Source organism: Pleurodeles waltl, chromosome 2_1 (genome assembly GCF_031143425.1).
Source record: "Pleurodeles waltl isolate 20211129_DDA chromosome 2_1, aPleWal1.hap1.20221129, whole genome shotgun sequence".
Taxonomy (NCBI): domain Eukaryota; kingdom Metazoa; phylum Chordata; class Amphibia; order Caudata; family Salamandridae; genus Pleurodeles; species Pleurodeles waltl.
Genome location: NC_090438.1, coordinates 515,339,916 through 515,412,004, shown reverse-complemented (window position 1 = coordinate 515,412,004; position 72,089 = coordinate 515,339,916).

Sequence of the window (72,089 nt, the reverse complement as noted above, 5' to 3'; positions counted from 1 at the left end):
CCCTTCCTCTTGGACCCCGCACCTAGCACCTGCGGAGTTCCCCAGTGATCCTCCCTCAGCCCCATGCTGTTTAACATTTACATGGCCGTGCTAGCCATCATAGTCAGAAACTACGGACTCAACATCGTCTCCTGCGCTGGTGACACCCAACTCATCCTCTCCCTATCCAACGAACCCAACACAGCCAGACACAACTTCCGTGAAGGCATGGGAGCAGTCGCCAACTGGATGAAAAGCAGCTGCCTACAACTCAACGCAGACAAAACTGAAGTACTCATCATGGGCCCTCAACCCAAAGCGTGATACGACTCCTGATGGACGTCCACCCTCTGAAGACCGCCCACTCCCACGATCGAAGCCAGCAACCTCGGAATCATCCTGGACTCCAAACTCAACATGGACCATCAAATCAACTCAGTAGCATCAACCTGCTTCTGCACCCTCTGTAGGAGGCTGGACTGGCTTGTAGTGAGTACCTAGGGGTACTTGCACCTTGCACCAGGCCCAGTTATCCCTTATTAGTGTATAGTGTGTCTAGCAGCATAGGCTGATAGATAATGGTAGCTTAGCAGAGCAGCTTAGGCTGAACTAGGAGACGAGTGAAGCTCCTACAGTACCACTTAGTGTCATATGCACAATATCATAAGAAAACACAATACACAGATATACTAAAAATAAAGGTACTTTATTTTTATGACAATATGCCAAAAGTATCTCAGTGAGTACCCTCAGTATGAGGATAGCAAATATACACAAGATATATGTACACAATACCAAAACATGCAGTAATAGTATTAGAAAACAGTGCAAACAATGTACAGTTACAATAGGATGCAATGGAGACACATAGGGATAGGGGCAACACAAACCATATACTCCAAAAGTGGAATGCGAACCACGAATGGACCCCAAACCTATGTGACCTTGTAGAGGGTCGCTGGGACTATTAGAAAATAGTAAGGGTTAGAAAAATAGCCCACCCCAAGACCCTGAAAAGTGAGTGCAAAGTGCACTAAAGTTCCCCAAAGGACATAGAAGTCGTGATAGGGGAATTCTGCAGGAAAGACACAAACCAACAATGCAACAACAAGGGATTTCCAGTTGAGGGTACCTGTGGAACAAGGGGACCAAGTCCAAAAGTCACAAGCAAGTCGGAGACGGGCAGATGCCCAGGAAATGCCAGCTGTGGGTGCAAAGGAGCTGCTACTGGACAGTAGAAGCGTAGGTTTCTGCAAGAACGACAAGGGCTAGAGACTTCCCCTTTGGAGGACGGATCCCTCACGCCGTGGAGAGTCGTGCAGAAGTGTTTTCCCGCCGAAATACCGCCAACAAGCCTTGCTAGCTGCAAATCATGTGGTAAGGATTTTTGGATGCTGCTGTGGCCCAGGAGGGACCAGGATGTCGCAAATTGCGTCAGGGGACAGAGGGGACGTCGAGCAAGACAAGAAGCCCTCTCAGCAGCAGGCAGCACCTGGAGAAGTGTCAGAAACAGGCACTACGAGGATGCGTGAAACGGTGCTCACCCGAAGTTGCACAAAGGAGTCCCACGTCGCCAGAGAACAACTTAGGAGGTCGTGCAATGCAGGTTAGAGTGCCGTGGACCCAGGCTGGACTGTGCACAAAGGATTTCCGCCGGAAGTGCACGGAGGCCGGAGTAGCTGCAAAAGTCGCGGTTTCCAACAATGCAGTCTGGCGTGGGGAGGCAAGGACTTACCTCCACCAAACTTGGACTGAAGAGTCACTGGACTGTGGGAGTCACTTGGACAGAGTTGCTGGATTCAAGGGACCTCGCTCGTCGTGCTGAGAGGAGACCCAATGTACCGGTGATGCAGTTCTTTGGTGCCTGCGGTTGCAGGGGGACGATTCCGTCGACCCACGGGAGATTTCTTCGGAGCTTCTAGTGCAGAGAGGAGGCAGACTACCCCCACAGCATGCACCACCAGGAAAACAGTCGAGAAGGCGGCAGGATCAGCGTTACAGAGTTGCAGTAGTCGTATTTGCTACTATGTTGCAGTTTTGCAGGCTTCCAGCGCGGTCAGCAGTCGATTCCTTGGCAGAAGGTGAAGAGAGAGATGCAGAGGAACTCGGATGAGTTCTTGCATTCGTTATCTAAGGAATCCCAAGAGACAGAGACCCTAAATAGCCAGAAAAGAGGGTTTGGCTACCTCGGAGAGAGGATAGGCTAGCAACACCTGAAGGAGCCTATCAGAAGGAGTCTCTGACGTCACCTGATGGCACTGGCCACTCAGAGCAGTCCAGTGTGCCAGCAGCACCTCTGTTTCCAAGATGGCAGAGGTCTGGAGCACACTGGAGGAGCTCTGGGAACCTCCCAGGGGAGGTACAGGTCAGGGGAGTGGTCACTCCCCTTCCTTTTGTCCAGTTTCGCGCCAGAGCAGGGCTAAGGGGTCCCTGAACCGGTGTAGACTGGCTTATGCAGAAATGGGCACCAAATGTGCCCATGAAAGCATTTCCAGAGGCTGGGGGAGGCTACTCCTTCCCTGCCTTCACACCATTTTCCAAAGGGAGAGGGTGTAACACCCTCTCTCAGAGGAAGTCCTTTGTTCTGCCATCCTGGGCCAGGCCTGGCTGGACCCCAGGAGGGCAGATGCCTGTCTGAGGGGTTGGCAGCAGCAGCAGCTGCAGTGAAACCCCGGGAAAGGCAGTTTGGCAGTACCAGGGTCTGTGCTACAGACCACTGGGATCATGGGATTGTGCCAACTATGCCAGGATGGTATAGAGGGGGCAATTCCATGATCATAGACATATTACATGGCCATATTCGGAGTTACCATTGTGAAGCTACATATAGGTAGTGACCTATATGTAGTGCACGCATGTAATGGTGTCCCCACACTCACAAAGTTCGGGGAATTGGCCCTGGACAATGTGGGGGCACCTTGGCTAGTGCCAGGGTGCCCTCACACTAAGTAACTTAGCACCCAACCTTTACCAGGTAAAGGTTAGACATATAGGTGACTTATAAGTTACTTAAGTGCAGTGTAAAATGGCTGTGAAATAACGTGGACGTTATTTCACTCAGGCTGCAGTGGCAGGCCTGTGTAAGAATTGTCAGAGCTCCCTATGGGTGGCAAAAGAAATGGTGCAGCCCATAGGAATCTCCTGGAACCCCAATACCCTGGGTACCTCAGTACCATATACTAGGGAATTATAAGGGTGTTCCAGTAAGCCAATGTAAATTGGTAAAATTGGTCACTAGCCTGTTAGTGACAATTTGTAAAGAGAGAGCATAACCACTCAGGTTCTGGTTAGCAGAGCCTCAGTGAGACAGTTAGGCATCACACAGGGAACACATACATATAGGCCACAAACTTATGAGCACTGGGGTCCTGGCTAGCAGGGTCCCAGTGACACATAAGAAACATACTGAAAACATAGGGGGTCATTCTGACCTTGGCGGACGGCGGAGGCCGTCCGCCAAGGTACCGCCGTCAGAACACCGCACCGCGGTCAAAAGACCGCGGCGGTGATTCTGAGATTTGCCCTGGGCTGGCGGGCGGCCGCCAAAAGACCGCCCGCCAGCCCAGGGCAAATCAACCTTCCCACTAGGATGCCGGCTCAGAATTGAGCCGGCGGAGTGGGAAGGTGCGACGGGTGCAGTTGCACCCGTCGCGTATTTCAGTGTCTGCTAGGCAGACACTGAAATACTTTGTGGGGCCCTCTTACGGGGGCCCCTACAGTGCCCATGCCATTGGCATGGGCACGGCAGGGGCCCCCAGGGGCCCCGCGGCACCCCCTACCGCCATCCTGTTCCTGGCGGGAGAACCGCCATGAACAGGATGGCGGTAGGGGGTGTCAGAATCCCCATGGCGGCGGAGTGCGCTCCGCCGCCATGGAGGATTCTGACGGGCAGCGGAAAGTCGGCGGTACACCGCCGGCTTTCCGCTTCTGCCCGCGGCTGTACCGCCGCGGTCAGAATGCCCGGCGGAGCACCGCCGGCCTGTTGGCGGTGCTACCGCCAACCTCCGCCATGGCGGTAATTACCGCCGGGGTCAGAATGACCCCCATAGTGTCTTCACTATGAGCACTGGGCCCTGGCTAGCAGGATCCCAGTGAGACAGTGAAAACACCCTGACATACACTCACAAACAGGCCAAAAGTGGGGGTAACAAGGCTAGAAAGAGGCTACTTTCTCACACCCTCCGCAAGACATTCAAATGGCTCCCCCACAAACATTGAAAGACCGTCACACATGCCCTCGTTACAAGCAGACTGATCTACAACAACACGCTCTACACCAGGATGAACAAGAAACTCACCTGCAACCTACAGAACATCCATAACGCTGCCACCAGACTGGTCCTCAACCTACCTCAACACTGTCACATCTCCCAGCACCTGCGCACACTACACTGGCTCCACATAGAGAAAAGAATCACCTTCAAGATCCTCACCCACGCACACAAAGTCCTCCACGACACTGGACCAGCCTACCTGAAAAGGCGATTCAATTTCCACATACCCCACAGGACCCTATGCTCAGCCCAGCTCTCTCTCGCAGAAGTATCCCGCATCAGAAAAACAAGAACAGGGGGACGCTCAATCTCCTACCTCACCACCACAGCCTGGAATGCCCTACCGCCCCACCTCAGACAGACTACACCCCTCCTCAACTTCACGAAAGAGCTGAAGACATGGCTATTTGAAGACATGGCTATTTAAAGAACCACCACACTGATGGACGCTTCATGTCCCTTCCCCCAGCGCCTTGAGACCCTCATGGGTGAGTAGTTGCGCTTAACAAACACTGATTGATTGATTGATTGAAAGGCCATTCCCAGGGCCAGGTGTCGAAACAAGTCTCCCACTTTTTTCTCAAGCTGCCTTTATGCATGCTAAGCAGGCATAGCTCCGCTGCACTCTAGGTCCGCCACTATATGCACCCAGAAGCGCTCTATGACTGGGCAGTCCAATACCATATGTAAAAAGCCCGCATCCACCATAGCACACTGAGGGCAGCCTCTGTCAGCACCCTGGACCATAACATTCAAGGTAATTGAATTGGGTAAATTTAAACCTCATGTTGCAGGTGAATGTACCCAAGTGCTCCATAATCTGGTCCCATTCCTTCCCCACAAAGGCCCTGCCAAGCATGTTCTCCCATGTATCCCTCAGAACCGGTAAATCATTTACCCCCATAGTATCACCATTGTATACCCAGGAGACTAGATGACATCCTCTCCCATGGGCTAGCAGAGCTTGCAGCAACTCGTGTGTAGGGAGTTCAGGATCCAAAGCACCATATAGTTGCTGCACAGCAGTACCCAATGCGCCCTATGTGAGAAATTGAGTGCCTGCGAGGCTGCCTCAGTCGGTAGCTCTTACAGAGTTCAAAAGAAGCTATGGGAGTAACAGTCCCCAAGAGTCTCCACTACTCTAAGCACCAGGTGGATAAAGTGTCCTCTGCCGGCATCCGGGCAGCCCACCAGTGTTATTGCTGGCTCATACAGTGGGGCCCAGCCCACACACCGGCAAGCTCCCTTCCAGTACCTGAGTGCTATAAGCAGAAATCAGGGTCCAGTGCTTGGGGCAAATATGGTCCCCAGCAGCAGTCCCAGCAGCACCCCTTCATTGTAGGCTGCTCCAAAGTCTCCTAGTTCAGCCGTATTAAGCCCTGCCATCCAGAATGCAGCCCGCTGTAGTTGTGTTGTGAAGGAATAAAGTTTGTAGTTCAGGAAGCCCAGTTCCCATCTGAAATTCAGCCTCTGAAGCATGCAGAGAGACATCCTGTTACGCTGCTCATCCCAGATCAGTTCCCGAAGTAAGCCATCAATGGCCTTGAACCATTCTTTTGGCACTCAAATGGGCAGATTTGTGAAATAATAGAGGACTTTGGGCAATGGGACCATTTTTGTCAGGGCTACATGAGCCATGATGGGAAGTTTCATCATCGTCCAGAATACTATTGCACTCCAAAGGGCACAGAGGGCTCTCCCAAGGTTGCCCTCTGCAAAGTAATAACGTTCGAAGTTCGGGCGCCTAGTCCCCCTCTGGAATTCAGGCTCTGAAGCATGCAGAGGGACACCAAGTTACGCTGCTCGTCCCTGATCAGTTCCCAGACCAAGCCGTCAATGGCCTGGAGCCATACTTTCGGCACTCAAATGGACAGATTTGTAAAATATTATAGGACTGTGGGCAACATGACCATTTTTGTCAGGGCTACACAAGCCATGATGGGAAGTTTCATCATCCTCCAACATGCAACTGCGCTCCAAAGAGCACGGAGGGTTCACCTAAGGTTGCCCTCTTGTACCCCATTGCCCTTGTGATAGATCTGCACCCCCAGGTATTTAAGTTAAGGGTTTCTCGACTCCCGCTTGAGGTCAACTGGTTACACTACTCTAGGAGAGCCATCAATCTGGGGCCACAGGGAAAGCGCACAATTTTTCCCAGTTCAGTCAAAGACCAGAAACTCTGCCATCTCCTTCATCAGAGTCACACCCTTTGGAATACCCATGTTTGCATCCCTCAAGAAGTGGATCATATTGAGCATATTGTCGCATAAAGTGAGACCACATGCTCCCTATCATGTAGTGGGATCCTCCTCCTCCATGTCAAGCACTGAAACGGCTCAACTGCAAGTGCAAACAGCATGGGGGAGAGGAGGCAACCCTGCTGTGTTCCACAGTGGACCCCAAAGGAATCTGATATTCACTTACCCTTGTGCACCCATGTCCTGGTGTCTGTATATAGTAGCCCGACCCATTGAGTCCAACCCTCTCCCACAGCCATCCAGAACATAACCACCTGAAGTTAGTCCCACCACAATGTGTCAAATTAGTTTCTTATGACCACCAAAGACACCATTGCCTCTGGAAAACTTCCCATACCAGCCTTGTCTAAGACCTGGTAGAGTCTTGTAATGCTGAGCAACTTATTGCGATTAGGGATAATGCTATTTTGGTCCTCATTCACCAGAAACTTTAAATAGGGCTGGAGTCTGTTAACCAGAACCTTATTCTGGATTTTAGAGTTCAGGTTACACATCGACAAGGGGTGGTATTCCACCATATTCAGTGCATTCCCCACCGTCTTTGGGATAAAGACTATGAGAGCCACCCTGGTTGTCTCCTGAAGACACCCAGTATCCAACACCCCAGCATACATCGCAACCAACTGCGGGACCAAATGGGCAGCATACCCCTGATAAAACGCAGCCAGCAGGCCATCTCTGTCCGGCGTCCTGCCCATGGTAAGCCCTTTATGGCTGCTCTAATTTCCGCTTCCTCAATAGGGGTCCCCAGTGCCTCCCGCTCCTCAGATGTCAGCTGCGGGAGAGTCACTTGATTCAAAGGTTCCTCAAGCACCTTTCTCGCCACCCGGGCATCTGCTCTGTACAGTTCTGTATAATGAGTTGTGAACACTGCATGTATAGTTGTTGGAGAATATACCAGTTCCCCTGATGGGGTGGTCAGCTGGGCAACAGGGTTTCCCCAGCCCCTCCAACTGTATAACCCATGCCAGTAGTTTCCTAGCCCATCCCCCCTCCACATGTGCCTTGTTGAAATACTCTCTCTGTTTTAAGGAGCTAAGTCGCTCTGCACCTTTGAGTACCTCTGGCAGTATAGAACAAGCATGTGGAAGACATTGTGACGCAAAAGGGTAAACTAGCGTAGACGGTGTTGATGAGTGGGAATGCATGCAGAAAAAAACAGTGCACCATGTTGATCTTGCGAAGCCTGTGTTCGACATTCCACAGTGTTTCAAAATCTCACAGGTGTGACCATTAGTTAAAATATTATGTGTATTGTATCAAGCTCTACTGAGCATATGACACTTGTTTTCAACATTCCTAAGATACTGATACTCCACAGGTGTTCAAGATGGTCTGCAATTGTAGTAGGAAGCACCAAGTGTATGACTCTTGTTTTCAACGTTCTTAGAACACTGCTATCATATTTACTGCATACCATTGAAGCCATGCTGACACTAAGAGAACTTGGGAATAAGATTGATGAGTACTAGAAAGAACAGACTGGTAAACACTGACAATAACAACAGTACCTGATAGAAGCAAATGGAATATTATAGAACGTTGAGGAACTCGGCTTTTAGTGTATAAAAGGCACAGATGTCAAAGCTCGGGGAAGCTCACAGATGGGGTCACCCAGAATTGCTGTCAGCCTGCAAGCCATCACACAGGCTGTGCCACAGTAAACAGCAGTCGAAGAAGAACAGAGAGAGAGAGAGAGAGAGAGAGAGCGGGAAAGAGAGAGAGTAAGAGAGAGAAAGACAGAGAGAGAGAGAGAGACGGAGTGGGCTTCCCGGCGTTGTGGAAAGTTAAGTCCCAATGGGGTTGAAGGGTCTGACTCGACTGCTTTCTTTCAATTCATGCATTGTGATTGATTTTATTATGAACACACTTTTCGATTTGAATCTTGTCATCAGTATTTGTGCCTATATTGATGCTCAATTAAAGTTGCATTGCACTGGCTACGTGTGTGTTGCTCCTTGCTGAGTGTCTTTACTGGTTTGTCATTGATTTCCTACATTTGGATTGGTTGCCAATAGCCAGTCCAAGAAAATTGGTGGCAGAGGTAGGATTCAAATCAATAATGCCTCGGTGGGGATGCAAAAGAAATAGAACAAAAAGAGAAGAGCAGAAGGGGGCAGAGACCAGGGGCCAGATGTAGCAAAGGTTTTTACCCATTCTGTGTCTATGGGAAAAAGTGTTCGTACATATGGCCTAGGTCCCTTCCCGGGTGGTTGTGAACAGACACATTTTTTGGTGTTGCAGAGACCCTGAACCGGTGTGCGCGCCAGTTCTACGGGAAGTCTTAGATAAGAAGGTGACTCCTCTTTTAGTAGGAAATACATTGGAGACTATAAAGCTTAGGAGGGAAATTGGAACTGAATGTGGCAGGACAAGAAGGATGGCTTTTCCTGTCTGCTCTCCATACAGTGTATAAGCAGACATTAGCTCAAGATGCTGAGATTAAAAAAAAAGTGAGATGAGACTGCAGTCTTGCACAAGAGACAGTTAATTATGAGAAAGACTGTGGAAAGTGCAGTAGCTCAAGGCGATCAGATGGTGGCAAGGTGCATCGCATTAGCAATTCGAGTAGTGCAGCAAAAGAGTAAATGCAAACACAGGCGGTGCGAGTGAGTGCTTTGGTGCACAAAGAAGATTGGAACCCTAATACTAGGGATGGGTCAGTCTCTGGCAGTGATGAGTGGGACTGGGATGAGGAAGTTGAAGTACGTGTAGCAGAGTTGAGTGAGGATGTTGGAGGGAAGGGAGAGGATGTAGATGAGAAAAGGGAGGCTTTAGAAGCTCATCCCCTTGTACAGAACAAGCTAAAATGAATGGGTGGGAGACATGTGTAAAATACTAATTTGGGGAGAGATTCTATACAATGTGAATTATTGAAAATAGCGTACGTTTAGGCAGAAGCTTGGGGCCCTGTTTAAATGATTAGTGCGGTTGTGAGATACTGGGGCAGATGGAACCTTTTTATCACAGAGTAAACTTTTGCAGCAGACACTTTCTCTGATGGGATGGCTGATGGAGGGATCCAACTGCCATGGATGTGGAGGAATGTTAGGGAACTTGGCACACTATTGCAGCAGTGAATGAACAACTAAGGGAAATGGGGATACAGACCACCCTGTATTCTTAACAGTTTGCAGAGCGCAATGTAGAACCATTGACTGCAGGGATTAGAACATGTTTGATTAGGAATGCTCCCCAACACATGAAGGGAGCTTTACTGGACCTCCTGGGACATGCTCAGGTGCAACCTATGGGAGAAGTAGTATTGTTGATGGCGAAACTAAAGGGGCTGTATAGACAGAGATCATCCATTATTGGTATGGACCTGTTAGTGGGCAAGACTGTTGAAATGGACTGGGGGATGTTCACTTTTGGTGTGAGGAACATTTACTTACAAAAATCTGAGAAGATTCTGGTTGGGCATGCTAAGTGGAGCTCCTTGCATGTGCCCCCCCTGCTGAGCCAGTGTATTAAACAATACCACATACCAGGAGGGCACAAAGAGACTTCAGAGACTAGTCAGGGACTGTTGGAAGTTGGTGTCCTTAGAAAAGCTGTGAGCCCTTTTAATTCCCCTATAGGGCCTTTAAAGATGGTACATATAGAATGACTTGATTACTGACAATGGTACAAGGCAGCCCCACCATTGGCAACGGCAGCTCCTGATATCATTACCCTTGTTGAGAATTTGAGCAAAGAGGTGAGGGAAAGGCATGCAGTGATAGCTCTAGCAAATGCATTTTTCTCTATTGATATTGATAAAGTCAATCAGGAAGATAGACAATATACATAGACAATATACATTTAGACATCTTCCAACAGGGCATGTGCACAGCCCACCGTTATGTCATGGATTGATAGCCAGGGATCTGGCCAACTTCTCGGAAGGAGACACTGGACTTGTGCATTACATTGATGATGTCAAGATTCCTGGGGACATAAAAGAGAAGGTCTCTGAGACACTGGAGAGATTAATTGAGTACTTGCAACAGAGAGGATGGGCTATCAACCCCAAGAAAGTGCAGGGTCCCACATGGGAGGTCAGATTTTCGGGTACTATCTGGTTGGGCCAGTGAAAAGGATGCCCCAGAAAGTAATTGATACAGGACAGCAGTTAAACATCCCCACAACAAAGACAGAAGCACAACAGTTCATTGGGTTGATGGGATTTTGGGGGCAACACATTACATACTTAGAATTGATACTGAGCCCATTATACCAAGTAACTAAGAAGAAACACTCTTTCCAGTGGGGGCCTGAGCAGCAAGAAGCCTTTGAGGGAGCAAAAGATGCACTAAAGAATTACTTTGCCCTAGGCCCTATTAGAGAGGAAGACCCATTCAAGTTGAAAGTGACAATACAATATGACGTGGCAGTATGGCGTCTGTGGCAGAGGCAAGGTAAGAGAGAGGTTCCACAGGGGTTCTGGTCCAGAAGACTGACACCCTCGATGAGCAAGTATACCCCCCTAGAGAAAGAGTTAGCAGGAGCATATTAGGCACTATTAGCGAATGAGCGTATCACCGGAGACCGACCAGTCACTCTAAGAACACAAGTTCTTCTGATGGGCTGGGTGAGAGAAGGAAGGGCAAGTACCAGAGTAGCTAGGGCCCAGGAGTCTACCATTGTGAAGTGGAAATGGTATCTGCAGCAAAGAGCAAAGCCCAGACCTATAGGGGTTTCCAAGCTACAAGAGGATATGTTGGGGACAGTGAGCTTGCAGACAATAGCTGTTAGACCTGACAGCCTTAGGGTGGTCACACCTAACTTTTTGCCAGCCTCGCTCCACTTTTTAGATTCTGTTTTTGCAGGTTTTAAGACTCTGCACACTTTACCACCGCTAACCAGTGCTAAAGTGCATATACTCTCTCCCTTTAAACATGGTAACATTGTATCATACCCAATTGGATTATTTAATTTACTTATAAGTCCGTAGTAAAGTGCACTATATGTGCCCAGGGCCTGTAGATTCAATGCTACTAGTGGGCCTACAGCACTGATTGTGCCACCCACTTAAGTAGCTCCTTAACCTTGTCTCAGGCCTGCCATTGCAAGGCCTGTGTGTGCAGTTTCACTGCCAAGTACTTGCCAAGCCTAAAATCCCTGTTTTCTACATATAAGTCACCCCTAAGGTATGCCCTAGGTAACCCATAGGGCAGGGTGCTGTGTAGGCAAAAGGCAGGACATGTACCCATGTAGTTTACATGTCCTGGTAGTGTAAAACTCCTAAATTCGTTTTTACACTGCTGTGAAGCCTGCTCCCTTCATAAGCTAACATTGGGGCTGCCCTCATATATTGTTTGAGTGGTAGCTATTGATCTGAAAGGTGTAGGAAGGTCATATTTAGAATGGCCAGAATGGTGATACAAAATCCTGCTGCTGAAGTTGGATTTAATACTACTATTTTTGAAATGCCACTTTTAGAAAGTGAGCATTTCTCTGCACTTAAATCCTTCTGTGCCTTACAATCCACGTCTGGCTGAGTTTAGTTGACAGCTCCCTTGTGCATTCACCCAGAAACACAGGATACTCAGCCTCACTTGCATACATCTGCATTTTGAGTGGGTCTTCCTGGGCTGGGAGGGTGGAGGGCCTGACACTTGCATGTCAATGGACAGTAGTCTACCCTCACACAAAGGACTGCCACACCTCCTACTGGGACCCTGGCAGACAGGATTGAACTGAAGGGGGACCTTGTGCACTTCTAAGCCACTCTTTGAAGTCTCCCTCACTTCAAAGGCACATTTGGGTATTTAAACAGGGCCTCTGCCCCTACCAGCTCAGACTCTTCCTGGAGAAGAGAACCTGAACCATAACTTGCATCCTGCCAAGAAGAACTGCCTGGCTGCCCAAAGGACTCACCTGTCTGCTTTCTGTGAAGGACTGCTGCCTTGCTGTTGCCCTGTTGCCTTGCTGCCCTCTGGCTGTGGTGAGAAGTGCTCTCCAAGGGCTTGGATAGAGCTTGCCTCCTGTTCCCCGAAGTCTCAGGACCAAAACGACTTCATCTCTACAAGAAGGACTTCTTGTGCAGCGAAATTCGATGCACAGCCTGCCAGAAACGCCGCACAGCCTGCACTGTGGTGAAAAATTCACTGCATGCTAAACCGGAATGACGCAGCCCAACTTCGCAACAAGAAGATCGACGCAGCGCCAGTGTAGCGACCGGAAATTCGACACACGGCCCACTGGATCGACGCACAGCCGAACCGGAACGACGCAGCCCGACTTCCAGAGAGTAATCTAGGCAGCACCTGCCGTGCGGTAGAAATTTCAATGCAACGTCCATTGAATCGATGCAGCTCCTGTGACTTCGTCCTGCCAGAGCAGGAAATCCACGCATTGTCCCCGGGGCATCTGAAAACCCCGCAACCCGAAGAGGATCCAAGACCGAGCGCTGAAAATCGACGCATAGCTTTTCCTACGTGAAAACTAAATGACGCATCGCCGTGTGCGGCCCAAGAAATCGACATACACCCCTTTGTTTCCACGCATCTCCTCCTCTGCGGGTCTTTGCAGAGATTGAACACACAAACCAGGTACTTTGTGCTTGAAAGAGACATTTATTGCTTTTAAAAGACTTAAGACCCTTTATATCACTTTTACAGTGATATCTCAACATATACTTATTGCATTTTAATCGTTTTGACCTTCATCTTATCAGATAAATATCATATATTTTTCTGTACAAATACTTTACACATTGCCTTCTAAGTTAAGCCTGACTGCTCAGTGCCAAGCTACCAGAGGGTGGGCACAGGATAACTTGGATTGTGTGTGACTTACCCTGATGAGGGTGATGGTCCATGCTTGGACAGGGGGTAACCTGGCTGCCAACCAAAGATCCCATTTCTAACAATAGCTTCTCCACAAGAAACATCTGAGACATAGCTTTCTCCCTTCAAAACTGCCCCACCCTTTGAGCAACTCAGCGAGGAGGAGTGGCAGAAAGCATGGTTTACAGATGGGACAGCTCGATACCAACAGGGCAAAAGACAATGGCAGGCTGTTGCATTCCAACCAATACAGAAACACTGCTGCTAAGAGGAGAAGACAATTGTTCAAGGCAGTTTTCTGCATTGCAAGGGGTGGCTGCAGTGATCGAACAAGCCCCTGCCGGAGGAAGAACATTTGTATACACTGACAGTTGGGCCACTTATCAAGGACTGGTGAGCTGGGCACTGACGTGGCACAGAGACGGATAGAAGGCAGCCCCATCTGGGGTGGTGAGCAGTTGTGGGAAGAGATGTGGAAGAAAGGTAGGAAAGTCAGATTGCGTGGGTCATGTGCCTGTCCACTGTTAATTGGATACTTCCCTCGCAACCCTGTTCAACAGTGAAGTAGACCAAATGACCAAACCACTACCAGTGGTCATTAACGACCAAGCTGAAGTGGCCTTAGCGAACTGGGCTCATGCAACCTCAGGGTATCTGGGAGAGAATGGCACTGATGTGTGGGCACAACAGCAACAAAGCCTGTTCACCAAACAACAAGTTCAACAAGCCATGAAGGAGTGTCCCACATGTAACCAGATCAGTGCCCTTATACAAGAAAACAAGTGGACACATCAGAAGAGGAACTACTGCTGCCACAGTACGGCAAATGGACCATATCGGACCACTGTCAAAGGAGAGGGGCAAGAACTACGTGCTGACTTTGGTGGATATATATTCCAGCCTCATGCTGGGCATGCCTTGTAAGTCTGCAGATCAAAAGTCCACTTTGGGAGGGCTGGACTGCCTGATTAGACACTATGGAGTACCTGAAGAAAGCCAGACAGATAGGGCCACATATTTTTCAGGGAAGGCTGTAAAAGACTGAGCTAAGGAGCAGGGGGTTCGATGTATATCTCATCTTAGCCATTATCCGGAGGAGGTGGCAGGAATGATTGAGAGATATAATGGGTTACTAAAAGGACAGCCGAAAAAGTTGTCAACACATCAGAACTAAAAAGGATGGAGTAGCAATATGAATAGTGCACTGTTCAAATTAAACAATAGACCAGTAGGACAGCAAATTCCTTTCATCCGATTGTCAGGACAGGGTCCTGAATCAACACCCACTACAATTGTTTGGAAGACAGATCCCCAAGCTAGACTTCCCTTACAGGCCACTCCTGGCAGTATATGACTGGGCCTGTTCGCCCTAGAGGGAGGAGAAATTCATGTAGGACAGACAGCAGTGATACCCTTGAGAATAGGAGTGAAAGTACCAGCAGGAACATATGGTAGAATTGCCCCATGATCCAGTCTAGCCATTGAAGGAATATCAGTGCTAGGGGTAGTTATTGATCCAGATTATAGAGGAGAAACTAAAGTAGTGCTGCATAAGCAGGGAGATACTATTGTATTGTAACAAACATACAACAGGATTTCACAGTTGATCTGTGAGAAAGCACAAATCTCACAGGTAGAGGAGAGAACTGAACCCCAAGATACTACTCAAAGAGGGGAGGGAGGATTTGCAGCAGCTCTTGAGAAATTCTAATGTGCTTATATTTGTACCTGCAGTGAGACTTACTCCACGATCGTGAGTGATGAACCTCATACTAGAGATGTGGGTCCTGTTCTGGGTCCTGTTCACTCTGACGATCACAACTGTGGGGACTATAGGGGTTCAACCGGATGTACATGAAAAGGCCACCTATGACCTCCAAGTTGTGTGTGCCACATGCAACCACTATCGCCGACAATAAAGGAACAGCCTCAACCTGTAACATGACAGTGCCAGGAGGCAAGTGGACAGCGGCCAAAGATACATTATGGAAAGTGATGGGACACATAATCCGACATGCTAATTGACTAAGTGAATTACAAGGGATGCGTTCGAAAGTGCAAGCACTTGATTACGACTTGCATATGATATGCAAATATTGTAATGTAATTGTGCCTTTTGTTCCATCATTTGTGTATCCATGTGAGCAATATGAGTGTTCTAATGAGCAAAATATGTCAGCAGGGCACATGGTGGTGATTACTATGCATAATGGGTATTAAGCATGTTAAAACATCGCTGTATCATCCTAGGAGTAATGTTCTGGTTGAACGTTTAAACAGGGTGCTCAAGGAGAATTTACAACTGGCTAAGGCTGGAGGTTTGAATTGCAAAGAAGAATTGAGGAAGTTGTTGTGGGCGGTGCGGACTACTCCTAATGCAGATACTGGTGTATCCCCTTTTGTTTTATTGAGAGGAAGAGTTCCTGCAACCAAGTTGACAAGGAAATGGATGGGTGAAGTTGGAGTTGATGAGGGATTAATTGAGAAAGTGAGTGAGAAGAGAGTATCGGCTCAGAATAAGTATATAGGTGGTCCAAGGAGGACAGTGTGTGTTAAAGTGGGTGATTATGTCCAAATTAAGAGTGCCCACATTGTTCAGAAAGGTGAATCACATTTTTCATTTCCGAAGAAAGTCATCAAAATGTGTAGAAATGCTGTTAAATTGGAAGATGGCAATTGGTGGAACAAGGAGAGGTTGTCCTTGGCTCGTGATGTGGAACTGTTGAACAAAACATGGGACGAGACCACCGGGGAGGAACAGGAGACAAGACACTTTTTGCAAAATTATTTTCCTTGTGAGATGAAGGTGTTGGACAAGGAGTTGAAGAGACCAGCCAAGGAGGAGTATGTGACAAGGGACATGAAGAGGAAAACCTCGTCTAGAAGCAGAATGCTTCCCAGCAAATATCGTGATTTTTTACTTTTTGTTTAAGCATCTTTTATTTCCATGTTTTATGTGTGGTATAAGTTCACTGAAATTTTTATGTGTTGAGGGGAAGGATGTGTTGGGTTCTTATGTCGAGGGTTCTTATGTCGAGTCTTGCGTGCGTTCTGGAATTCCTGCACAAGACTCGACATAAGAGAACGGTGGGAGAACGGTTGAGTCGGCATCTGTGGTGGTCGTATTTTCTAGCTGTCCTGTTTATTCAATAAACCTACCGATTATAACCCCGACTCTTCACAGTACTGAAGTTATAATGGGAAAACCAAGCTACAAGTGTCAGTATGCAAAGAAAAACCTACACTGGATGATCTACTCATGCACAGTCCAATGAAACTTGAGACCTCTACACTCACACATGAACACCTCACCAACACTCATACAAGCACATCCCTTGCCATACCACTGCACTCATACTCACCCCCTCACGCTGCACTTATCTTTCACTCTGCACTCACACATGCACACTTCACTCTACACTCATATAGACACATCTTTTACTCTAAATTCACCCAGACCCACCCCTTCTGCTGAATGTACATGGGTTCACCCCTCATCCTAAGGAAAGAGTGGCATTCTCATTCAAACCTTCCGCCTTGCATTTGCACAGGAATACCTTATTCTACACGCACAGAACACACACCCTCACACCTTCACAGGCACACCTCTCACCCTTCACTCACACAGCCATACTCATCTCCTTGCACTCATACAGGCACACTCCTTGCACTCATACAGGCACACTCCTTGTTTTGCACACCCATGAGAGCACACCTTATCCTGCATTGCCTGGCACAGACACACATTTCAACCACCCCATTCAGCCTGCAATAACACAGATGTATTGCTCACCTGGCACTCACATCTCTCTGCACTCACACAGGTATATCACACAATACACTCATACAGGCCCACCCCTTATCATACACTGACATGGGTACACCCCACACAGCACGCACACAGGTACATCCTGCCATCGCACTATACTCATGCAGGAACACCTTACCCAACACTTATCCAGGCACTTCTCATCTTCCACTCACAAGGGTGCATTTCTCAGTCTGTACTCTTACAAGCAAATCCTTTACCTTAAATTCACCTCTCATTGTACTCACAGCAGGACCTCACCCTGCACTCACATGGGCAAATTGCACTCACACAGAGACACCTCACCCTACATTCAAAAAGGAACACCCCTCAAAAGGAGCCACCCTCCTCTTCTGGAAATATCTATCCCGATCTATACCATTATGTGCATCCTGATGCTAAATTTAATAAGTAAATTTATTAATAGCCTTATGTATGAATCATCATAAATTATGCTACTGTGCTGCATGACACCTGTATTGTAGACTATGACCCTCAGGCTGGCGGATGGGGACTTGTGATCCCCAGAGCAGCGCTGCTTGCAGGGCTGCTCTGGTGGATTACAACTGCCGGGACCGCCAGGATGCAGGCTGGCGGTAGCCTGGCTGTGTCAGCAGTTTGACCGTGGCAGCTCCGCCATGGTCATAATGTCGCGGTTGGACCCCCACTTTGGCGGCTGTCCGACCGTGACCCTGACCCCCTATATTTTCTAGTTGCATTTTTTATCATGCTATCTACAAAAAGGATCGTGTTTGCTGCATTATACAGATAGTTTTTGAGCCCAGTCAGAGCATTGTTGACACCGGTGGTGTGTATGTTGCTACATGTGAAGTTGTCACTGTTAGCTTTTATGGAATTAACGTGGTATGGAGCTTTCCTCAGATGATAAAATATATGGTGACACATGCCACTTGTGGGTGCACTGCCATTTGGAGGCTACCCTGGTCCTGGTCGGACTAGATGGGTAGAAGGGCACAGCACATTATTCTTGTTCTGTGGTGGATGGAGATGTGGACGTGAGAGAGAGCTAACCCCTTCGTGTCAGACATGGTGATGAGTGGCAAGTATAGTGAGCCCAACTGCTACTTTGCACTCTTTAGCCTATCATCACATGCACCTGAAGACCAGGCTCAGCCGAAAAGATAAATCAAAACCACATACACCTGGAGGCCTTTTCGACCATGCCTGGAGGCCAAACTTGGTTGAAAAGATAAATAAAAGTGCTGGGGACCGCTCTGGTTTTTCACCCATAGTGAGAAACTAAGGGGGTCATTCCGACTCCCGCCGGCGGCGGTAACCGCACGCCCGGCGGGAGCTGCCGAATGACCGCACCGCGGTCAAATGACCGCGGCGGCCATTCTGGCTTTCCCGCTGGGCTGGCGGGCGACCGCCAGAAGGCCGCCCGCCGGCCCAGCGGGAAAGCGCCTTCAACGAGGAAGCCGGCTCCGAATGGAGCCGGCGGAGTTGAAGGCGTGCGACGGGTGCAGTGGCACCCGTCGCGATTTTCAGTGTCTGCTTGGCAGACACTGAAAATCAATGTGGGGCCCTGTTAGGGGGCCCCTGCAGTGCCCATGCCATCGGCATGGGCACTGCAGGGGCCCAAGGGGCCCCACGACACCCGTTACCGCCATCCTGTTCCCGGCGGTGAAAACCGCCAGGAACAGGATGGCGGTAAGGGGGTTGGAATCCCCATGGCGGCGCTGCAAGCAGCGCCGCCGTGGAGGATTCCCTGGGGCAGCGGGAAACCGGCAGGACACCATGCCCATGGAAACACCGCCAGCCTGTTGGCGGTGCTTCCGCGGTCGTTGGCCCTGGCGGTCGGTGACCGCCAGGGTCAGAATGACCCCCTAAGTGTGTGTGTCCTGCTTTGTCCTGAACGCTTAGGGCCTAGCCTTAACACTTGCAACAAGACTCACACTATGTGTGCTAGCACACTGATGAACACCCAGTTGCAGCCTTGTCTAGCACCCTTACCTTGTGCTCCACAAGTACCCTTTGGAGGCACAACCGGTGTCCAGCGAAACACACCTAGTTCTCCACTGTGGAAGATTGGCAGTTCACCAGTCTGCCTACTAAGCAGGAGAGGCACATGCAGCACTAGCAACTGTCCAGGAGGTGAATCACCTGAGGTGGTGTTATCCCAAGTCAAAAAGGAAGATCTTCCTGGAGTCATTCTAAAGTCATCCGATGACTTCATCTGGGCTATTCCTGTTATTATCTAGTGAAGTCATTCCAAACCATCCTGAAATATGCCCATTGGGTGAAATATTTAAATGAGATGACTCCAGAGTCGTCACAGTAACTACTTGAGGATGGTCTTCTGATTACTTCTTTGGTAAATGTGTGAACTACTACAGGATGACTCCATGACAGCAAAGGGATAAGAGTAAATTACTTCATGATGACTCCATGAAACCTCAAGGATGAGAGCAGATTACTTTATGATGACTCAATGACAACTAGGACATGAGAGCAGATTACTTCATGATGGCTCTATGACAAGAGAATGGGAGTAGATTACTACATAAGGACTTCATGACCGCTTCAGGATGTGTTTGTATTACTTCACATTGACTTTATGACCACTTCTGGATGTAATTTTATTAATTCACTATATCACCAAGAGTGCTTCTGAATAGGTTACTACAGTATGATTCCATGATGATTGCTTCACCGTCACTCTCTGTGATTGATAAGTCTCCCTCCCATAGTAGTCCTTGTAGACTTTATTAGCACTGGTATGTGCTACTAAGTAAAAAGAGGCCCTCAATTAGTGTACATCATACATCTGTCTGACATAATGTTGTGGTAATACTTGCAATTCTAGTAACTATTGCTGTAACTACTGTCAGTGATAACAGAACATTTAAAATCCAATTGGAAATAATATAAATATATATGAAAATAAATCACGTTTACGGACACCATTCCCAATTTCAAGGGATTCACATCAGCTTCCAGTGATGTATAGTATCATCTTTATTTCTCTAAATTAAAACTTTCATGTTAATTTCACAGTTGCTAAGTATTGTGAGTGGACTTGATGTGAGATCCGAGTTGGGTGAGAGGGCAATATACTCAATGCTGTAGGTCGACAGCTGAGAGTTCTATTGTGAATGGCTTTCGTGTGTATGGGCTTGCACATTTATGGTGTTGTCTGGGTGAATGGTACAGTGCGGAGGCAATGTAGTGAGTGAATGTAAGCAGCTGGGAAAATGATGGTCCTGCCAATGGCTGTTTGATGTGAATGGTGTTGCATTGTTATGGTGAATAAAAGGTTAGAATACATCTTATCAGTGGTTGTCAGTGAGTAGAGGGTGCTCCAAGTGGTATTATAATTATCTCTTGGAAAGTGTTCATGAGAGTGCTTTATTAAGTTGTGTTGTGCATGGAGCTGTATTGGAACTGCAAAACTGGCAAGTATATGGCTTAATTGGCTTTAGGCGAATGAGTACTGTAAATGGCGAGGTGATGGATTATGGGGCTATACGTAGTGAGAGTGTTACATGAGTGGCAGGTAGTAAGGCATGCAGCGAGAAATGTTTTAAGTCTCAGTTGGCAAGTGGTATAATTCTTGTTTTTTTAAGAGCAGGTGAATGTTGAACAAGGCAGCTTTATGGTGTAAAAGGATATTTGTATGGAAAGTCTATGGGCCAGATGTACCAAACAGTTTTGCCCATTCTGTGTCTATGGGAAAATGTGTTCGTACATATGGCCCTATGTGTATAGCAGATATTGAGTGTAGAAAGGAGGTATTAACATATGTAGTGTGGAACAAAAAAGCATGGGACAGTAGGTGTGTAAGTGTCATGTTAAGGTTGAATACGGAGAGATGAGTCCTGTTTGTGAATGGTGGAACCGTGCAGCACTGGAGAGAAGAGTAAGGATGTGGACTGTGAAATGTGTTGCACCAAACAGGTTTGGATAAGAGAAGTGAAGGGCACTTGTAAAGAATGCAGGGCACAGTGGATGTTGGGGTTGAATAAGGAGAGCTTCTGTGAAGAGCAGATCTAATGATTAGATCTGACGTATGGGCTGGCAGCTGGACAGCAGCTCCAACAGTAAAATAGAGGGTGCTTTTGGAAGCTATAATTATAATTCTGCTAAATGATTAGCAGAAATGGAAAGGTCATATAATGGGAGAAGAGTGGATGTAGAGGATTCATTTTAAGCGAGGAGCATGTAAAGCAGATACGCAGGTTGGTTTGCAGATGTGGAGGGCAGAGAGCATGTACTGGACAATGAGCACATTTGGAGAGCAAATGCAAAGGGGAAAAGGGTGGTGAGTGAAGGTGAAACTTGGAGAGTGGATGTAGATAAGTTTGAATGGATGTGAAGGGTGGGAAACAGCTGTAGAGAGTGGATATAAAGTGTGTACAATGGATGTGTTGCTGAAAGTGCCTGTGAAGAGTGGAGAGCACATCTGGATGTTGAAGATCACACATGGAGGGGGAAAAGAAAGTTGAGAGAGTGGATGTTCAGAATGGAGAGCATGGGTAAAGGGCGGACACCTAGAGCAGAGGTGAATCGGTAAAAGCAGCTAAAGAGCATCATGAGAGGGTTATGAAAGTGGGAGTGTATTGTAGAGAGAGGATTCAGACCACTGAGTGCAGATGTACAGGGCAGAGCCTGACTGCATTTGTTGTATGGGGTGTGGAGAACACAGAGAGTAGGTGTGGACAATACACAGTGAAAATACAGGGTGGAGAGTGGATATGCAGTGTGTGCATTAATAGGATAGAGAGTGCATCTTGTAGATGAAAAGCAGACAAATTATTGAAAATGTAAGTGGGACTCAAGGAGTGTATGTATATTTTGTAAGTGGATATGGAGGACGTTATATAGGCTAGAGAGCGGATGCATACAGTGGGCAGCAAAGGTGAATGGTGTAGTGCATATGTAGTGCAGGTGTGAAGGATAGAGAGCAGAGTACGGTATGAACTGTGCACTTAAGGGCAAATGTGATGGGAGGTGCCCACATGGAGAGTAAGTGTAGACCTGGTAGGTGGGGAGTGTATATGGAGGATGGAGAGCCATTTCAGTAGGGCAGGGATAAAGAGTGGAAAAAGAATGAGGAGGGCAAAGTGGATATAGTACACACGAGGATGCGGTGTGCAGAGGTGGGGGCGGAGAATGGATGTAGAGTGGCTATGGAGCATGGATATTTGAAGCACACAGTTTAGAGTGCATGCTCAAAGTAAAGAGAGAATGTGAAGCCTAAGTCTACTGGGTGGAGAGCCTCTGGAGGGGGTGGAATGCATAAGGAAAGTAGAGCACATCTGAAGGTTGACAAACATATCTAAAAGGTGTTGAGAGTAGAGAGCTTTTGAACTATGTTCAGGGGAAGAAAGCAAGTGAAGGACAGAAAAAATATTTGGGGTAAAGAGTGGCTGAAGAGGGTGGTGAAGGCTTGAAGAGGGTTGATAGCATGTGCAGTATAACGAAAATGTCTGATGTGGATAATAATGTACATGGTAGAGATTGGATTTGGAGAGTGGATGTGGTGGATTAAGATTGGAAAGTCGATGTACACAAAGTATAGGCAGGGCCACTGGAATTATGCAATTGTGTGCCTGTGACAATTTTCGGATTTTTATAGATTTGGCACGTTTGCCACATAATCCATCATCTGTCCCATAATCTGTAGGTTTTAACAAAAAAATGATGTTTCTACCACAAACGGTTCAAAAGTTACTTAAAAAGTAGCAACACATGTTTGCTGTGCAGTGGAAGGTGCTTCGCAAAGCTGGATTGTCACTTTTATGTTGCTTATTGCAATATTTGGGTGTTAAACTGGTACTAATCAGGTGCACCCAATGCCCAGAGAATGTTGCCAAGTTTACAAATGACGAAATAATGAAATTATAGTATTACAAAATGTGCCACATTATTTGTTTTAGGTTGCCACATAATCTACTCAACCCTGTCGCATAATTTCACCCTCTCCTGCCGCATAACTCTAGTGGTCCTGATTACAGGGCACTTAGTGTGGATGGAGAGTCAATGTGAGTAGAAAGCCCATGCAGAAAGTGGAGACCAGGTGTCCAGAGGATGTACAGGTTGTAGAGCAGGGACGTGGTTAGACTGGAACCGAAAATAGACTTGCACACTAAAATGAAAGTGACCCAGGTAGTGAAAAAGCTGGCAAAAAACACAGCCCAGGGTTGTAAATCAGGACAGTTTAAGAACATACATAGATATTGTTAGAACAACAGTTTTAGGATTGTCATCCCCCAATTTGTTCCCTTCCTCCCTCCATTTTTCATACACTGTATTTGCTGGATTTAGGACTCTGCACACATTACCACTGCTGACCAGCTCTAACAGTGCTCTCTCCCCTAAACATGGTAAGATTGGTTCCTACCCAAATGGCATATTTAATTTACCTGTAAGTCCATAGTAAAGTGCACTACATGTGCCCAGGGCATGTAAATTAAATGCTACTAGTGGGCCTGCAGCCCCGATTGAGCCACCCACATAAGTAGCCCCTTAACCTTGCATAAGGCCTGCCATTGCAAGGCCTGTGTGAGCAGTTTCACTGGCACTTTGACCTGGTATTTGAAACTACTTGCCAAGCATTAAACTTCCCTTTTTTATACAAATAAGTCACCCCTAATGTAGGCTTTAGGTAACCCATAGGGCAGGGTGCTATGAAGGTAAACGGCAGGACATGTACTTATTTGTTTTACACGTCCTGGTAGTGAAAAACTCACAAATGTGTTTTCCACTACTGCAAGGCCTGCTCCTCTCATAGGCTAGCATTAGAACTGCCTTCATATACATTTAAGTGGTAGATTCTGATCTGGAATGAGTAGCTTTGTCATATTTAGTATTGCCAGAATGGTAATAGAAAACACTGCTTACTGTTGAAGTTGGATTTAATATTACTATTTCAGAAATGCCACTTTTAGAAAGTTGGCATTTCTCTGCACTTACTGCCATCTGTGCCTTACAATCCTGTCTCCAATCCACGTCTGGTCTGTGCTGGTTGACAGCTCCCCTTGTGCATTCCACCCAGACAACCATAAACACAGGACGCTCAGTCACATCTGAGTCCATCTGCATACTGAATGGGTCTTCCTGGGCAGGAAGGGTGGAGGGGCTCACGCTTATATTTCAAAGGCCAGTGGCCTGCCTTCGCACAAAGGACTGATAACCCCCCACATGGATCCTGGCAGACGGGACTGGGCTGGAAGGGGAACTTGTGCACTTCAAAACTACCCTTTGAAGTTTCCCCCACTTTAAAGTCATTTTGGGTATATAAACTGGGTCTCTGACCCCACCAGGTCAGACACTTTTGTGTCTACACCTTCACTCTGTCAGAGGAACTGCCTGGCTGACCAAAGGACTCATCTGGACTGCTTTGCTGAGAAGGACAACTTTAGCAACACAAAATGATGATGGATGGAGTGCTGAACAATGCAAACACTTACCCCCAGTCACAGATCTGGGTTTAATCCATCGTTCTTTTGCTCACCATACCACCCCAGTTTGGACCCAGACATATGCAAATCAGTCTTGACCCTGTTCCTCATGGGAACAGTCCAGCCTGAACTGCCAGACCAGGTCCTACCTGGACCGGAAACAAGCATCCTGGGACCGGTTTCAGGGTATCACCCTTCATCAGCCAGGCTAGCTTGAATCCAGAGGCACAGGGAGCACGGGACCCATGTCTGGGTATACCCCTGCCACTTAGGGCGCACAAAGCAACATCACAAAACAAAATAAAATGATGGACGGAGTGTTGAAACTTTTCAAACATTCACCCCCACTCACAGATCTGGGTTTAATCCATCGTGATAGGATCTGAAGAAACTTGTGAGAGGAGCATTTCCTCATTGGTGAGGGGCAAAGGAGGGAGAATCCAACCCTGGTGCTCAACAAACCCCATAAGATGCAGTTTAATAGGCCTGATGGCTTGAGCTAAGGCTTTGTTAACCATATGGCACACCCCAGAGTCCAGTGCATAGACAACGTCATGCTCAAATGATCCTGCAGTGTCGTCATAATAGAAAGCCTCAGAAGGTTCCTCCCCATAATGGGCCATGATGACAATTATAATAGCACTAGGTATAATATAAATGCTTCAGGCAGAGGGAGTTGACAACTCTGATAAATAGTTAATGAATTGTTAAAGTGTGGAGGGAGCCCTGTCTGGGGAGGCAATTATATAGGCAACAACGAAATAGAAATTATGTAGCTAATGTTCACAAGGCATCGAATGAGGAGGAAAACAGACTCGAGAGGCTTGAGACAAAGAACACACATCTCTTCATGTTCTTCCGTACTTCAGATCAGTCAGGAGATAAACTGGCAGTAAAATGCACCTGTGCACGTGGATGCGGTCATTGGAAACAGAAAGAGAACTGCGCATGCTAGACATGTGTCCCCTCTCCCCAGCTCCCGCTCCACAGAAAGTTAAAACATGGCAGCTAGCCCCGCTTGGTGAGGTTGTACACACTCCCGTACAAAGGGGGAGAACCACAATAGAAATACCGAAAACCAAAACCATGCTGATCGCTCAACCGTGAAATGAGCAGAGAGCAGTCTGCAGGAGGAGCCGAAACGCTGAGCCCCCGGACAAAACGGGCACGCTAGGGAGCGGGATAATCCGCTTTTGCTGCAAAAATATTTAACAAACTTTAGCAAGCACATTTACATGGTAGAAGAATGCAAGACTACTTAACTGGCTGTGGAGCAGCAAAGAAAGAGGAGTTGTTAATGTTGTTAGCATATTATATAGGATAGAGGTCTCTGTGGTCGGTCACATGATACCTATGATTCATGGGATTTGTAGTGTTGTGTTTACTTGTTTAGAATTGGCTGCTGAAAAAATAAAGGTAAAGAAAGAGAAGCATAATCCAAATACCCCTGTAGGTATGGAAAGGTTTAGAAGTCCCAGGGTCGGGCACTTGTTGCGCCACAAGTGCGCCGTCCCTGTCTATTTTAACAATATTACATTTCTCCTTTACTTAAACAAAACAGACAAACTAGGCGAGGCTCTCAGCAAAGGGGTTCTCTAGGTGGGGCTAGTTCAAGGGGGGAACGTAATTAGGGTAATACAAAGTCTTTCAATCTCACAGATGGTACAGGATAACCTCGGAGGTGACATCTGGTGCGACTGCCCTGCCCTTATGGCTGGATGGGATTTTCTCCAGGCACTCGCTCCACATGCTTGCCTGGATTATTCAAACCCTTCTTCTGCTCTCAGTCTTGCAGTAGAGTCAGGGGGAAAACTTGTTGGAGGATCACTGTCCTCGGCTTCACGTTGGCTCTCATCTAGGGCTGTCAGACCCCCAGGCTCATTGGTGAGCGGAACTTTTTGAAGTGAGACATGTTTCTGGATACAAACTCTGCCCTTCATTGAACAGTCACTTTGGTGCCTTTCATTTCGACAATGTTCCAGGGAGTTTTCTCGAATGGCAGTTGAAATTTGCTTCCTGGGTGACGATCTTTGAGGAGCACCTGATCTCCTACCCAGAGGTTCGATGGCCATGCTCGATGGCGTGGGCTGGCTCGTGTGTTTGTTAGGTGGCGTTTTACAAAGATCCTTGAATCATCGAGGGGAGCTAGGGTCCACTCTGGATGGTGGGGGATGGAGTCTTGAATCACCCCACCCATGACGATGTGGCCTGGGGCTTCCCCTGTGGAGGAGTGAGGGGTTTGGCGATACTCGCACCAGAATGAGTAAATAACCCAGTCATATGGCTGATAATTAGCATGGGCAATTCAGACTATCTTGTTTAAAGTTCTGCTTCCCTGTTTGGTTGGGGCCACCTCTGGGTGACGCGTTTGTGAGTGATATTCCATGACCTGAGATATTCCGCTATCTTGTGGCTCTGGGATGGGGGTCCATTGTCAGTACATAGTTCTTTGAGTAGGCCATAAGTAGCCATGATCTTTTCGAGCTTCGGGATTACTTCGTGGGCTCCTCGCTTTGACAGTATTTCTACCTCTAGGTACTTGGAGATGACGACCATTGCGTATCTGCAGTTTGCCGGGCTTCCAAAATCAAGACTGGCACATACCCAGGGTTGCCTTGGTCCCACCTCAGTGATGATGGGAGCAGGGGCAGGTGGGACACCAGTGACTTGGCACCAGGGGCAGGATTTCACCACCATCTCCACTTGATCATCCGTGAGAGGAAACCACACCTTTGTGTGCAGCCTGCTCTTGGTCTTCACTATCCTTTGATGCCCTGCATGAGCCAGTTGAATGACTTGGTTCCGTAGGCTGGTGGGTATAACCAGCCAGTGTCCTCAGAGTAGGCATTTGTCAGGGTCAGCCACTAGCTCGTGGTGCACGTGAAACAGGCTCTCTATGACCCTGCAGGCTTTTGGGGTCTTCTGGCTCCCTATGCCTTTGACTCAGTACCACTGGGTAATCTGGACTGGTTACAATGCCTGTTGGAGACACTCATCTTGGGCGGTGGCTTGCCGAACTTGATCCATGGAGATAGGCATGGGTCACAACTGGTCTACCATGTACCGGACATATTATTCTGTCTCCCGTGCGGCTTCTTCTTCTCTCATGGTGGCAGCTCCAGGATATCAGGATAAGTAATCTCTCGGATTGTGTTCTGAAAAACTTTGGCGGCACAGGAGATGCCAAAGTTCAGCCGGCGATATCGCCGGAGCCCTACGTGGGTCAAAAAAGTGGTGATGTATCTTAATTTCTCGGCCAGAACTAGTTGATGATATCCTGATCGAAGGTCGACCTTGGAGAACCAGCACGCTCCAATTAGTTCTGCTAGTAAATCGTCCGCCGTGGGGGTGAGATGGTGTTCTCGCTTGTTTGCCACGTTGGTAATCTCATGTGCACACAGATGCAGACTTCTCCTGGTTGTTTCGGCTTCCTTGCTACCATTATCGGGGACATCCACTGTGTGGGTCCGGACACCTTCTCGATTATCCCATCTGCTTTGAGCTTTTCTAGCTCTCGCTCTACTTGAGACCTGAGTTGAAATGTGATTCTCCTGTATCTAGAGCGACTGGCTCGACGGTCTGGTCTATGTGCAGTGTTACCTCTCTCCCCTTCAGACAGCCGATTCCTTGGAATACCTCTGGGAATTTATCCACAATGTGGGCAGTACCTTCCTGATGTACCCCAAAAGCAAAGGTTACTATCTTGAGGGCTTCTGCTGTCTTGCAACCTAGCAACATTCCCTTGCCTTCTCCTGTGACATACACTACATAGCTGCACGCCTCTTCCCCGTGTGAGATGGTGGTGTGGAATCTTCCTCGGATGGCCAATGGTCAGCGTACCCCGTAGGGAAAGACTCTGACTTGTGCATCCTGTAGTAGTGGTGGGGGTTGTAGTTGTTGGTACATCTCTCAGGATAGTGGGTTAATGGATGCTCCTGTGTCTATTGTAGCAAGCACTGGTTGGGTGCCAATGTATACCTGACATTGGGGAAGACGGTGTTGGGTTTGTGTGGCTGCCCCTACCATGAAGAAACCATAGATTGTGTGTTCAGCTGTTTCCTCATCATCGTCCATGTCGCTGGGAAGGTCAGCTATTGTGTTGACGCTAGGTGGAGTGACTCCTCATTTGCAGGAGCGGCAGACTTTTGCTAAATGGTTGTTCTTTCCGCAGGCCGCGCATCACTTCCCCCTCGCCAGGCATGCATCTGGGTGGTGGGTGGGGCCACCGCAGTATCAACGGGTTCAGAGAGTTGCTTCTTGTCTTGATGGTTTCTTAATAGGGCTTGCTGATGCAACTGCATTGACCGGTTCCGTCTTAATGGGTTTGCTCAGGGCTGCTTCCACATGAGAAGCTCGAGCCTTGGATAGTTCTTTATGTCACCTTAGCGTGACTATGTCCGCCAGTGGTTTCCCTGATTCTTAGAGTATGAGCTCTCGGAGTTTTGCAGACGCGCACCCTTGGATGATCTGGCCCCTAATTTCTTCTCCTTCGTCGGCGAACAGGTACTGGCTAGCACTTTGCGTCTTGTGTAGAAGACATCTAGGGATTCAGCTTCCTGCTGTCTGGCTTGCTGGAAGAGGAACAATTCATAGTTATTATTAATCATCAGTGCACAGTACCCATTGAGCGCCGTCACTAGGGTCGCATGTGTTTTAGGGAATGCCTCTGGTAGAGTTTTGGATATGAGATGCAGCTCTTTCCCTCCTAAGAGAAGGAGTATGGCGCATTTTCCCTCATCTGCTAATACCATGGCGTCAAAGTGGAGGTTTACACGTTCTACCTAGTCCCTCCATTTCGCAGCTTGTGCCAACGGGGCACCTTCCTTGACAAACGGTTCCACTGGGGGAATGTTAGCCATGTTCTCTGGTCTCTGCAGTTACATGTATTGCGGTTTGCAGTAATACGTGGGTGTGGCAGTGATGCAACTGCTGTGCTTGATCTGCGCTCTCCGGGGTATCTGCCTGTGGTAGGATTGTAGAGGGGATGGTGCGTTGTGTTGCCCGTGATAAGGATGTTCTCCTTCACACTTAGCGAGGCCCCACTTGGCCGTGTCAGCTGGGGTGAGAGCTGGGGCGGTAGGGCACAGCGTTCCTTACTTGTTCGTGGCTGCAATGCAGGGCAGTTGTGGTGGCAGTAGCTCTGGGGGGTCCTTTCTTTCTTCCTTCCAGCCCGAGGGGCAACACACAGCTTGGTGGCCTGGGGCGTGCTTCGCGCAGGCTGGCCTACGCGGCAGAGCGGGTGCCTAGCACAATGCCTGGACTTCCGGCAGCACGTCGTTCTGTGTGTGGGATAGGGTGAGCACATGGCAAGGATTGGTCCGTTCACATCGCCAACTTGTGGTGTTATCCTGTGTGCTGCTCATGCAATCGCTGGGCGTAGGCCCAATAACCAGGCAGACAGCATTTGAACTTTACGATGCAGTTAGTGCGATTGGGAAATGACAATTAACCTGTTCCCGTGCTCTCTGCATCTATTTATTGCCTATGCCCTCCTGACCTCAGGCAGAACCACCTCCAGCCAGAGTAACAGGGAGGAAACTCCAAATAACCCATTAGGTATGGAAAGGTTTAAAAGTCCCGGGGTCGGGCACTTGTTGCGTCACAAGTGCGGCGTCCCCGTCTATTTTAACAATGTTAGAGCTCGGAAGGATCTGCATTTCCCTTTCTTTGAAGAACACAGAGTGCACACAAGCTGTGGTCAAACAACCAGACTGCAGATCTGGACACAACGATCATCTTGCTGATTGGCCGAAACAGCCTGGAGAAGGGCGAAGGTCAGGAATTCTGGTTGCAGGAAAGGCCTTTTCCATTTAAAAGAGACTTTATAGAAAACTCAAGAGAGGCAAGAAGACAGCACTGCAGTTCTAATTGGAGCAAGAAGAATACACATTTTCACAAGAATAATCAGTTATACCCATGAAGTATATAAACGAAAAATTAGTTTCATGAGAGAGAAAGCGTTGTTGGCATAATAAATGGTCTGAAGCAAGTTTTATTAATCGTATTGACTTCAACATCTATCATGAACCTCATTTGAAATATCTCATATTTCACTGCATTGAGACGTGTAGTTAAATTAAAAACGTGGCACATTTTTTCATAAGTCTTGCAACTTTCAATAGGAATTTCAGTTATCATTTATGTACCAGAGGTGCCAATGGTATGTGTGTATAAATATACATATAGGCAGGGCCATTGGAATTATGCGATTCTGCAGCTGCTGCTTTTTTGCCTAATTATGGATTTTGCGCAGTTGCCACATAATCCACAAAGTTCTGCAAAATCTACAGATTTTAGTCAAAAGGAATGTGTCCAGCTCAAACAGATAAAACATATTATTAAAAACGTGGCAACATGTTCGTGTGTTGTGGAAGGCCCTTCGTAAATGTTAACTGGTCATCTTTCATTTGCCTGTTTTTGTATTTGGTTGTTAAACTGGTACAAATTAGGTGAAATCACCTCTGCCCAGACAGTATTACCATGTGTAAAGATACTATAAAAAAGTGCTGCATTATACCACATAATTGACCCTTTCTTGCTGCATAGTTTAGTCAGTCAGTCCTGACGAATATTCTGGTGCTACCCTGCTGCATATTTCCAATGATCCTGAATATAGGTAGGATTGTCCACTGAGTTAATGAGCCTGTTTCAAGAAATCTGTTTAAAATGCAAATTATGGGGGTCATTCTGACCTCGGCGTTAAAAGCCGCTTACCGCCGGTCAGAAGGCCGCCACAATACCGCCGCGGCCGCGGTCAGCCGCCACGGACATTCTGACCCACAACTGCAAAACCTCGGAAAATCCGCCCTCCACTGCAGTCCGCCACATCAGCGGCCAGCGGTAAACTGGAGAGGACCAAACCTCCACCGCCACGCCAACAGAAATACGCCCATCCCATTATGACCCGCAAATCGACGCGGCGGTCATTCAACCGCGGTATTCCATTGGCGGTAGACCCCACCGCGGTCAAAATACACACACCTTTACAAACCCCTACCACATTGGACAATTTGAAAGGCACACACCTGAAACACATACACACACCACTCCCACACATCCAATACCATATAAAACACACACCCACATCACCCACAAACCCCTACCAACAAAAACCAGAGACGAAGGAGAGAGAGAGACACATCAGAGAATAGATAGCCAGACACACAGAGGCACACCGCAACATCACACACACCACATAGAAGCACAAAGCACCACACACCAACACACACATCATCACATACACCACCCCACACCTCATACACACCACCCCATGGCACCACAAAGGCACCCACGCTTTTCGGACCAAGAACTCCGGGTCATGGTGGAGGAGATCCTAAGAGTGGAACCCCAGCTCTTCGGCTCACAGGTCCAGCACACCACCATAGCAAGGAAGGCGGAGCTCTGGCAGCGGATCGTGGACAGGGTCAACGCGGTGGGACAGCATCCCAGAAATAGAGAGGACATCCGCAAACGATGGAACGACCTACGGGGGAAGGTGCGCTCGATGGTCTCGCGACACAACATCGCAGTGCAGAAGACTGGCGGGGGACCCCCACCCACTCCACCCGAATTCACAACATGGGAGCAAGAGGTACTCAACATCCTGCATCCTGATGGCCTCGCTGGAGTACACGGAGGGATGGACTCTGGTAAGTACAAGGCCAACCACTTCACCCCCCCCCAGCATGCTAACCCCCACCCTGACCCCCAATCCCCCAGCACACATCCTCCCTGAGAATGTCTCCCCAGCACAACCCACCCAACACCAACCCCTGCATGCCACCCCCAAACTATGGACACCCATCACCTAAGCATGACCACTGCACATACCCATCACCCCCCCCCCCCCACAAAACACCCTCACAACACCTCCCCCAAGGGAATGCCAGCACTGGGGGACAAGGGCACCTATAAAACGCAAGCTAATGCACACACAGAAACAATAACCATACCCTCTTACCCCATGCAGGTCCCGAACGACAACACACCGGTCAGGAGGGACCAGAAATGTCCATCCCACCCCCGGAACAGGCCACTAGTGATGACAGCAGCTCTGTCGACCTGGAACCTGACGACCAGCCCGGACCATCGGGGACCTCTGGGCAGTCGGTTCCCCTCACCCAGACACAGGCCACTGCAGACCCAACCCCCTCTGGGAACAACCGCACAGCTCCCACCCAGCGGGCCCATGCCTCTGTCTCTAGGACAGGTCAAGCAGCGGTGTGTCTACCACTACAGGGCCCCCAGGGTAACCCACCAACCCAACAACAACAGGGACCTGGGGGCAGTGGGAGTGGGCACACCGTCCAGGGGACAGAGGCCCAGGGAAACAGGGCAACTCGGAGGGCTGCTGTGCGACAGGGGGGGGAGGAGAGGCCCAGGGAACCCACTCTCCAAGAGGCCCTCACCACCATCATGGCTGCCTACCACCACTCACAAGAGACGATGGCGACGGTACTGGCCAGGTTCCAGGAGATCCAGGCACAGCAGGAGCAACGCTACATGGGGTTCAGCGACCAACTCAGCAACATCTCAACCGCTATGGGGAGCATAGTCCAGGCCCTGAACCGCATAGAGGACACGTTTCGGGACCATGTGGCATCACACAGGGCCCCTGTCACTAGCCAGGAACAGGAACAGCCTACCACCTCCGCCGGCGCTAGTGGACAGGAGGCCCCACCACAACGACAGCCCACCAGAACCCCACCTCCTGCTGAAGAACAACCGCCCCGCAAAAGGAGCCTGAGATCCAAAAAACCGACAGAGTAGGATGTCAAGTCCCCCGCCAGCATCACATACCCCCTGAAGTCCTCCCACTGTCCCACATTGCCACCCTGTCAAACCTTGAACTGCCCCTGCTCCATCCTGCCACAGGCATATGGACAATGCACCTGTGAGACTGAGAACTGGGCTCCGCCATGGACATTACTCCACCCCCACCCATCACTGTTTCACTATCATGTACCAATATCTATGCACTAATAATAAATCACACATTGCACTGAAATCAATCAGGACTCAGCCTGTCTTATTTACAAATGTATGACACATTACATATCAATTACGTATTGTGAACATTGTGAATTACACATACCGAGGTAACTTAGCATTAGTCCATGGGCCAACCAAGCCGAGGTCACGCAGTGGCTCATACAGCACAGAAAAGGGAAGGGAAAATCAAACATCATGTTCATAGGTCTGAGGGGAAACCGACAAAGTTGAGATGCAGGAGGCTTTCAGGAAATGTAAAATGGCATGGGTGATCATTACCTGTGTGCTACTGGAAATACTGTGCTATTACTCTGTCCCTGTTGTCTGTGTCGTCCTCTGAGTCTTCCTCCTCTTCACTCTCCGCAGGCTCCACAGCTACTTCAACACCACCATCTGCACCATCCTCCTGCAGGAAAGGAACCTGACGTCGCAATGCCAGATTGTGAAGCATACAGCAGGCCACGATGATGTGGCACACCTTCTTTGGTGAGTACATCAGGGATCCCCCAGTCATATGCAGGCACCTAAACCTGGCCTTCAGGAGGCCAAAGGTCCTTTCGATGATCCTCCTAGTTCGCCCATGGGCCTCATTGTACCGTTCCTCTGCCCTGGTCCGGGGATTCCTTACTGGGGTCAGTAGCCAAGGCAGGTTGGGGTAACCAGAGTCACCTATTATCCACACACGTTGTCTCTGTAGCTGCTCCATCACATAGGGGATGCTGCTATTTCGCATCACATACGTGTCATGCACTGACCCTGGGAACTTGGCATTTACATGGGAGATGTACTGGTCAGCCAAACAGACCACCTGGACATTCATCGAATGATAACTTTTTCTGTTTCGGTACACCTGCTCATCGTCTTTTGGGGGTACCAAAGCCACATGGGTCCCATCAATGGCACCAATGATGTTGGGGATATGTCCAAGGGCATAGAAATCACCCTTCACTGTAGGCAAGTCACCCTCCTCTGGGAAAACGATGTAGCTCCGCATGAGTTTCATCAGGGCAGACAACACTCTACTCAAAATCTTTGAAAACATAGGCTGAGACATTCCAGATGACATGGCCACTGTGGTCTGGAATGACCCACTTGCCAAAAAATGGAGGACTGACAAAACCTGCACCAGAGGGGGAATCCCTGTGGGTTGGCGGATGGGGGACATCAGGGCTGGCTCCAGCTGGGCACACAGTTCATGGATAGTGGCACGGTCAAGTCTGTATCGAAGTATTATATGGCGTTCTTCCATTGTCGACAGGTCCACCAGCGGTCGGTACACGTGAGGATTCCTCCTTCTCATCCCAAGTCCCAGCGGACGGTGCCTAGGAAGGACAACATGGAGCACAGAGTCAGCCAAACCACAGGTACGTACAGACAGCTTGCACAGTTAAAGAATGGCAATGGGTTGAAAGGCGTGTATGTGTGGCAATGCAAGGCCTAGGCCTGTGTGTCGCAGTCAAAATTAAGCCATGTAGGCCCTTGAAATGGCGGCTGCCTGACCTGTGAAGTGGGACAATGGGACGTGAGGTCAATGCGCTGGCGGGGCACACCGTGGCGGTAGGCGGTCGAAGACCGCGGCGCAAAGCCGCATTGGTTAACATTGAAGCCTATGGGTTTCAGGAGCCAATGACGAAGTGCGCCGGCGGTCGCGGTACGCACCGCCGTGGTACGCACCGCCGCGGGCGTGACCGCCATTTTCTATCTGCTTAATCACTCGAGACCTGATCATCCACAGGAGAGGACCTATACTGCAAGTGCTGCTGTGACCTCGGTCTGGAAGATACAATGGCTGCTGCGACTGGGGAAAGGGCCCCTGCCTTCACGTCTACAGAGTTGGAGAAGCTGGTGGATGGGGTCCTCCCCCAGTATGCGCTACTCTACGGTCCTCCAGACCAACAAGTGAGTACACCGGGTGCACATGGAATGGGCTATGCCTATGTGGATTGGGGTGGATGTAAGTTGGTAGGGTGAGGGGCGAATGAGGAGTGCAACGCCCGACAGATGAGAGCATGTGCCATATGGCAAAGTTGGTGGGGGGGGCCAATCACATCTAACATGCAGGTCATTGATGATTTCCTCCTTTCCACCCTGTACATGTCAAATAGGTCAGCGCCCATCAGAAGATCGAGATTTGGCGTGCCATCGCCAAGGAAGTCCGGAACTTGGGGGTCCACAACAGACGGGGCACCCACTGCCGCAAGAGGTGGGAGGACATCCGCCGCGGAACAAGGAAGACTGCAGAAACACTGCTGGGGATGGCCTCCCAACCTAGGAGGGGTGCCAGTCGCACCATGACCCCCCTGATGTCCCGGATCCTGGTGGTGGCCTACCCAGAATTGGATGGGCGCTTTAAGACATCACAGCAGACACAAGGGGGTGAGTATCAGCACATTCTCCTATCTTTCTGCGCAGTGGAGGCGTCTGGGTGGGGGAGGAGGGCTGTGGGTGACATTAGGCCAGGGCGCTTTCTGTAGTGTAGTCCTCTCCCTTAGGCATGGCCCTGTGCCCCCGGCCCCCACCTCGGTAGGGTGACAAGTACAGCCATTGAAGGACCAGCATCTCCCATGTGCGCGTTTGACGTCTCTTGGCCTGTTGTCCTAGTCAGTAGTACTGAGTAGTGTACCCCGAATGCGTGGCTTAGTGCATTAGGCTCCTGTGTCTGTCCTCTCCGCCAACGGTGTTGACATTGCATGCACTCAACCTGGTCTTCTTTTTTCTCCCCCCACCCTTTCTCTTCATCTTCTTGTGCATGTGTGCATTAGCATCATCAGGCGGAGGAGATTTGGCATCGGAGCACGAGGGAGCTGCAGGACACAAGGCCCCGGTGGGCCCAGGAACAGACACCGAGGGCACCAGTGATCCGGAGGGCGAGGGGAGCACCACGACGGGGACCGCTGGTGAGAGCAGCAAAAGCGACACGTCCTCGGATGGGAGCTCCCTAGCGGTGGCGGCAACATCCGTGCCCCCCGCCTCTACAGGTCCAGCCGCCACCCAGCGCACCAGCCCCGCCCTCCCAGCAGCCCCTCAGTCTTCGCTCCGTGCCGGTTCGCCCAGGAAGGCGCGCGTCTCCTTCGCCCCAGGCACCTCAGCCCCTGCCCCTGTTGCCCCTGCTGCCCTCAGTGCGGAGCTCATTGACCTGGTAAGGACGCTCATTGTTGGGCAGACGACCCTTTTGAATGCCATCCAGGGTGTGCAAAGGGAGGTGCAACAGAGCAATGCGTACCTGGAGGGCATTCATTCGGGTCAGGCTTCCCATCAACGAACGTTCACTGCTCTGGCCTCAGCACTGACGGCAGCCATTGTCCCTGTTTCCAGCCTCCCTCTTCTTACTGCCTCCAGCCTTTCTCTGTCTCCTGTTCCTCAGCCTATCCCATCCACACCATCAGACCAGCCTGCACACACCTCAACACCCAAGAGCAGCTCATCCAAACACAAGCACCACAGATCCCACAAACACTCACCCAAGCAACACCCAGATGCAGACATGCCAACAGCCACTGCCACCCCTGTGTCCCCCTCCTCCTCGTCTCCCTCCTCCCTCCCTGTGACGTCTACACTCACACCTGCATGCACCCCAACATCAGCCAGTGCTTCCATCACCACCTCACCCTCCAGTACAGTCCACACTTGTGCAGTCACCACCCCCACTGCCATTTACACGTCCCCTGTGTCCTCTCCCACTGTGTCTGTCACCCCCTCTTCCAAGACACACAAACGCAGGCAGCCACCCACCCAACAGCCATCCACCTCACGACAGCCTACAGCACCAGCACCTTCACCCAATGACAGCACACCTGACTCTCCTACAACCACCTCCTCTACCTCCACTTCCATCTCCACTTCTCCTACCCTTTACCTTGGCCCTAAAAAACTTTTCCTGGCTAACCTTGACCTCTTTCCCCCCGATGAGCTCCCCCATCCATCTTCAAAGAGTCCCAAGAGCACCGCAGCCACCACCAGCCCAGCTTCGGGTGTCACTGTTGTGCATGGGTTCTGGAGCCCACCCTTTGCCAGCAGTGACACATCGATCAGCAGCAAGGACACGTCCAGCCCCCCCCCCGGCAAGAGGACCCGCAAAAACAAGGGCCGCCGTGCGAGGACCGACAGGGCTGCCCCCAAGGAGCAATGTGCGGCCACTTCACCACCCACACCATCTAGGGGAGGCAAGGGCCCGAGAGCCCCATCAAAGGAGCGGAAGGGCAGCAGGAGCGCGGAGAAGGTGGACCCCACATGCCACATCCCAGCTGGGAAGGAGGACACTAAGGAGGCCAGGAGTCCGTCCCCGAAGGGTCCAGAAACGTCACGGTCCGAGGGCGACTGAGCCGGGAGTCCAGGCCAGGTCTGGCTCCCTTGACCTGCTGGATGAGCACCGCTGAACAGGGCCCGCGGGGTAGAAGAGCACTTCTGAACACGGCCCGCGGTGCAGAAGAGCACCGCTGAACAGGGCCCGCGGTGCAGAAGAGCACCGCTGAACAGGGCCCGCGGTGCAGAAGAGCACCGCTGAACAGGGCCCCGCCGTGGAGAAGAGCACCGCTGAACAGGGCCCGCGGTGCAGAAGAGCACCGCTGAACAGGGCCCGCCGTGGAGAAGAGCACCGCTGAACAGGGCCCGCCGTGGAGAAGAGCACCGCTGAACAGGGCCCGCCGTGAAGATAGGCACCGCTGAACAGGGCCCGCGGTGCAGAAGAGCACCGCTGAACAGGGCCCCGCCGTGCAGATAGGCACCGCTGAACAGGGCCCGCCGTGGAGAAGAGCACCGCTGAACAGGGCCCGCGGTGCAGAAGAGCACCGCTGAACAGGGCCCCACCGTGGAGATAGGCACCGCTGAACAGGGCCCGCCGTGGAGAAGAGCACCGCTGAACAGGGCCCGCGGTGCAGAAGAGCACCGCTGAACAGGGCCTCGCCGTGGAGATAGGCACCGCTGAACAGGGCCCGCCGTGGAGAAGAGCACCGCTGAACAGGGCCTGCGGTGCAGAAGAGCACCGCTGAACAGGGCCCGCGGTGCAGAAGAGCACCGCTGAACAGGGCCCCGCCGTGGAGATAGGCACCGCTGAACAGGACCCGCGGTGCAGAAGAGCACCGCTGAACAGGGCCCGCGGTGCAGAAGAGCACCGCTGAACAGGGCCCCGCCGTGGAGATAGGCACCGCTGAACAGGGCCCGCAGTGCAGAAGAGCACCGCTGAACAGGGCCCCGCCGTCTCAAGCACCGCTCCGCTGGGCACCGCTGTCTCGCCACCTCTCCGCTGGGCCCTTCCTGTCAAGCACCGCTCCGCTGGGCCCTTCCTGTCAAGCACCGCTCTGCTGGGCCCTTCATCTCAAGCACCGCTCCGCTGGGCCCTTCATCTCAAGCACCGCTCCGCTGGGCACCGCTGTCTCTCCACCTCTCCGCTGGGCCCTTCATCTCAAGCACCGCTCCGCTGGGCCCTTCATCTCAAGCACCGCTCCGCTGGGCCCTTCATCTCAAGCACCACTCCGCTGTGCCCTTCCTGTCATGCACCGCTCCGCTGGGCAACGCCGTCTCAAGCACCGCTCCGCTGGGCCCTTCATCTCAAGCACCGCTCCGCTGGGCCCTTCATCTCAAGCACTGCTCCGCTGGGCCCTTCCTGTCATGCACCGCTCCGCTGGGCAACGCCGTCTCAAGCACCGCTCCGCTGGGCCCTTCATCTCAAGCACCGCTCCGCTGGGCACCGCTGTCTCTCCACCTCTCCGCTGGGCCCTTCTTCTCAAGCACCGCTCCGCTGGGCCCTTCATCTCAAGCACCGCTCCGCTGGGCACCGCTGTCTCTCCACCTCTCCGCTGGGCCCTTCTTCTCAAGCACCACTCCGCTGGGCCCTTCATCTCAAGCACCGCTCCGCTGGGCACCGCTGTCTCTCCACCTCTCCGCTGGGCCCTTCTTCTCAAGCACCGCTCCGCTGGGCCCTTCATCTCAAGCACCGCTCCGCTGGGCCCTTCATCTCAAGCACCGCTCCGCTGGGCACCGCTGTCTCAATCACTGTTTATGGTTCACTGTGCCCACCATGCCTCCTCCTTGACCAGTGGAGACTGTCATCCACCTGATGGACTGTGGCTTTGCACTTCCCAGGATGGTACAGTGGGCAGCCCACCCACTGTAGAGACATTGAGAGACTGTGGCTTTGCACTCCCCAGGATGGTACAGTGGGCAGCCCACCCACTGTAGAGACATTGAGAGACTGTGGCTTTGCACTCCCCAGGATGGTCCAGTGGGCAGCCCACCCACTGTAGAGACATTGAGAGACTGTGGCTTTGCACTCCCCAGGATGGTCCAGTGGGCAGCCCACCCACTGTAGAGACATTGAGAGACTGTGGCTTTGCACTCCCCAGGATGGTCCAGTGGGCAGCCCACCCACTGTAGAGACATTGAGAGACTGTGGATTTGCACTCCCCAGGATGGTCCAGTGGGCAGCCCACCCACTGTAGAGACATTGAGAGACTGTGGCTTTGCACTCCCCAGGATGGTACAGTGGGCATGGTGGCTCCTCGTGGATCTGGCGTCGTGGACTCATGTGGCTGTGGTGCCCCCCCCCTTCCCTTCCCCCTGAGGTGCCTGTAGTTTTTACATCTGATGCCCCTGCAGTGTTCTCTCCAAAGGACTCAGGTCTCCTGTGTGGGCTTTGCCCTTGTTTCTCAAAACTTTGGCCCACGGACATGATGAATTCGCAGGATGTGCAAGACTTGTTACTTCAGTTATACACTGATGTGTATGTCATTAGTTTTGTTGTGAATATCTTTCATGGTTGTACGATCATTTTCAGGAGCTTTTTGGTACATAAATATTTATTCCAAATTTGATTATGTCCTAGCATTTTTCAGGGGTGTTTGGGTGGTGTTACTGTGACTTGTTGCTCTGCATTGGTGTGTACAACGTTGGGGGGGGGGTGGGGGTCGCATATGTGTGTGCCTGTAACCTTTCGTCCTCCCCCCTCCCGTGTGTCGTAGGTGCAGTACTCACCGTTGTCGTCTGCGCCGGACTTCGTACTCGTGGTAGATGAGAAGGTAGACGAGAGCAGGTAGGATGTTTAATTCGGGTTCCATGCTGTCCTCCTTCCTCCTGGAGTGCGTAGTGGTGAGCGTTTTCCCGTCCGTAGTCTGTTTCCGCCGTGTTTTTATCGGCGGTGCTCCCGCCCCGGAAAAGGTGGCCGATTGGTGAGTTGTGATAGTGTGGGCGGTACATTGGCTGCCGCCTGGCTGTTGGCGGTGACCGCCGCGCTGTTTGTTTGTACCGCCGTGGCGGTCGGAGTGTTAAAGTGGCTGTCTGTGTTGGCGGTTCCCGCCAGGGTCAGAATCCCATATTTTTTACCGCCAGCCTGTTGGCGGGTTGGCCGCCGCTTTAACACCGACCGCCAGGGTTAGAATCACCCCCTATGTGTTTGAATTCTGGAATAACTAGCTATGCACTTAATCCTTCTCAGGTCGATGAATAAAATTATTTGATTTGTGTACTAGTCACACCTGTGACTTACAGTGCCATAACACTGTCATACTATGATAAAATGTACTCCATGACATGCATTCTTAAAACACGACAATAGTCATGGGTAAAATAGCTGACTCAAATTGTGAAATTACTACTGAAGTTTCATAGTAATATTTTATTTTTGCTTAAGTTTCTAAGTACCTGAATTTTAGCTTGGCAGACGGAGAAAAGATATTAAGGGTGGCGGAGGACTGTATGATCAACTACCTGCCTTTTTTTCTGCCTGATATCTTGTGAGTTTACCACCAACCCGGTAACTGCATGGAACTACATAAACTACTTTCATGGCGGGTCATAGAAATCCATTGAATAGTTTGGGGTGTTTCTGAAGACAGACGTTTACACCAAACTTTGGAAAGTTTTATGTTTTTCAAAAGCAAATTTTCAATGCGGACGTTTATTTTCGAAATTGTAAAACTAATGGACATCACATCTTGGATTTATATATATATATATATATATATATATATCTATATATATATATATATATATATATATATATATATATATATGTACAGCCATTGGTTTACATTATGTACATAATACTTATAACAATAAGATATGCAAATAAAACCGGAACTTCCTAGTCCCTTTATGGCCAGAGATCTGAGTTTAGATGTCTTTCTATCATTCACACAGTATGCCCTATAAAATGTTTACTTTTGAGTACCATGGCCAATACAAGTCTATAAGGTGCATGTTATCTGTCCTGGATCTAGGCAGGCAAAATTGCCAGCAATGCAACTCTTTCAGAGTTTATACACAGTTACAGTTCTCAAGCAGCTACTTACTGGCCAACAATTCAGCTGCAATACTTCAAAGCAGACAAGTATTCTTCACTCGACACATTGAATGCCGCTACTTCAAAGTCAAACTGTATCTCTTGGTGTATGGAAGTACATTCTAAAGTTATATTACACTATCAGTAATTTCTCTTTGAACTTCAGATCCTATATGGGTTTTATGCCCCCACCCCCCAATTAAGTCGGCTGAGACTACCCAAAACCTTGTCAAAGTAAACCCACGGCATTGACGGGGAAGGGGCACAGTTCATTGCCCAGTCACTGATCAGTAGGGCCCTGTGACAAATTGTTTGTGACCAGTGGTTCTCTTGTAATAGCAGTTTTGAAGATATTTTATGTCAAACGTGGAAGACCCCAGTGAAAGGGCACCAGAACCATATTTAGTTGTCCAATAGAGCCAGCTGTTTAGCGTATTCGGGCCCTTGTTTTTAAAGAAGAGATGCACCCGGCCTATATCACCATCTCCAGTCCAAGATAGTGGGTATAGTGGATTGCTGTGGCTGTTTCCGAATCAAGATGGTTCCTGTAATTTCTGTGGTGTCACTTCCTGTTTTCAGGAATTCCATAATTATTCGGGCAGAGGCAGAGCTGGAGTATATCATCATTACCAGTTCAAGATAGCTGCTGCACTGAATTCCTCTGTCTCCTCCCCATTCCAAGATGGCTCCCGAACTTCCTTCAATGTCACTTCCAGTCCATAAGTATAAAAGGCTGCCGAGTTCATGGTAATGTGAGATACAACAAAGTGAATAGTAGTTTTTGTTGTGCTCTTCATCTCTTGCCTTATATTTTAATCCATTGTTTTTGCACTCAGATTTTCCTTTGAATCAAGAATCTTCTGCAAGCCTCTACAGATAATCTGATTGCAGATTATTGCTTTAACTCCTGAATTGTTTTAAAAATTTTTTAATCTTCCATCTACTTCTAGAGTTACTTTGGGGTTTTACCTAACTTGCAACATTTCTTATGGGTGCCTGCTTTCTACACTCAGCATTGGAAATTGTTAGTACAGGAAGGATCATGCTAATTTCAGGCAGCACGGAAGTCAAGACAGAAGCCCTGGCCCAGTGCAAAACCTGATAGGGGATCACAGGATCAGAGAATGTTTTACAGAACATGATAAAAATGTGGACTTAATCACCAAAACACTAGTTAGGAGCCAACGCTTTGAATCAGCTCTCTATGGGACTGGGCATATATATGAAAAATGGGCTGACTCTTGTGGCACTCCTCAGTTCACTATCCCCTCTTCAACTCGAAATGATAGCCTTAAGAATATTGCATTCTGTCTGAAAGGATGTAAACCAGCCTAGGGCCAACCAAACCTGGTGGCCCAACAAGGTCCATCCCTTTTAATTGGTTAATGAGAATAGAGTTCTCCTGTCAATGAGAGGTCCAGGGTTAGAAGGTCAACAAGGGCATCCTGGCCACAGAGTGTTGATGTTGAAGAAGGTTTGGACTGCCACCCATCTCTAAACTGCCTCAGAATCTTAGAAAAGGCTGGAAGAAGGGTGCTAGAGCTCTAAATCTTTATCTCATTAGGATCCAGGCTGGCTTGCTTGCATGAGGGAAATGATGATGCCTTTCTTGTAAACCTGACAAAGAAAGCTCATGTTGAAGGAGGAGTTGATAGCAGTGAATAGAATTGTGGCAACAGCAGGCATGACAAAAATATGGAGTATGAGAGCGGCATGGCTAGATAGTTACAGAGAGAACTGGAGACCTATGGTGATGGAGAGAATGGAACAAATCACTAAAAAGTGGCAGCAAGAAGGGGAAAGTGATTGGTAACTGAACTATTGACAGATAAGGCAAGGGCCTTCAACTAGTAGGTATTATTATACGTTATTATATATATTTTAAAAGAAGGAACGTGAAACAATAAACTTGTATAATAAAAAAATAAACTCAAGTAAATGTAATCGTCTTTTTGTGGTTGGGATACAAATGCACTGTTCCCATTTCTAAAGCCGCAAAGATAATTCATGATGTTCAGGTTCTTTTACCCTACAGCCTAACATACACTAAGAGACACAGAAGGCACCAGAGTTTATTTTATGGAGCTTGCTGTTGCGCTGTGGCGGCCCGCAGCGTCTCCTGGCTGGTCGCAGTGGGAGCCGCGGCCCGTGTTGGGGTCGCAGAGCCCATGGCGGCCCATTTTTCCGGCCGCGTGCCGTGGTGGGAACCGCTGCCCATGTTAAGGGTCGTGGGGCCCGCGGCGGCCCTTTTCTCCAGCCGCGCACAGCACGCGATGTGGGTGTTGTCGTGGGGTGTCTGCGCCCCCCCTTCAGCATTACAAACTTACCGGGTGCCCAATTTCAGGGCCTTCCTTTCCCTTATGATTCCTGGAGCCATGCCTTCTCCTTCCCAGCACACCTTGCACCTCTCTTTTCCTTGCATGCATCTGTTCCCTAATTACTATGGTGCCTTTTCCTATCTATTGCTATAGCCCCTTCCTAATCCAAAATGGTGGTGTTACTTCTTCCTGTCTAGGGGTATATAAGGGGAATCAATTCTTCTCATTGCGTTGTAGCACTTCTGCTGTGGTGGTCACGCTCCGGCTGGTCTTCGCTTGGACTCCAGTTGTTCCTGTTTTTACCTCTGCTTTCCAGTATTTCCAGACTTCTGAGTGCTAATTCATTGTGTCCTGCTTCTGTTCCAGGGAGTTCCTGTTGGAGGTTTTTTCCCCTTGGGGTTTTTCCTCTGGGACTCCTTCTGGAGGGCACGGACTGTGGTGGCGTACTATTGTCAACAGCACCGTGGCTACCGGAAGGGGTCACCCCTACCTCGGTCAGAGTAGGACTTGCAGGAACCGGGGCCGCACACCATCCCTCTCTGATACAGACGGTAAACCAAGCGTGAATCGTGACACTTGCATCTGCTCCCTCTCAGCAACTTTATGATTTTTTTTTATTGGGGCCTAACGTGAATTAGTATTTTACAACTACACCCAATGCCACATTGATTACATCTTCATTTAAAACGACTTACAATTAAAACTGTTTTATTTTGACAGGGTATACTATTGTGCTAAATGTTGCTGTGAAATACACAGGAAGCTAGTTTTACTCCAATTTTTGGTAGTAGACTGTCTACATTTGATTTAAGACATGAACTCACCAACACAAACGTAGCAAATCAGGAGCAAGCATATTGTGTGTGTGTGTTTGTGTGTCTGCTGCAAAGTGAAAAAGAAAGACACAGAGGAGGAGGAGAGAAATAGAGGGAGCGTTGAATGTTTCGATGAAAGATATAGACACTCCATTATATTTCTATTCGGAGGTATGCATTAACTGTTAAGAACAATGCAGCTGGCAACACTTGCACGTAGAATTCTGCAAAGAATGCATTGCACGTCTATGTGTGTTATTCTAAATTGAATCAGAGCAGGTTACAATTCTCTGCATCTTCCTTTCCATTTACAGGCTTTTGTTGTCTGAGTGCGAACTGCAGCTTGTTTGCATCTCTTCAGGGGTGTATTGATGAAAGGAACTAGCATACTAAGAATGGAACAGGGGCTAGAGTTTACACTTCGATTTCTGTAGTAGGGACTTCATCAACTCATATATCATGTTGGGACGGGAAAGGTTACAGACTGATTTCTACAGAGGATGCATCAATCCTACCAGCTGTTACTTCATTAGGAATATGTGGTCTGCAAGTTACTCAGTCCGCAGGCATATTGTAACAGGGTTAGACATACAAATATAGGTCTGCAGTGAGTTCACTGACCCATTGATGGTGATTGGTACTTCTCAATCGCAGGTAACACGCGCATTTCTAAAGCAGACCTTTATATCCATTTATATCGCTTCTTGAGGTTGGAGGGCGGGCATGCAGGTTAAAAACAGACCACTATACCATATATAATTATCCTTTCTGCAGCTAGAGCAAGTGAATGCAGGATATACACAGATGAATGCAGGGCTATCTTTTTACGATGTATTTATTCCGATTGTGTTAAATCACATGATTGGGACTCTCGACCTGCGTGATCACACAGATTTTAAAAGTAGATTTTATTTTGCATAATTTCAAAACAGCTCTGATACAGTGGTATAGCCAGTGTGTCATTGGCCAGGGTGCAAGGATGGAAATGACTCCCCTGGTCGCTGTTCGAACTGTGAAGTACAGCAATAATTAGTGATCAATGGGCCCCTCTGTGTCCAGTGCCTCTGCACCACTGAAAGTTACTCTCCTGCTGCTCTATGAAAATACTCTTATTTATAAAGTATCTCAAGGCATTTAAAGCCAATCTGCACAAGTTTTATTTTGCTAACATAAATTGTTAATGTGTTTTTGAAGTAACCAGCAAATCATTCTTTAATTATCTAGAAACATTTCAAGAGAAGGCAAAATGTTAATGCTTCTGAGGTTATTAACTATTAATTTTCAAATTATCCTAACGTCGTCAGGAACAATCCCTCCATATTACATCATCACATGCTCATCCTCAAGTCATCAGGAATACGATTGTCATTTTCAAGTCATCCACCAGTTATCTGGAATAGTCACACCTTGTGAAGTCATCAGATACTAATTTCCAAGTCATATGCAAGTCATCTGGCACAGTCTCTTAACTCTGCTGATGACTTTAAGACCTTCACGATGTCAGGTGATGAGAAAATGACTTCTGATGTAGTTGGATGATCATCAAATGGCCTTAAGATGGCTTCTAAAGTAATATTGTGTGACCTGGGAAGCTGCCTTCCAGCCACAGTTAGCCAGAGCCAACCTGCAGTGAGGACATCCACCGCTGCAAGGACACCTGTCTGTGGTTCACCATCACCATATCCTAGCAGCTGAATTGAGGGGATTTACTGGGAATTACCTGTCACTGCACTCCCTTTAATTGGACCCACAGTATACAGCCACCTCGTACTTTGAATGATCTGGTGCCCTATCGAAAGGAACACCGGAAGAGATTAGTAGCAAAGTGGGGAGGGGAAATAGAGGTAGTACACATCCTAGGGATTAACCACTGAGAGACAAACCAACAGTGTACCTATTAATATAGACTTAACTGTGCAAGCCAAACGCTGCCCGTCGATATGGCTAATGGCCAGGTGCAGGACACTGCACCCTCTGCCTCCTCTGGGTGAGGGTGCCATATCTAGGATCCATGGCAACACCCAAAACCAAAAAACAGGTTATGACCCCAGCTACCGATCACAGGGGGCCCCTGAGCACACTCACTTACTGAAAAGGCTGTGTGCTCACTGCATCATACCTTATGTGTGAAATCTGCACCACCACACAGTTTCACCCATATGTAGGCCTAGGTATACCACTCAGGTATCAATGTAGGGTAAACATGTACACTGAGTGTAGCCTCATTGACAACTTTGTGATAATTGTACTTATAGCACTTTAAGAACTGTCATGTTTCCCTATCAGCCATAAACAGATTCCAGGACCTTGTCTCCCCACGGGACCAAGTTAATTATTCTCCTGGTCAGGAGGCTGATAAAGGTTTTCCCACACAATAGAACCATTAACAGTGTTTGGCCCAGTTCCTGGGAAAGGAAGGGTGGGAAGGAAATACGGAAATGCCAGGACATTCGGAGTCTACTTCCAGAAATATCAGGGCCTTATGGGCACACAGCACTAGTAAGGTCTATTAGTCAGCCTGGGAGGTATCGAATGGCTGCTTCATGGATTAAGGTATGGATCCTGTTTCATCAGATATCACAGGGGTCTTGGATTTTTTAGCCTCCCTGGCAGCTTGCCAAAAATTCTACAGAACTATTAATGGGTACAGGTCAGCAATATCAACAGTACATCAGAAAGTTGATGGGAGGTCAGTTGGAGAACATCCTTTAGTCTGCAAATTAATGAATTGATTCAGATAAGTAAATCCTCATAATCCCAGGTATTATACCTTTAAATTGCATTTACAGTTGTTTCAGTCCTTGGAGAATAATGACAAACTTTCTATGAGATACCGGCCCACCAAGTTAGTAATGTTGTCAAGACTGTTATTGTTCAAAAGGGCGTTGAATATCAGATCTCTGGACATCTCTGCATTGCATCTTTGCCTTGGAGGGGTCCATTTTACTACTACAAGGTGTACCAAAAATGCTTCCACCTCTATGGAGTTACCACCATTTCCTTCACATCCCTAATTGTGTGTGGTAAAGTTCCTTAAGCATTAATTAAAGGTGAATAAGAGCCTAAGAACATGCACCACTTAAGAATTAATTTCATTGCATCTGCCATTTGCTCCATTAACCTCAACTACCCTAAGAAAATGGGTTAAAAGTGGGGGTGGACACCCATTATTTTGGGGCTCATTCTGCCTGAGATAGATAATGTGCAAACCTGGTGCAAACTCAAATCCCAATGGACCTTTATCTCAAACAGAGCCTAAAATCATAATATTTAGCATTACAGTGAAATAAATGTGCCCAAAGGATCAATAGAGGAGAGTACTTTTGCAAACCATGAAGGTTTATTACCAAATTAGTAAAGTTACACTCTAAAATTTAATCAGATAGGCATAAATCTGTAATCACCTGAATACAGCATCTATAATTATAATCCCGGCAGTTCAATTAGGAAAATGAAAGTAAACACTATTAACGACAGCATGCGCAAAGTGAGATAAAATTGTATTCCATAAAAGAAACTCTCTAATGTTAAGCTAAGGTTGTGGATAAACTGGAAAATTAGAAGCAGTTGGTGTCAGCAAGTATAGGATTGAAGGTAGAAGCAGATCGAGGTTCCAATCGAGAAAAGGAGACAGGTATCTGCTCTAGGAAGTAGGTCTATGAGCAGAAATATAAGGATCATTGAGTTTCAAGAGAGAGAAAGAGGATGTCCACCTGCAAAGGGGGACAGGGGCAAATCTCTGGCTAACTAAATCACCTTCACACAGTCAAAACATGAAATTAAGACTAAGAGATATATTCTGAAGTTTTTTTTGAGTGAGAAGCAATCAAAAATCAGCAGACGTTGGTGTTGGTCTGCTTTTCACAGATAATACAATGCCAAATTCAATTATTGCTCGCGGCCTTTATGATATCTCGCAAAGGAGTACCACCCTCCTCTACCTCCCATCCTGTGCAGGTGCTTTAACCCCTTCGCTGCCAGGCCTTTTCCCCCTCCTGTGCCGAGCCTTTTTTTGCCTATTTGGAGCAGTTCGCGCTTAGGCCCTCATAACTTTTTCTCCACATAAGCTAGCCAAGCCAAATTTGCGTCCTTTTTTTCCAACATCCTAGGGATTCTAGAGGTACCCAGACTTTGTGGGTTCCCTTGAAGGAGGCCAAGAAATTAGCCAAAATACAGTGAAAATTTCGTTTTTTTGTTAAAAATGGGAAAAAGTGGCTGCAGAAGAAGGCTTGTGTTTTTTCCCTGAAAATGGCATCAACAAAGGGTTTGCGGTGCTAACATCACCAGCTTCCCAGCTTTCAGGAACAGGCAGACTTGAATCAGAAAACCCAATTTTTCAACACAAATTTGGCATTTTACTGGGACATACCCCATTTTTACAATGTTTTGTGCGTTCAGCCTCCTTCCAGTCAGTGACAGAAATGGGCGTGAAACCAATGCTGGATCCCAGAAACCTAAACATTTCTGAAAAGTAGACATAATTCTGAATTCAGCAAGGGGTCACTTGTGTAGATCCTACAAGGGTTTCCTACAGAAAATAACAACTGAAAAAGAAAAATATTGAAATTGAGGTGAACAAAACATCACTTTTTCTCTACGTTTTACTCTGTAACTTTTTCCTTCAATGTCAGAGTTTCGAAAGCAATATACCGTTACGTCTGCTGGACTCCTCTGGTTGCGAGGATATATAGGGCTTGTAGGTTCATCAAGAACCCTAGGTACCCAGAGCCAATAAATGAGCTGCACCCTGCAGTGCGTTTTCACTCTATACCGGGTATACAGCAATACTGAAATATAAAGAGTGAAAAATAGCTATCAAGAAAACATTTGTATTTCCAAAAAGGGCACAAGATAAGGTGTTGAGGAGCAGTGGTTATCTGCACATCTCTGCATTCCGGGGTGACCATACTAGCATGTGAATTACAGGGCATTTCTCAAATAGATGTCTTTTTTACACACTCTCTTATATTTGGAAGGAAAAAATGTAGAGAAAGACAAGGGGCAATAACACTTGTTTTGCTAATCTATGTTCCCCCAAGTCTCTCGATAAAAATGATACCTCACTTGTGTGGGTAGGCCTAGCGCCCACGACAGGAAACGCCCCAAAACGCAACGTGGACACATCACATTTTTTTAAAGAAAACAGAGGTGTTTTTTGCAAAGTGCCTACCTGTAGATTTTGGCCTCTAGCTCAGCCGGCACCTAGGGAAACCTACCAAACCTGTGCATTTTTGAAAACTAGGGACCTAGGGGAATCCAAGATGGGGTGACTTGTGGGGCTCTGACCAGATTCTGTTACTCAGAATCCTTTGCAAACCTCAAACTTTGGCTAAAAAAACAAATTTTCCTCAAATTTTGGTGACAGAAAGTTCTGGAATCGGAGAGGAGCCACAAATTTCCTTCCAACCAGCGTTCCCCCAAGTCTCCCGATAAAAATGATACCTCACTTGTGTAGGTAGGCCTAGTGCCCGCAACAGGAAATGCCCCAAAACGCAACGTGGACACATCACATTTTTTGAAAGAAAACAGAGGTGTTTTTTGCAAAGTGCCTACCTGTAGATTTTGGCCTCTATCTCAGCCGGCACCCGGGGAAACCTACCAAACCTGTGCATTTTTGAAAACTAGAGACCTAGGGGAATCCAAGATGGGGTGACTTGTGGGGCTCTGACCAGGTTCTGTTACCCAGAATCCTTTGCAAACCTCAAAATGTGGCAAAAAAAACACGTTTTCCTCACATTTTGGTGACAGAAAGTTCTGGAATCAGAGAGGAGCCACAAATTTAATTCCACCCAGCGTTCCCCCAAGTCTCTAGATAAAAATGATACCTCACTTGTGTGGGTAGGCCTAGCGCCCGCGACAGGAAATGCCCCAAAACGCAACATGGACACATCACATTTTTTTTTAAGAAAACAGAGGTGTTTTTTGCAAAGTGCCTACCTGTAGATTTTGGCCTCTAGCTCAGCCGGCACCTAGGGAAACCTACCAAACCTGTGCATTTTTGAAAACTAGGGACCTAGGGGAATCCAAGATGGGGTGACTTGTGGGGCTCTGACCAGATTCTGTTACTCAGAATCCTTTGCAAACCTCAAACTTTGGCTAAAAAAACACATTTTCCTCAAATTTTGGTGACAGAAAGTTCTGGAATCGGAGAGGAGCCACAAATTTCCTTCCAACCAGCGTTCCCCCAAGTCTCCCGATAAAAATTATACCTCACTTGTGTAGGTAGGCCTAGTGCCCGCAACAGGAAATGCCCCAAAACGCAACGTGGACACATCACATTTTTTGAAAGAAAACAGAGGTGTTTTTTGCAAAGTGCCTACCTGTAGATTTTGGCCTCTATCTCAGCCGGCACCTGGGGAAACCTACCAAACCTGTGCATTTTTGAAAACTAGAGACCTAGGGGAATCCAAGATGGGGTGACTTGTGGGGCTCTGACCAGGTTCTGTTACCCAGAATCCTTTGCAAACCTCAAAATGTGGCAAAAAAAACACGTTTTCCTCACATTTTGGTGACAGAAAGTTCTGGAATCAGAGAGGAGCCACAAATTTAATTCCACCCAGCGTTCCCCCAAGTCTCTAGATAAAAATGATACCTCACTTGTGTGGGTAGGCCTAGCGCCCGCGACAGGAAATGCCCCAAAACGCAACATGGACACATCACATTTTTTTTTAAGAAAACAGAGGTGTTTTTTGCAAAGTGCCTACCTGTAGATTTTGGCCTCTAGCTCAGCCGGCACCTAGGGAAACCTACCAAACCTGTGCATTTTTGAAAACTAGAGACCTAGGGGAATCCAAGCTGGGGTGACTTATGGGGCTCTGACCAGGTTCTGTTACCCAGAATCCTTTGCAAACCTCAAAATTTGGCTAAAAAAACACGTTTTCCTCACATTTTGGTGACAGGAAGTTCTGGAATCAGAGAGGAGCCACAAATTTCCTTCCACCCAGCGTTCCCCCAAGTCTCCCAATAAAAATGATACCTCACTTGTGTGGGTAGGCCTAGCGCCCGCAACAGGAAATGCCCCAAAACGCAACGTGGACACATCACATTTTTTTAAAGAAAACAGATGTGTTTTTTGCAAAGTGCCTACCTGTAGATTTTGGCCTCTAGCTCAGCCGGCACCTAGGGAAACCTACCAAACCTGTGCATTTTTTAAAACTAGACACCTAGGGGAATCCAAGATGGGGTGACTTGTGGGGCTCTGACCAGGTTCTGTTACCCAGAATCCTTTGCAAACCTCAAAATGTGGCTAAAAAAACACGTTTTCCTCACATTTCGGTGACAGAAAGTTCTGGAATCTGAGAGGAGCCACAAATTTCCTTCCACGCAGCGTTCCTCCAAGTCTCCCGATAAAAATGATACCTCACTTGTGTGGGTAGGCCTAGCGCCCACGACAGGAAATGCCTCAAAACGCAACGTGGACACATCACATTTTTTTTAAAGAAAACAGAGGTGTTTTTTGCAAAGTGCCTACCTGTAGATTTTGGCCTCTAGCTCAGCCGGCACCTAGGGAAACCTACCAAACCTGTGCATTTTTGAAAACTAGAGACCTAGGGGAATCCAAGATGGGGTGACTTGTGGGGCTCTGACCAGGTTCTGTTACCCAGAATCCTTTGCAAACCTCAAACTTTGGCTAAAAAAACACGTTTTCCTCACATTTTGGTGACAGAAAGTTCTGGAATCAGAGAGGAGCCACAAATTTCCTTCCACCCAGCGTTCCCCCAAGTCTCCCAATAAAAATGAAACCTCACTTGTGTGGGTAGGCCTAGCGCCCGCGACAGGAAATGCCCCAAAACGCAACGTGGACACATCACATTTTTTGAAAGAAAACAGATGTGTTTTTTGCAAAGTGCCTACCTGTAGATTTTGGCCTCTAGCTCAGCCGGCACCTAGGGAAACCTACCAAACCTGTGCATTTTTGAAAACTAGAGACCTAGGAGAATCCAAGATGGGGTGACTTGTGGGGCTCTGACCAGGTTCTGTTACCCAGAATCCTTTGCAAACCTCAAATTTTGGCTAAAAAAAACACATTTTCCTCACATTTTGGTGACAGAAAGTTCTGGAATCAGAGAGGAGCCACAAATTTCCTTCCACCCAGCGTTCCCCCAAGTCTCCCAATAAAAATGAAACCTCACTTGTGTGGGTAGGCCTAGCGCCAGCGACAGGAAATGCCCCAAAACGCAACGTGGACACATCACATTTTTTGAAAGAAAACAGATGTGTTTTTTGCAAAGTGCCTACCTGTAGATTTTGGCCTCTAGCTCAGCCGGCACCTAGGGAAACCTACCAAACCTGTGCATTTTTGAAAACTAGAGACCTAGGGGAATCCAAGATGGGGTGACTTGTGGGGCTCTGACCAGGTTCTGCTACCCAGAATCCTTTGCAAACCTCAAAATGTGGCTAAAATAACAAGTTTTCCTCACATTTTGGTGACAGAAAGTTCTGGAATCAGAGAGGAGCCACAAATTTCCTTCCACCCAGCGTTCCCCCAAGTCTCCCGATAACAATGATACCTCACTTGTGTGGGTAGGCCTAGCGCCCACAACAGGAAATGCCCCAAAACGCAACGTGGACACATCACATTTTTTTAAAGAAAACAGAGGTGTTTTTTGCAAAGTGCCTACCTGTAGATTTTGGCCTCTAGCTCAGCCGGCACCTAGGGAAACCTACCAAACCTGTGCATTTTTGAAAACTAGAGACCTAGGGGAATCCAAGATGGGGTGACTTGTGGGGCTCTGACCAGGTTCTGTTACCCAGAATCCTTTGCAAACCTCAAAATTTGGCTAAAAAAACACGTTTTCCTCACATTTTGGTGACAGAAAGTTCTGGAATCAGAGAGGAGCCACAAATTTCCTTCCACCCAGCGTTCCCCCAAGTCTCCCGATAAAAATTATACCTCACTTGTGCGGGTAGGCCTAGCTCCTGCGACAGCAAATGCCCCAAAACGCAATGTGGAGACATCACATTTTTTGAAAGAAAACAGAGGTGTTTTTTGCAAAGTGCCTACCTGTAGATTTTGGCCTCTAGCTCAGCCGGCACCTAGGGAAACCTACCAAACCTGTGCATTTTTGAAGACTAGAGACCTAGGGGAATCCAAGCTGGGGTGACTTATGGGGCTCTGACCAGGTTCTGTTACCCAGAATCCTTTGCAAACCTCAAAATGTGGCTAAAAAAACACATTTTCCTCACATTTTGGTGACAGGAAGTTCTGGAATCAGAGAGGAGCCACAAATTTCCTTCCACCCAGCGTTCCCCCAAGTCTCCCAATAAAAATGAAACCTCACTTGTGTGGGTAGGCCTAGCGCCCGCAGCAGGAAATGCCCCAAAACGCAACGTGGACACATCACATTTTTTGAAAGAAAACAGATGTGTTTTTTGCAAAGTGCCTACCTGTAGATTTTGGCCTCTAGCTCAGCCGGCACCTAGGGAAAACTACCAAACCTGTGCATTTTTGAAAACTAGAGACCTAGGGGAATCCAAGATGGGGTGACTTGTGGGGCTCTGACCAGGTTCTGTTACCCAGAATCCTTTGCAAACCTCAAAATGTGGCTAAAAAAACACGTTTTCCTCACATTTCGGTGACAGAAAGTTCTGGAATCTGAGAGGAGCCACAAATTTCCTTCCACGCAGCGTTCCCCCAAGTCTCCCGATAAAAATGATACCTCTCTTGTGTGGGTAGGCCTAGCGCCCACGACAGGAAATGCCCCAAAACGCAACTTAGACACATCACATTTTTTTTTAAGAAAACAGAGGTGTTTTTTGCAAAGTGCCTACCTGTAGATTTTGGCCTCTAGCTCAGCCGGCACCTAGGGAAACCTACCAAACCTGTGCATTTTTGAAAACTAGAGACCTAGGGGAATCCAAGATGGGGTGACTTGTGGGGCTCTGACCAGGTTCTGTTACCCAGAATCCTTTGCAAACCTCAAAATGTGGCAAAAAAAACACGTTTTCCTCACATTTTGGTGACAGAAAGTTCTGGAATCAGAGAGGAGCCACAAATTTCCTTCCACCCAGCGTTCCCCCAAGTCTCCCGATAAAAATGATACCTCACTTGTGTGGGTAGGCCTAGCGCCCGTGACTGGAAATGCCCCAAAACGCAACGTGGACACATCACATTTTTTGAAAGAAAACAGAGGTGTTTTTTGCAAAGTGCCTACCTGTAGATTTTGGCCTCTAGCTCAGCCGGCACCTAGAGAAACCTACCAAACCTGTGCATTTTTGAAAACTAGAGACCTAGGGGAATCCAAGATGGGGTGACTTGTGGGGCTCTGACCAGGTTCTGTTACCCAGAATCCTTTGCAAACCTCAAAATTTGGCTAAAAAAACACGTTTTCCTCCCATTTTGGTGACAGAAAGTTCTGGAATCAGAGAGGAGCCACAAATTTCCTTCCACCCAGCGTTCCCCCAAGTCTCCCAATAAAAATGAAACCTCACTTGTGTGGGTAGGCCTAGCGACAGGAAATGCCCCAAAACGCAACGTGGACACATCACATTTTTTGAAAGAAAACAGATGTGTTTTTTGCAAAGTGCCTACCTGTAGATTTTGGCCTCTAGCTCAGCCGGCACCTAGGGAAACCTACCAAACCTGTGCGTTTTTGAAAACTAGAGACCTAGGGGAATCGAAGATGGGGTGACTTGTGGGGCTCTGACCAGGTTCTGCTACCCAGAATCCTTTGCAAACCTCAAAATGTGGCTAAAATAACACGTTTTCCTCACATTTTGGTGACAGAAAGTTCTGGAATCAGAGAGGAGCCACAAATTTCCTCCCACCCAGCGTTCCCCCAAGTCTCCCGATAACAATGATACCTCACTTGTGTGGGTAGGCCTAGCGCCCACGACAGGAAATGCCCCAAAATGCAACGTGGACACATCACATTTTTTGAAAGAAAACAGATGTGTTTTTTGCAAAGTGCCTACCTGTAGATTTTGGCCTCTAGCTCAGCCAGCACCTAGGGAAACCTACCAAACCTGTGCATTTTTGATAACTAGAGACCTAGGGGAATCCAAGATGGGGTGACTTGTGGGGCTCTGACCAGGTTCTGTTACCCAGAATCCTTTGCAAACCTCAAAATTTGGCAAAAAAAACACGTTTTCCTCACATTTTGGTGACAGAAAGTTCTGGAATCAGAGAGGAGCCACAAATTTCCTTCCACCCAGCGTTCCCCCAAGTCTCCCGATAAAAATTATACCTCACTTGTGTGGGTAGGACTAGCTCCTGCGACAGCAAATGCCCCAAAACGCAATGTGGACACATCACATTTTTTTAAAGAAAACAGAGGTGTTTTTTGCAAAGTGCCTACCTGTAGATTTTGGCCTCTAGCTCAGCCGGCACCTATCAAACCTTTGCATTTTTGAAGACTAGAGACCTAGGGGAATCCAAGCTGGGGTGACTTATGGCAAACATTTCGGTGACAGAAAGTTCTGGAATCTGAGAGGAGCCACAAATTTCCTTCCACGCAGCGTTCCCCCAAGTCTCCCGATAAAAATGATGCCTCACTTGTGTGGGTAGGCCTAGCGCCCACAATAGGAAATGCCCCAAAAACGCAACGTGGACACATCACATTTTTTTTAAAGAAAACAGAGGTGTTTTTTGCAAAGTGCCTACCTGTAGATTTTGGCCTCTAGCTCAGCCGGCACCTAGGGAAACCTATCAAACCTGTGCATTTTTGAAGACTAGAGACCTAGGGGAATCCAAGCTGGGGTGACTTATGGGGCTCTGACCAGGTTCTGTTACCCAGAATCCTTTGCAAACCTCAAAATGTGGCTAAAAAAACACGTTTTCCTCACATTTTGGTGACAGGAAGTTCTGGAATCAGAGAGGAGCCACAAATTTCCTTCCACCCAGCGTTCCCCCAAGTCTCCCAATAAAAATGAAACCTCACTTGTGTGGGTAGGCCTAGCGCCCGCAACAGGAAATGCCCCAAAACGCAACGTGGACACATCACATTTTTTTAAAGAAAACAGATGTGTTTTTTGCAAAGTGCCTACCTGTAGATTTTGGCCTCTAGCTCAGCCGGCACCTAGGGAAACCTACCAAACCTGTGCATTTTTGAAAACTAGAGACCTAGGGGAATCCAAGATGGGGTGACTTGTGGGGCTCTGGCCAGGTTCTGTTACCCAGAATCCTTTGCAAACCTCAAAATTTGGCTAAAAAAACACGTTTTCCTCACATTTTGGTGACAGAAAGTTCTGGAATCAGAGAGGAGCCACAAATTTCCTTCCACCCAGCGTTCCCCCAAGTCTCCCAATAAAAATGAAACCTCACTTGTGTGGGTAGGCCTAGCGACAGGAAATGCCCCAAAACGCAACGTGGACACATCACATTTTTTGAAAGAAAACAGATGTGTTTTTTGCAAAGTGCCTACCTGTAGATTTTGGCCTCTAGCTCAGCCGGCACCTAGGGAAACCTACCAAACATGTGCGTTTTTGAAAACTAGAGACCTAGGGGAATCCAAGATGGGGTGACTTGTGGGGCTCTGACCAGGTTCTGCTACCCAGAATCCTTTGCAAACCTCAAAATGTGGCTAAAATAACACGTTTTCCTCACATTTTGGTGACAGAAAGTTCTAGAATCAGAGAGGAGCCACAAATTTCCTTCCACCCAGCGTTCCCCCAAGTCTCCCGATAACAATGATACCTCACTTGTGTGGGTAGGTCTAGCGCCCACGACAGGAAATGCCCCAAAATGCAACGTGGACACATCACATTTTTTTAAAGAAAACAGAGGTGTTTTTTGCAAAGTGCCTACCTGTAGATTTTGGCCTCTAGCTCAGCCGGCACCTAGGGAAACCTACCAAACCTGTGCATTTTTGAAAACTAGAGACCTAGGGGAATCCAAGATGGGGTGACTTGTGGGGCTCTGACTAGGTTCTGTTACCCAGAATCCTTTGCAAACCTCAAAATTTGGCAAAAAAAACACGTTTTCCTCACATTTTGGTGACAGAAAGTTCTGGAATCAGAGAGGAGCCACAAATTTCCTTCCACCCAGCGTTCCCCCAAGTCTCCCGATAAAAATTATACCTCACTTGTGTGGGTAGGACTAGCTCCTGCGACAGCAAATGCCCCAAAACGCAATGTGGACACATCACATTTTTTGAAAGAAAACAGAGGTGTTTTTTGCAAAGTGCCTACCTGTAGATTTTGGCCTCTAGCTCAGCCGGCACCTAGGGAAACCTATCAAACCTGTGCATTTTTGAAGACTAGAGACCTAGGGGAATCCAAGCTGGGGTGACTTATGGGGGTCTGACCAGGTTCTGTTACCCAGAATCCTTTGCAAACCTCAAAATGTGGCTAAAAAAACACGTTTTCCTCACATTTTGGTGACAGGAAGTTCTGGAATCAGAGAGGAGCCACAAATTTCCTTCCACCCAGCGTTCCCCCAAGTCTCCCAATAAAAATGAAACCTCACTTGTGTGGGTAGGCCTAGCGCCCGCAACAGGAAATGCCCCAAAACGCAACGTGGACACATCACATTTTTTGAAAGAAAACAGATGTGTTTTTTGCAAAGTGCCTACCTGTAGATTTTGGCCTCTAGCTCAGCCGGCACCTAGGGAAACCTACCAAACCTGTGCATTTTTGAAAACTAGAGACCTAGGGGAATCCAAGATGGGGTGACTTGTGGGGCTCTGACCAGGTTCTGTTACCCAGAATCCTTTGCAAACCTCAAAATGTGGCTAAAAAAACACGTTTTCCTCACATTTCGGTGACAGAAAGTTCTGGAATCTGAGAGGAGCCACAAATTTCCTTCCACGCAGCGTTCCCCCAAGTCTCCCGATAAAAATGATGCCTCACTTGTGTGGGTAGGCCTAGCGCCCACAACAGGAAATGCTCCAAAAACGCAACGTGGACACATCACATTTTTTTTTAAAGAAAACAGAGGTGTTTTTTGCAAAGTGCCTACCTGTAGATTTTGGCCTCTAGCTCAGCCGGCACCTAGGGAAACCTACCAAACCTGTGCATTTTTGAAAACTAGAGACCTAGGGGAATCCAAGATGGGGTGACTTGTGGGGCTCTGACCAGGTTCTGTTACCCAGAATCCTTTGCAAACCTCAAAATTTGTCTAAAAAAACACGTTTTCCTCACATTTTGGTGACAGAAAGTTCTGGAATCAGAGAGGAGCCACAAATTTCCTTCCACCTAGCGTTCCCCCAAGTCTCCCAATAAAAATGAAACCTCACTTGTGTGGGTAGGCCTAGCGCCCGCGACAGGAAATGCCCCAAAACGCAATGTGGACACATCACATTTTTTTAAAGAAAACAGATGTGTTTTTTGCAAAGTGCCTACCTGTAGATTTTGGCCTCTAGCTCAGCCGGCACCTAGGGAAACCTACCAAACCTGTGCATTTCTGAAAACTAGAGACCTAGGGGAATCCAAGATGGGGTGACTTGTGGGGCTCTGACCAGGTTCTGTTACCCAGAATCCTTTGCAAACCTCAAAATGTGGCTAAAAAACACGTTTTCCTCACATTTTGGTGACAGAAAGTTCTGGAATCAGAGAGGAGCCACAAATTTCCTTCCACCCAGCGTTCCCCCAAGTCTCCCAATAAAAATGAAACCTCACTTGTGTGGGTAGGCCTAGCGCCAGCGACAGGAAATGCCCCAAAACGCAACGCGGACACATCACATTTTTTGAAAGAAAACAGATGTGTTTTTTGCAAAGTGCCTACCTGTAGATTTTGGCCTCTAGCTCAGCCGGCACCTAGGGAAACCTACCAAACCTGTGCATTTATGAAAACTAGAGACCTAGGGGAATCCAAGATGGGGTGACTTGTGGGGCTCTGACCAGGTTCTGTTACCCAGAATCCTTTGCAAACCTCAAAATGTGGCTAAAAAAACACGTTTTCCTCACATTTCGGTGACAGAAAGTTCTGGAATCTGAGAGGAGCCACAAATTTCCTTCCACCTAGCGTTCCCCCAAGTCTCCCAATAAAAATGAAACCTCACTTGTGTGGGTAGGCCTAGCGCCCGCGACACGAAATGCCCCAAAACGCAACGTGGACACATCACATTTTTTTAAAGAAAACAGATGTGTTTTTTGCAAAGTGCCTACCTGTAGATTTTGGCCTCTAGCTCAGCCGGCACCTAGGGAAACCTACCAAACCTGTGCATTTCTGAAAACTAGAGACCTAGGGGAATCCAAGATGGGGTGACTTGTGGGGCTCTGACCAGGTTCTGTTACCCAGAATCCTTTGCAAACCTCAAAATGTGGCAAAAAAAACACGTTTTCCTCACATTTTGGTGACAGAAAGTTCTGGAATCAGAGAGGAGCCACACATTTCCTTCCACCTAGCGTTCCCCCAAGTCTCCCAATAAAAATGAAACCTCACTTGTGTGGGTAGGCCTAGCGCCCGTGACAGGAAATGCCCCAAAACGCAACGTGGACACATCACATTTTTTTAAAGAAAACAGAGGTGTTTTTTGCAAAGTGCCTACCTGTAGATTTTGGCCTCTAGCTCAGCCGGCACCTAGGGAAACCTACCAAACCTGTGCATTTTTGAAAACTAGAGACCTAGGGGAATCCAAGATGGGGTGACTTGTGGGGCTCTGACCAGGTTCTGTTACCCAGAATCCTTTGCAAACCTCAAAATTTGGCTAAAAAACACGTTTTCCTCACATTTTGGTGACAGAAATTTCTGGAATCAGAGAGGAGCCACAAATTTCCTTCCACCCAGCGTTCCCCCAAGTCTCCCGATAAAAATGATACCTCACTTGTGTGGGTAGGCCTAGCGCCCACGACAGGAAATGACCCAAAACGCAACGTGGACACATCACATTTTTTTAAAGAAAACAGAGGTGTTTTTTGCAAAGTGCCTACCTGTAGATTTTGGCCTCTAGCTCAGCCGGCACCTAGGGAAACGTACCAAACCTGTGCATTTTTGAAAACTAGAGACCTAGGGGAATCCAAGATGGGGTGACTTGTGGGGCTCTGACCAGGTTCTGTTACCCAGAATCCTTTGCAAACCTGAAAATTTGGCTAAAAAAACACGTTTTCCTCACATTTTGGTGACAGAAAGTTCTGGAATCAGAGAGGAGCCACAAATTTCCTTCCACCCAGCGTTCCCCCAAGTCTCCCAATAAAAATGAAACCTCACTTGTGTGGGTAGGCCTAGCGCCAGCGACAGGAAATGCCCCAAAACGCAACGTGGACACATCACATTTTTTGAAAGAAAACAGATGTGTTTTTTGCAAAGTGCCTACCTGTAGATTTTGGCCTCTAGCTCAGCCGGCACCTAGGGAAACCTACCAAACCTGTGCATTTTTGAAAACTAGAGACCTAGGGGAATCCAAGATGGGGTGACTTGAGGGGCTCTTACCAGGTTCCGCTACCCAGAATCCTTTGCAAACCTCAAAATGTGGCTAAAATAACATGTTTTCCTCACATTTTGGTGACAGAAAGTTCTGGAATCAGAGAGGAGCCACAAATTTCCTTCCACCCAGAGTTCCCACAAGTCTCCCGATAACAATGATACCTCACTTGTGTGGGTAGGCCTAGCGCCCACGACAGGAAATGCCCCAAAACGCAACGTGGACACATCACATTTTTTTTAAGAAAACAGAGGTTTTTTTTGCAAAGTGCCTACCTGTAGATTTTGGCCTCTAGCTCAGCCGGCACCTAGGGAAACCTACCAAACCTGTGCATTTTTTAAAACTAGAGACCTAGGGGAATCCAAGATGGGGTGACTTGTGGGGCTCTGACCAGGTTCTGTTACCAAGAACCCTTTGCAAACCTCAAAATGTGGCTAAAAAAACACGTTTTCCTCAAATTTCGGTGACAGAAAGTTCTGGAATCTGAGAGGAGCCACAAATTTCCTTCCACCCAGCGTTCCCACAAGTCTCCCGATAAAAATGATACCTCACTTGTGTGGGTAGGCCTAGCGCCCACGACAGGAAATGCCCCAAAACGCAACGTGGACACATCACATTTTTTTAAAGAAAACAGAGGTGTTTTTTGCAAAGTGCCTACCTGTAGATTTTGGCCTCTAGCTCAGCCGGCACTTAGGGAAACCTACCAAACCTGTGCATTTTTGAAGACTAGAGACCTAGGGGAATCCAAGCTGGGGTGACTTATGGGGCTCTGACCAGGTTCTGTTACCCAGAATCCTTTGCAAACCTCAAAATGTGGCTAAAAAAACACGTTTTCCTCACATTTCGGTGACAGAAAGTTCTGGAATCTGAGAGGAGCCACAAATTTCCTTCCACGTAGCGTTCCCCCAAGTCTCCCGATAAAAATGATACCTCACTTGTGTGGGTAGGCCTAGCGCCCACGACAGGAAATGCCCCAAAACGCAACTTGGACACATCACATTTTTTTTAAAGAAAACAGAGGTGTTTTTTGCAAAGTGCCTACCTGTAGATTTTGGCCTCTAGCTCAGCCGGCACCTAGGGAAACCTACCAAACCTGTGCATTTGTGAAAACTAGAGACCTAGGGGAATCCAAGATGGGGTGACTTGTGGGGCTCTGACCAGGTTCTGTTACCCAGAATCCTTTGCAAACCTCAAAATGTGGCAAAAAAAACACGTTTTCCTCACATTTTGGTGACAGAAAGTTCTGGAATCAGAGAGGAGCCACAAATTTCCTTCCACCCAGCGTTCCCCCAAGTCTCCCGATAAAAAGGATACCTCACTTGTGTGGTAAGGCCTAGCGCCCGTGACAGGAAATGCCCCAAAACGCAACGTGGACACATCACATTTTTTGAAAGAAAACAGAGGTGTTTTTTGCAAAGTGCCTACCTGTAGATTTTGGCCTCTAGCTCAGCCGGCACCTAGGGAAACCTACCAAACCTGTGCATTTTTGAAAACTAGAGACCTAGGGGAATCCAAGATGGGGTGACTTGTGGGGCTCTGACCAGGTTCTGTTACCCAGAATCCTTTGCAAACCTCAAAATTTGGCTAAAAAACACGTTTTCCTCACATTTTGGTGACAGAAAGTTCTGGAATCAGAGAGGAGCCACAAATTTCCTTCCACCCAGCGTTCCCCCAAGTCTCCCAATAAAAATGAAACCTCACTTGTGTGGGTAGGCCTAGCGCCAGCGACAGGAAATGCCCCAAAACGCAACGCGGACACATCACATTTTTTGAAAGAAAACAGATGTGTTTTTTGCAAAGTGCCTACCTGTAGATTTTGGCCTCTAGCTCAGCCGGCACCTAGGGAAACCTACCAAACCTGTGCATTTATGAAACTAGAGACCTAGGGGAATCCAAGATGGGGTGACTTGTGGGGATCTGACCAGGTTCTGCTACCCAGAATCCTTTGCAAACCTCAAAATGTGGCTAAAATAACACATTTTCCTCACATTTTGGTGACAGAAAGTTCTGGAATCAGAGAGGAGCCACAAATTTCCTTCCACCCAGCGTTCCCCCAAGTCTCCCGATAAAAATGATACCTCACTTGTGTGGGTAGGCCTAGCGCCCACGACAGGAAATGCCCCAAAACGCAACGTGGACACATCACATTTTTTTAAAGAAAACAGAGGTGTTTTTTGCAAAGTGCCTACCTGTAGATTTTGGCCTCTAGCTCAGCCGGCACCTAGGGAAACGTACCAAACCTGTGCATTTTTGAAAACTAGAGACCTAGGGGAATCCAAGATGGGGTGACTTGTGGGGCTCTGACCAGGTTCTGTTACCCAGAATCCTTTGCAAACCTGAAATTTTGGCTAAAAAAACACGTTTTCCTCACATTTTGGTGACAGAAAGTTCTGGAATCAGAGAGGAGCCACAAATTTCCTTCCACCCAGCGTTCCCCCAAGTCTCCCAATAAAAATGAAACCTCACTTGTGTGGGTAGGCCTAGCGCCCGCGACAGGAAATGCCCCAAAATGCAACGTGAACACATCACATTTTTTGAAAGAAAACAGATGTCTTTTTTGCAAAGTGCCTACCTGTAGATTTTGGCCTCTAGCTCAGCCGGCACATAGGGAAACGTACCAACCCTGTGCATTTATGAAAACTAGAGACCTAGGGGAATCCAAGATGGGGTGACTTGTGGGGCTCTGACCAGGTTCTGTTACCCAGAATCCTTTGCAAACCTCAAAATTTGGCAAAAAAAACACGTTTTCCTCACATTTTGGTGACAGAAAGTTCTGGAATCAGAGAGGAGCCACAAATTTCCTTCCACCCAGCGTTCCCCCAAGTCTCCCAATAAAAATGAAACCTCACTTGTGTGGGTAGGCCTAGCGCCAGCGACAGGAAATGCCCCAAAACGCAACGTGGACACATCACATTTTTTGAAAGAAAACAGATGTGTTTTTTGCAAAGTGCCTACCTGTAGATTTTGGCCTCTAGCTCAGCCGGCACCTAGGGAAACCTACCAAACCTGTGCATTTTTGAAAACTAGAGACCTAGGGGAATCCAAGATGGGGTGACTTGAGGGGCTCTTACCAGGTTCTGCTACCCAGAATCCTTTGCAAACCTCAAAATGTGGCTAAAATAACATGTTTTCCTCACATTTTGGTGACAGAAAGTTCTGGAATCAGAGAGGAGCCACAAATTTCCTTCCACCCAGCGTTCCTACAAGTCTCCCGATAACAATGATACCTCACTTGTGTGGGTAGGCCTAGCGCCCACGACAGGAAATGCCCCAAAACGCAACGTGGACACATCACATTTTTTTAAAGAAAACAGAGGTGTTTTTTGCAAAGTGCCTACCTGTAGATTTTGGCCTCTAGCTCAGCCGGCACCTAGGGAAACCTACCCAACCTGTGCATTTTTTTAAACTAGAGACCTAGGGGAATCCAAGATGGGGTGACTTGTGGGGCTCTGACCAGGTTCTGTTACCCAGAACCCTTTGCAAACCTCAAAATGTGGCTAAAAAAACATGTTTTCCTCAAATTTCGGTGACAGAAAGTTCTGGAATCTGAGAGGAGCCACAAATTTCCTTCCACGCAGCGTTCCCCCAAGTCTCCCGATAAAAATGATACCTCACTTGTGTGGGTAGGCCTAGCGCCCACGACAGGAAATGCCCCAAAACGCAACGTGGACACATCACATTTTTTTAAAGAAAACAGAGGTGTTTTTTGCAAAGTGCCTACCTGTAGATTTTGGCCTCTAGCTCAGCCGGCACTTAGCGAATCCTACCAAACCTGTGCATTTTTGAAGACTAGAGACCTAGGGGAATCCAAGCTGGGGTGACTTATGGGGCTCTGACCAGGTTCTGTTACCCAGAATCCTTTGCAAACCTCAAAATTTGGCTAAAAAAACACGTTTTCCTCACATTTTGGTGACAGGAAGTTCTGGAATCAGAGAGGAGCCACAAATTTCCTTCCACCCAGCGTTCCCCCAAGTCTCCCAATAAAAATGAAACCTCACTTGTGTGGGTAGGCCTAGCGCCCGCAGCAGGAAATGCCCCAAAACGCAACGTGGACACATCACATTTTTTGAAAGAAAACAGATGTGTTTTTTGCAAAGTGCCTACCTGTAGATTTTGGCCTCTAGCTCAGCCGGCACCTAGGGAAACCTACCAAACCTGTGCATTTTTGAAAACTAGAGACCTAGGGGAATCCAAGATGGGGTGACTTGTGGGGCTCTGACCAGGTTCTGTTACCCAGAATCCTTTGCAAACCTGAAAATTTGGCAAAAAAAACACGTTTTCCTCACATTTTGGTGACAGAAAGTTCTGGAATCAGAGAGGAGCCACAAATTTCCTTCCACCCAGCGTTCCCCCAAGTCTCCCGATAAAAATGATACCTCACTTGTGTGGGTAGGCCTAGCGCCCACGACAGGAAATGCCCCAAAACGCAACGTGGACACATCACATTTTTTTAAAGAAAACAGAGGTGTTTTTTGCAAAGTGCCTACCTGTAGATTTTGGCCTCTAGCTCAGCCGGCACCTAGGGAAACGTACCAAACCTGTGCATTTTTGAAAACTAGAGACCTAGGGGAATCCAAGATGGGGTGACTTGTGGGGCTCTGACCAGGTTCTGTTACCCAGAATCCTTTGCAAACCTGAAATTTTGGCTAAAAAAACACGTTTTCCTCACATTTTGGTGACAGAAAGTTCTGGAATCAGAGAGGAGCCACAAATTTCCTTCCACCCAGCGTTCCCCCAAGTCTCCCAATAAAAATGAAACCTCACTTGTGTGGGTAGGCCTAGCGCCCGCGACAGGAAATGCCCCAAAATGCAACGTGAACACATCACATTTTTTGAAAGAAAACAGATGTCTTTTTTGCAAAGTGCCTACCTGTAGATTTTGGCCTCTAGCTCAGCCGGCACCTAGGGAAACCTACCAAACCTGTGCATTTATGAAAACTAGAGACCTAGGGGAATCCAAGATGGGGTGACTTGTGGGGCTCTGACCAGGTTCTGTTACCCAGAATCCTTTGCAAACCTCAAAATGTGGCAAAAAAAACACGTTTTCCTCACATTTTGGTGACAGAAAGTTCTGGAATCAGAGAGGAGCCACAAATTTCCTTCCACCTAGCGTTCCCCCAAGTCTCCCAATAAAAATGAAACCTCACTTGTGTGGGTAGGCCTAGCGCCCGTGATAGGAAATGCCCCAAAACGCAACGTGGACACATCACATTTTTTTAAAGAAAACAGAGGTGTTTTTGCAAAGTGCCTACCTGTAGATTTTGGCCTCTAGCTCAGCCGGCACCTAGGGAAACCTACCAAACCTGTGCATTTTTGAAAACTAGAGACCTAGGGGAATCCAAGATGGGGTGACTTGTGGGGCTCTGACCAGGTTCTGTTACCCAGAATCCTTTGCAAACCTCAAAATTTGGCAAAAAAACACGTTTTCCTCACATTTTGGTGACAGAAATTTCTGGAATCAGAGAGGAGCCACAAATTTCCTTCCACCCAGCGTTCCCCCAAGTCTCCCAATAAAAATGAAACCTCACTTGTGTGGGTAGGCCTAGCGCCAGCGACAGGAAATGCCCCAAAACGCAACGCGGACACATCACATTTTTTTAAAGAAAACAGATGTGTTTTTTGCAAAGTGCCTACCTGTAGATTTTGGCCTCTAGCTCAGCCGGCACCTAGGGAAACCTACCAAACCTGTGCATTTATGAAAACTAGAGACCTAGGGGAATCCAAGATGGGGTGACTTGTGGGGCTCTGACCAGGTTCTGCTACCCAGAATCCTTTGCAAACCTCAAAATGTGGCTAAAATAACACGTTTTCCTCACATTTTGGTGACAGAAAGTTCTGGAATCAGAGAGGAGCCACAAATTTCCTTCCACCCAGCGTTCCCCCAAGTCTCCCGATAAAAATGATACCTCACTTGTGTGGGTAGGCCTAGCGCCCACGACAGGAAATGCCCCAAAACGCAACGTGGACACATCACATTTTTTTAAAGAAAACAGAGGTGTTTTTTGCAAAGTGCCTACCTGTAGATTTTGGCCTCTAGCTCAGCCGGCACCTAGGGAAACGTACCAAACCTGTGCATTTTTTAAAACTAGAGACCTAGGGGAATCCAAGATGGGGTGACTTGTGGGGCTCTGACCAGGTTCTGTTACCCAGAATCCTTTGCAAACCTGAAAATTTGGCTAAAAAAACACGTTTTCCTCACATTTTGGTGACAGAAAGTTCTGGAATCAGAGAGGAGCCACAAATTTCCTTCCACCCAGCGTTCCCCCAAGTCTCCCGATAAAAATGATACCTCACTTGTGTGGGTAGGCCTAGCGCCCACGACAGGAAATGCCCCAAAACGCAACGTGGACACATCACATTTTTTTAAAGAAAACAGAGGTGTTTTTTGCAAAGTGCCTACCTGTAGATTTTGGCCTCTAGCTCAGCCGGCACCTAGGGAAACGTACCAAACCTGTGCATTTTTGAAAACTAGAGACCTAGGGGAATCCAAGATGGGGTGACTTGTGGGGCTCTGACCAGGTTCTGCTACCCAGAATCCTTTGCAAACCTCAAAATGTGGCTAAAATAACACGTTTTCCTCACATTTTGGTGACAGAAAGTTCTGGAATCAGAGAGGAGCCACAAATTTCCTTCCACCCAGCGTTCCCCCAAGTCTCCCGATAAAAATGATACCTCACTTGTGTGGGTAGGCCTAGCGCCCACGACAGGAAATGCCCCAAAACGCAACGTGGACACATCACATTTTTTTAAAGAAAACAGAGGTGTTTTTTGCAAAGTGCCTACCTGTAGATTTTGGCCTCTAGCTCAGCCGGCACCTAGGGAAACGTACCAAACCTGTGCATTTTTGAAAACTAGAGACCTAGGGGAATCCAAGATGGGGTGACTTGTGGGGCTCTGACCAGGTTCTGTTACCCAGAATCCTTTGCAAACCTGAAAATTTGGCTAAAAAAACACGTTTTCCTCACATTTTGGTGACAGAAAGTTCTGGAATCAGAGAGGAGCCACAAATTTCCTTCCACCCAGCGTTCCCCCAAGTCTCCCGATAAAAATGATACCTCACTTGTGTGGGTAGGCCTAGCGCCCACAACAGGAAATGCCCCAAAACGCAACGTGGACACATCACATTTTTTTAAAGAAAACAGAGGTGTTTTTTGCAAAGTGCCTACCTGTAGATTTTGGCCTCTAGCTCAGCCGGCACCTAGGGAAACGTACCAAACCTGTGCATTTTTGAAAACTAGAGACCTAGGGGAATCCAAGATGGGGTGACTTGTGGGGCTCTGACCAGGTTCTGTTACCCAGAATCCTTTGCAAACCTGAAATTTTGGCTAAAAAAACACGTTTTCCTCACATTTTGGTGACAGAAAGTTCTGGAATCAGAGAGGAGCCACAAATTTCCTTCCACCCAGCGTTCCCCCAAGTCTCCCAATAAAAATGAAACCTCACTTGTGTGGGTAGGCCTAGCGCCCGCGACAGGAAATGCCCCAAAATGCAACGTGAACACATCACATTTTTTGAAAGAAAACAGATGTCTTTTTTGCAAAGTGCCTACCTGTAGATTTTGGCCTCTAGCTCAGCCGGCACATAGGGAAACGTACCAACCCTGTGCATTTTTGAAAACTAGAGACCTAGGGGAATCCAAGATGGGGTGACTTGTGGGGCTCTGACCAGGTTCTGTTACCCAGAATCCTTTGCAAACCTCAAAATTTGGCAAAAAAAACACGTTTTCCTCACATTTTGGTGACAGAAAGTTCTGGAATCAGAGAGGAGCCACAAATTTCCTTCCACCCAGCGTTCCCCCAAGTCTCCCAATAAAAATGAAACCTCACTTGTGTGGGTAGGCCTAGCGCCAGCGACAGGAAATGCCCCAAAACGCAACGTGGACACATCACATTTTTTGAAAGAAAACAGATGTGTTTTTTGCAAAGTGCCTACCTGTAGATTTTGGCCTCTAGCTCAGCCGGCACCTAGGGAAACCTACCAAACCTGTGCATTTTTGAAAACTAGAGACCTAGTGGAATCCAAGATGGGGTGACTTGAGGGGCTCTTACCAGGTTCTGCTACCCAGAATCCTTTGCAAACCTCAAAATGTGGCTAAAATAACATGTTTTCCTCACATTTTGGTGACAGAAAGTTCTGGAATCAGAGAGGAGCCACAAATTTCCTTCCACCCAGCGTTCCTACAAGTCTCCCGATAACAATGATACCTCGCATGTGTGGGTAGGCCTAGCGCCCACGACAGGAAATGCCCCAAAACGCAACGTGGACACATCACATTTTTTTAAAGAAAACAGAGGTGTTTTTTGCAAAGTGCCTACCTGTAGATTTTGGCCTCTAGCTCAGCCGGCACCTAGGGAAACCTACCAAACCTGTGCATTTTTTTAAACTAGAGACCTAGGGGAATCCAAGATGGGGTGACTTGTGGGGCTCTGACCAGGTTCTGTTACCCAGAACCCTTTGCAAACCTCAAAATGTGGCTAAAAAAACACGTTTTCCTCAAATTTCGGTGACAGAAAGTTCTGGAATCTGAGAGGAGCCACAAATTTCCTTCCACGCAGCGTTCCCCCAAGTCTCCCGATAAAAATGATACCTCACTTGTGTGGGTAGGCCTAGCGCCCACGACAGGAAATGCCCCAAAACGCAACGTGGACACATCACATTTTTTTAAAGAAAACAGAGGTGTTTTTTGCAAAGTGCCTACCTGTAGATTTTGGCCTCTAGCTCAGCCGGCACCTAGGGAAACCTACCAAACATGTGCGTTTTTGAAAACTAGAGACCTAGGGGAATCCAAGATGGGGTGACTTGTGGGGCTCTGACCAGGTTCTGCTACCCAGAATCCTTTGCAAACCTCAAAATGTGGCTAAAATAACACGTTTTCCTCACATTTTGGTGACAGAAAGTTCTGGAATCAGAGAGGAGCCACAAATTTCCTTCCACCCAGCGTTCCCCCAAGTCTCCCGATAACAATGATACCTCACTTGTGTGGGTAGGCCTAGCGCCCACGACAGGAAATGCCCCAAAATGCAACGTGGACACATCACATTTTTTTAAAGAAAACAGAGGTGTTTTTTGCAAAGTGCCTACCTGTAGATTTTGGCCTCTAGCTCAGCCGGCACCTAGGGAAACCTACCAAACCTGTGCATTTTTGAAAACTAGAGACCTAGGGGAATCCAAGATGGGGTGACTTGTGGGGCTCTGACCAGGTTCTGTTACCCAGAATCCTTTGCAAACCTCCAAATTTGGCAAAAAAAACACGTTTTCCTCACATTTTGGTGACAGAAAGTTCTGGAATCAGAGAGGAGCCACAAATTTCCTTCCACCCAGCGTTCCCCCAAGTCTCCCAATAAAAATTATACCTCACTTGTGTGGGTAGGACTAGCTCCTGCGACAGCAAATGCCCCAAAACGCAATGTGGACACATCACATTTTTTTAAAGAAAACAGAGGTGTTTTTTGCAAAGTGCCTACCTGTAGATTTTGGCCTCTAGCTCAGCCGGCACCTAGGGAAACCTATCAAACCTGTGCATTTTTGAAGACTAGAGACCTAGGGGAATCCAAGCTGGGGTGACTTATGGGGGTCTGACCAGGTTCTGTTACCCAGAATCCTTTGCAAACCTCAAAATGTGGCTAAAAAAACATGTTTTCCTCACATTTTGGTGACAGGAAGTTCTGGAATCAGAGAGGAGCCACAAATTTCCTTCCACCCAGCGTTCCCCCAAGTCTCCCAATAAAAATGAAACCTCACTTGTGTGGGTAGGCCTAGCGCCCGCAACAGGAAATGCCCCAAAACGCAACGTGGACACATCACATTTTTTGAAAGAAAACAGATGTGTTTTTTGCAAAGTGCCTACCTGTAGATTTTGGCCTCTAGCTCAGCCGGCACCTAGGGAAACCTACCAAACCTGTGCATTTTTGAAAACTAGAGACCTAGGGGAATCCAAGATGGGGTGACTTGTGGGGCTCTGACCAGGTTCTGTTACCCAGAATCCTTTGCAAACCTCAAAATGTGGCTAAAAAAACACGTTTTCCTCACATTTCGGTGACAGAAAGTTCTGGAATCAGAGAGGAGCCACAAATTTCCTTCCACCCAGCGTTCCCCCAAGTCTCCCAATAAAAATGAAACCTCACTTGTGTGGGTAGGCCTAGCGCCAGCGACAGGAAATGCCCCAAAACGCAACGTGGACACATCACATTTTTTGAAAGAAAACAGATGTGTTTTTTGCAAAGTGCCTACCTGTAGATTTTGGCCTCTAGCTCAGCCGGCACCTAGGGAAACCTACCAAACCTGTGCATTTCTGAAAACTAGAGACCTAGGGGAATCCAAGATGGGGTGACTTGTGGGGCTCTGACCAGGTTCTGTTACCCAGAATCCTTTGCAAACCTCAAAATGTGACAAAAAAAACACGTTTTCCTCACATTTTGGTGACAGAAAGTTCTGGAATCAGAGAGGAGCCACAAATTTCCTTCCACCTAGCGTTCCCCCAAGTCTCCCGATAAAAATGATACCTCACTTGTGTGGGTAGGCCTAGCGCCCACGACAGGAAATGCCCCAAAACGCAACTTGGACACATCACATTTTTTTTAAAGAAAACAGAGGTGTTTTTTGCAAAGTGCCTACCTGTAGATTTTGGCCTCTAGCTCAGCCGGCACCTAGGGAAACCTACCAAACCTGTGCATTTGTGAAAACTAGAGACCTAGGGGAATCCAAGATGGGGTGACTTGTGGGGCTCTGACCAGGTTCTGTTACCCAGAATCCTTTGCAAACCTCAAAATGTGGCAAAAAAAACACGTTTTCCTCACATTTTGGTGACAGAAAGTTCTGGAATCAGAGAGGAGCCACAAATTTCCTTCCACCCAGCGTTCCCCCAAGTCTCCCG